At 43.3% G+C, this 62,982-nt stretch overlaps 2 protein-coding genes across 6 annotated transcripts; both read left to right on the forward strand.

Annotated features, from left to right (window-relative positions):
• The first annotated feature begins 32,619 nt into the window (after window positions 1–32,619).
• Window positions 32,620–36,533, forward strand: LOC118940198 (zinc finger protein 558-like). Its single transcript, XM_036948624.1, has 2 exons — window positions 32,620–32,975; window positions 34,770–36,533. Exons 1-2 carry the CDS (start codon window positions 32,699–32,701, stop codon window positions 35,288–35,290), a joined length of 798 nt encoding a protein of 265 aa, XP_036804519.1. The 5' UTR covers window positions 32,620–32,698; the 3' UTR covers window positions 35,291–36,533.
• A 2,629-nt stretch (window positions 36,534–39,162) lies between these two features.
• LOC118940199 (zinc finger protein OZF-like) lies at window positions 39,163–56,946 on the forward strand. Of its 5 annotated transcripts, none has more exons than XR_005036741.1 (2): window positions 39,163–39,874; window positions 47,676–48,844. XR_005036741.1 is itself a non-coding variant. In XM_036948628.1 (2 exons), the coding sequence occupies exons 1-2, from the start codon at window positions 39,505–39,507 to the stop codon at window positions 40,795–40,797; spliced, it is 375 nt and encodes a 124-aa protein (XP_036804523.1). In that variant the 5' UTR covers window positions 39,181–39,504; the 3' UTR covers window positions 40,798–41,041. The 5 variants fall into 5 exon arrangements, 4 of the variants coding, with proteins under 4 accessions (XP_036804523.1, XP_036804524.1, XP_036804522.1 ...); XM_036948628.1 differs by lacking the exon at window positions 47,676–48,844 and adding an exon at window positions 40,793–41,041 and having other exon boundaries at window positions 39,181–39,874; XM_036948629.1 differs by lacking the exon at window positions 47,676–48,844 and adding an exon at window positions 40,828–41,040 and having other exon boundaries at window positions 39,181–39,874.
• The last annotated feature ends 6,036 nt before the right edge of the window (window positions 56,947–62,982 follow it).

The raw sequence follows: 62,982 nt of genomic DNA on the forward strand, positions 1-62,982 counted from the left end.
CACAGAACAGAACAGAACAGCACAGCACAGCACAGCACAGCACAGCACAGCACAGCACAGCACAGCACAGCACAGAACAGCACAGCACAGCACAGCACAGCACAGCACAGAACAGAACAGCACAGCACAGCACAGCACAGCACAGACCAAAACAGAACAGAACAGAACAGAACAGAACAAAACAAAACAAAACAAAACAAAACAAAACAAAACAAAACAAAACAAAACAAAACAAAACAAAACAAAACAAAACAAAACAAAACAAAACAAAACAAAACAAAACAAAACAAAACAAAACAAAACAAAACAAAACAGAACAGAACAGAACAGAACAGAACAGAACAGAACAGAACAGAACAGAACAGAACAGAACAGAACAGCACAGCACAGCACAGCACAGCACAGCACAGCACAGCACAGCACAGCACAGCACAGCACAGCACAGCACAGAACAGCACAGCACAGCACAGCACAGCACAGCACAGCACAGCACAGAACAGAACAGAACAGAACAGAACAGCACAGCACAGAACAGCACAGCACAGCACAGCAGTGAAATAAACAGGTTGTGATGATGTTTTACTGGTAATGGGAACCTACGTAAATACAAACAAAATAACTTTTCGGTCACTGTGTGTGTGTGTGTGTGTGTGTGTGTGTGTGTGTGTGTGTGTGTTTCAACTATTTAACTGTGGTAGAATGCTTAAAAGGCCGCAAACATTTTTTAATATCGGTTATCGGTATTGGCCAAAAATGTAATATCGGTGCATCCCTAGTATATATGTTATTTTGTAGTTTATGTCTTCATTATTATTCTATAATGTAGAAAATAGTAAAAATAAAGAAAAACCCTTGAATGAGTAGATGTGTCCAAACTTTTGACTGGTACTGTATATATGGGTATCTATCTATTCTAATACCATGTATATAGCTAGTGGCTCATTTGAATAGCATTGTTAAAATCAACTGTTTATTTGACTGATTGTGTAGTAGATGTAAGTTTATTTTAAATGAATCAAAAACGAATAAATTAACATAATTAACATATGTTTCTCTTTGTACGCCTCAATATAATATTTAACTTTATTGAAAGAAATTAAAAATAAATTACATATTTTCTTCAAATGTGTTCCCCGGTCTTTCAGGCAATGCTGCCAGTGTGACGTGTAATCTGGTGGACATGACAGCTTCTTCACAACAACAAGGATGTCACTAGTTACTACAGTCAGAAAGGTTAGGGTAAATGTCTTGAGGGTCTAGCCTCCCAAAATACATGAAACAACACAAGTATGAAGTGACTATCATTATGGTACTCTTTATTGTGAATAAGAAAAACTGCTAAATTTAAACAGCAAAACCAAGGGTATTTATATTTATTATGGATCCCCATTAGCTGTTGCCAAGGCAGCAAAAGGCTATCTAGCTAGCAGTCATCAACCAGAGGGAGCTAAAAGGCTAGATACTGTTAGGGTTGCGTAAATTCGAATCTGATATCAGGATAAATATAACAATGAGTCACCGATTTTATACTATGTATTTTTTATTAGCTAAATAATAAATGGCAAATGCAACTTTCGTATATACGGGCTCACTGTAATGCCACGCAGGGCAGAACAGAGAACTGACAAGATGTATGTAAACAGTATTCTTTATACTGTGATAGACATAGTTCCAACCCGTCTGTTGGCCTATCACAGTAGAGGCTGGGCGTGGTTTAAACTTTCCCAACCTATTGCAGGCACTCAGGCGGGTCCCCGCCTCTTGGCGCTTCTTGGAGTTCTCCCTCTGTCGATGTATAGATCCTTACTGTTCTGGTATCGCAGCCTAGTTAGAACAGTTGCTCAGTTCCTGCTATTGTGTTGTTCAGTATTTTTCCATCTCAGTTAAACCTCGTGATGACCACCCCTCCCTATCACAACTTTGTAAGATACAGCAAGTCACACCATGTGCTCAATATTGTTACATACAAACACAAGGACAAAGCATCTGCTGGGCTGTTATCTACAGTTTTGCAACATGCAGGTCACACCATGTTACTCAGTTCTTGTCACACACAAACAGGCAAGTAGCAAGCCGTTGTTTAATCTCATAATAATGCTCCAGTCCACAAATGCAGACACCTCACACAACCAACATCAGATAATATTTAATCATATATATCTAATGGCTATAATGTAAAATACAGGATCCAACAATACACTTATTTCGCTTTCACAACAAAAACATATTTTGTTAACTAGTCATTACAGACTATTGTGAAATGGTAGAACCTGTTGTAGCCAACTAGCTAACCATGTGATTGTTTCTCTGTGACCAAAACATGACGTTTTATTTTGCTGATATGGGAATGAATACACAAGCAGCATATCAAACTGGGGTAATGTTTTAGGTTACATCCGGATATGACGTAAAAAAAAACACCACTGTGTATAGCAGATGTAAAATATGTTTTGATTGTATACTCATTACAAATCTGCTCTAATCAATCAACTTCACCACTCCAGGTCGCAGATGGCGATGAGCGTCTTTCGGGCGTCGCTACCAGCGTGACGTATAATCTAGTGGACGGAACCGGAAGTTTCTTCAACAACAGCAGCTTGTCAGACACCTCCGTAGCCTGTTAGCCAATATAGCCGAAACGTATGAGCTCTTAAGTCTGTTTCGGTGTATATTGGTCCCTGTGTTTAAAACATACTTATTTCGTATAGCTAGTTTCCCCATTTAATTAAATATATACGTTGTTAAGTTAGTAGCTAGCTGGATTGCTGAATTAGCTTAGAACCAGGCTAGTCGTTAATGCTAACTAGCTAACATCTCCGACCATGAGTTCACTAAGCTACTCTCCTCCTGATAAAGAAGAGGAGGTCTACTGGACGGAGAAAGAAGCTCTGGGACTGAACATTGTCGTGAAAGAAGAGGAGGGGGATGTTACAGTAAAAGGAGAGGAAGACGCTTTCAGAATGAAAGAGGAGGTAGAAGAGGCTATCAGTATCACATTAAAAGAAGAGGAGGCCATAACATTGAAAGAAGAAGAGGAGGATGTTATAGTGAAAGAAGAGAAAGAACATATTAGAGTGAAAGATGAAGAGGGGATAGAGACTGTCACAGTGGAAGAAGAGGAGGTAGAAGCTTTCAGAATTAAAAAGGAGGAAGAGGAGGAGGATGTTATAGTGAAAGAAGAGAAAGAACCTTTTAAAGAGGAAGAGGAGGCTGAAGATCTGATTAACACCAGTGAGTACTGTCTTAAAAGCAGGGCCACAAACTGCCCTTGTTTAATTAATATATCGTTTTAATATATGGCTCTGAGCCTCGCCATTGATTCTTGGAGAATATAACTTATAAATGTCCACTGAATTTAGTTCAACTGTTGTACTCTATCCGAACCCAAAATATAAGCTTGTTTTACTCTCATAGTTTTTTAACAATGTAACTGTAAATGAACACTGTATATCCTCAAAACATGGAGGTAGTTCCATTTGTATTTATTATGGATCCCCATTAGTTCCTGCCAAGGCAGCAGCTACTCTTCCTGGGGTTTATTATGTATACCCATTAGTTCCTGCCAAGGCAGCAGCTACTCTTCCTGGGGTTTATTATGGAATCCCATTAGTTCCTGCCAAGGCAGCAGCTACTCTTCCTGGGGTTTATTATGTATACCCATTAGTTCCTGCCAAGGCAGCAGCTACTCTTCCTGGGGTTTATTATGGAATCCCATTAGTTCCTGCCAAGGCAGCAGCTACTCTTCCTGGGGTTTATTATGGATCCCCATTAGTTCCTGCCAAGGCAGCAGCTACTCTTCCTGGGGTTTATTATGGATCCCCATTAGTTCCTGTTAAGGCAGCAGCTACTCTTCCTGGGGTTTATTATGGATCCCCATTAGTTCCTGTCAAGGCAGCAGCTACTCTTCCTGGGGTTTATTATAGATCCCCATTAGTTCCTGCCAAGGCAGCAGCTACTCTTCCTGGGGTTTATTATAGATCCCCATTAGTTCCTGTTAAGGCAGCAGCTACTCTTCCTGGGGTTTATTATGGATCCCCATTAGTTCCTGCCAAGGCAGCAGCTACTCTTCCTGGGGTTTATTATAGATCCCCATTAGTTCCTGCCAAGGCAGCAGCTACTCTTCCTGGGGTTTATTATGTATACCCATTAGTTCCTGCCAAGGCAGCAGCTACTCTTCCTGGGGTTTATTATGGATCCCCATTAGTTCCTGCCAAGGCAGCAGCTACTCTTCCTGGGGTTTATTATGGATCCCCATTAGTTCCTGCCAAGGCAGCAGCTACTCTTCCTGGGGTTTATTATGGATCCCCATTAGTTCCTGCCAAGGCAGCAGCTACTCTTCCTGGGGTTTATTATGGATCCCCATTAGTTCCTGCCAAGGCAGCAGTTACTCTTCCTGGGGTTTATTATGGATCCCCATTAGTTCCTGCCAAGGCAGCAGCTACTCTTCCTGGGGTTTATTATGGATCCCCATTAGTTCCTGCCAAGGCAGCAGTTACTCTTCCTGGGGTTTATTATGGATCCCCATTAGTTCCTGCCAAGGCAGCAGCTACTCTTCCTGGGGTTTATTATGGATCCCCATTAGTTCCTGCCAAGGCAGCAGCTACTCTTCCTGGGGTTTATTATGGATCCCCATTAGTTCCTGCCAAGGCAGCAGCTACTCTTCCTGGGGTTTATTATGGAATCCCATTAGTTCCTGCCAAGGCAGCAGCTACTCTTCCTGGGGTTTATTATGGAATCCCATTAGTTCCTGCCAAGGCAGCAGCTACTCTTCCTGGGGTTTATTATGGAATCCCATTAGTTCCTGCCAAGGCAGCAGCTACTCTTCCTGGGGTTTATTATGGAATCCCATTAGTTCCTGCCAAGGCAGCAGCTACTCTTCCTGGGGTTTATTATGGATCCCCATTAGTTCCTGTTAAGGCAGCAGCTACTCTTCCTGGGGTTCATTATGGATCCCCATTAGTTCCTGCCAAGGCAGCAGCTACTCTTCCTGGGGTTTATTATGGAATCCCATTAGTTCCTGCCAAGGCAGCAGCTACTCTTCCTGGGGTTTATTATGGAATCCCATTAGTTCCTGCCAAGGCAGCAGCTACTCTTCCTGGGGTTTATTATGGAATCCCATTAGTTCCTGCCAAGGCAGCAGCTACTCTTCCTGGGGTTTATTATGGAATCCCATTAGTTCCTGCCAAGGCAGCAGCTACTCTTCCTGTGGTTTATTATGGAATCCCATTAGTTCCTGCCAAGGCAGCAGCTACTCTTCCTGGGGTTTATTATGGATTCCCATTAGTTCCTGCCAAGGCAGCAGCTACTCTTCCTGGGGTTTATTATGGAATCCCATTAGTTCCTGCCAAGGCAGCAGCTACTCTTCCTGGGGTTTATTATGGATTCCCATTAGTTCCTGCCAAGGCAGCAGCTACTCTTCCTGGGGTTTATTATGGATTCCCATTAGTTCCTGCCAAGGCAGCAGCTACTCTTCCTGGGGTTTATTATGGAATCCCATTAGTTCCTGCCAAGGCAGCAGCTACTCTTCCTGGGGTTTATTATGGAATCCCATTAGTTCCTGCCAAGGCAGCAGCTACTCTTCCTGGGGTTTATTATGGATTCCCATTAGTTCCTGCCAAGGCAGCAGCTACTCTTCCTGGGGTTTATTATGGATTCCCATTAGTTCCTGCCAAGGCAGCAGCTACTCTTCCTGGGGTTTATTATGGAATCCCATTAGTTCCTGCCAAGGCAGCAGCTACTCTTCCTGGGGTCCAGCAACATTAAGACAGTTATATATGATTTAAATATATTTAAATATTACATGACATTACATTTCATAACGCTTTTCACAACAAATTAAGTGTGTTACATCAGGCCACTACTCTACTACCACATATCTACAACACATTAAGTGTGTTCCATCAGGCCACTACTCTACCACCACATATCTACAGTGCATAGTCCGTGTGTAGGTGTGTAGAGTGTGCGTCTTCTCATATGTATGCGTGTGTCTATGTGGTTCTTCATTGTCCACACTGTTCCATAAGGTGTATTTTATCTGGGTCTTATTTTTTCAAATCTGATTCTACTGTACTTGTACTTGCATCAGTTACCTGATGTGGAATGTAGTTCCATGTGGTCATGGCTCTATGTAGTACTGTGGAATAGAGTTCCATGTAGTCATGGCTCTATGTAGTACTGTGCACCTCCCATAGTCTGTTCTGTACTTGGAGATTGTGAATAGACCTCTGGTGGCATGTCTTGACAGCTTGGTGCATTCAGCTTGTCAACACCTCTCACAAATACAAGCAGTGATGCATCTCTCCTCTACTTTGAGCCAGGAGAGTTTGACATGCATATCATTGTTAGTTCTCCGTGTACATCCAAGGGCCGGTCGTGCTGCTCTGTTCTGAGCCTATTTACATTTTCCCAAGTCCCTCTCAGTGGTACCTGACCACACGACTGAACAGTAGTCCAGGTGTGACAAAACTAGAGCCTGTAGGACCTGCCTTGTTTATAGTGTTGTTTAAGAAGACAGAGCAGCCCTTTATTTGTTATACTTCTCCCCATCCTAGCTACTGTTGTATCAACATGTTGTGACCATGACCATGACCGTTTACAATCCATGGTTACTGATAACCTGAACCAGGTTGCAGGCACTGGTTGCAGTTTTGAGGGTTTTTTTCTTGAGTGGGCAGCTTGTTGATATTGAAATATTGAAGTCAGTATTGAAATCACCAATAAAATATATCTCTCTGTTGATATTACATACATTATCAAGCATTGTCGGCCAGTAACATACTACTTGGTTCCAAAAGTAAATTGAATTGCTAAAATATACATAACTATCAGCAGTAAAAGTATTAAGCAAAGCAGATGGCATCATTTTCTTGTTTTACAATAATTGTACAGATAGTCAGGGGGCACACTCCAACACTCAGACATCATTTACAAACGAAGCATGTGTTCAGTGAGTCCTCCAGATCAGAGGCAGTAGGGATGCCCACGTGTTCCCTTGATAAGTGTGTGAACTGGACCACTTTCCTGGCCTGCTAAGCGTTCAAAATGTAACGAGTACTTTTGGGTGTGAGGGGAAAATGTATGTTGTAAAAAGTACATTATTATCTTTAGGAATGTAGTGAAGTAAAAGTTGTCAAAAATATAAATAGTAAAGTACAGATACGCCCCAAAAAAGTACTTAAGTAGTACTTTAAAGTATTTTTTCTTAAGTACTTTACACCAGAGGGACATACATTAGGCTGCTTACATTGTGTCTTCCAACACCCCTGGGATAATGTACATTTGCTGACGCATTATGACAACTCAGCGATACAATGGTAGGGATTTAATGAACTGGGCTTGGGTCATTGATAAGTTATTGGCTGTCGTTTTACGGGCTCCTAACCAACTGTGCTATTTTGTAATTTTTCAAAAAGTTATCTTTTAACTTATTTTAACTTATTTTGTACATGTTGTTGCTGCTACCGTTTCTTATGACCGAAAATAACTTCTGGACATCAGAACTGGGATTTACTCACCTCGAACTGAACAAGTCCGAGGCGAAGGATATACTGCAGATACCCGACCAGGCCTAAAGATAAGCCCTAAGATATACTGCTTTCTCGAGAACAGGCCCAAATCCCCATCATTTGCGTAAAGAAAAGACATAGAAAAAGGGGGCGGAGGTCGGGCGAGTGAGTAAACCTCCACTGCCAACCGTTCTATTGGCCAACGTTGTTGGAAAATAAAAATGCACTTATATCCTACCAACGGGACATTACAAACTGTAATTTTATGTTTCACCGAGTCATAGCTGCACGAGGACATGGATAATATTGAGCTGGCTGGGTTTACTGTGCATCGGTCTGAGGGTCGTCTGAGGGTCTGAGGGTCGTCTTTATTCAGTATGGTTCACACGGGGAAGAGGAGTCTGAGGGTCGGCTTTATTCAGTATGGTTCACACGGGGAAGAGGAGTCTGAGGGTCGGCTTTATTCAGTATGGTTCACATGGGGAAGAGGAGTCTGAGGGTCGGCTTTATTCAGTATGGTTCACACGGGGAAGAGGAGTCTGAGGGTCGTCTTTATTCAGTATGGTTCACATGGGGAAGAGGAGTCTGAGGCTCGGCTTTATTCAGTATGGTTCACACGGGGAAGAGGAGTCTGAGGGTCGTCTTTATTCAGTATGGTTCACATGGGGAAGAGGAGTCTGAGGGTCGTCTTTATTCAGTATGGTTCACATGGGGAAGAGGAGTCTGAGGGTCGGCTTTATTCACTGTAATACATTATAATAGAATAAGGCTCCATGGTAACTAATACATTATAATAGAATAAGGCTCCATGGTAACTAATACATTATAATAGAATAAGGCTCCATGGTAACTAATACATTATAATAGAATAAGGCTCCATGGTAACTAATACATTATAATAGAATAAGGCTCCATGGTAACTAATACAGTAGAATAGAATAAGGCTCCATGGTAACTAATACATTATAATAGAATAAGGCTCCATGGTAACTAATACATTATAATAGAATGAGGCTCCATGGTAACTAATACAGTAGAATAGAATAAGGCTCCATGGTAGCTAATACAGTAGAATAGAATAAGGCACCATGGTAACTAATACAGTAGAATAGAATAAGGCTCCATGGTAACTAATACAGTAGAATAGAATAAGGCACCATGGTAACTAATACATTAGAATAGAATAAGGTACCAATGTTGCAATATTAGTAGATTTAAAATAATATGAATTAATGATATAAAATGACTCAATGAGACTAACCTTTCACAATATAATGGACGATGAATTACTGCAAATAGAGACAGTGGTACACAATGACACAGCTCCTAGATATAATTTAAATAGAGACAGTGGTACACAATGACACAGCCCCTAGATATAATTTAAATAGAGACAGTGGTACACAATGACACAGCCTCTAGATATAATTTAAATAGAGACAGTGGTACACAATGACACAGCCTCTAGATATCATTTAAATAGAGACAGTGGTACACAATGACACAGCCTCTAGATATAATTTAAATAGAGACAGTGGTACACAATGACACAGCCCCTAGATATAATTTAAATAGAGACAGTGGTACACAATGACACAGCTCCTAGATATAATTTAAATAGAGACAGTGGTACACAATGACACAGCCCCTAGATATAATTTAAATAGAGACAGTGGTACACAATGACACAGCCCCTAGATATAATTTAAATAGAGACAGTGGTACACAATGACACAGCCCCTAGATATAATTTAAATAGAGACAGTGGTACACAATGACACAGCCTCTAGATATAATTTAAATAGAGACAGTGGTACACAATGACACAGCTCCTAGATATAATTTAAATAGAGACAGTGGTACACAATGACACAGCCCCTAGATATAATTTAAATAGAGACAGTGGTACACAATGACACAGCCCCTCAATATAATTTAAATAGAGACAGTGGTACACAATGACACAGCCTCTAGATATAATTTAAATAGAGACAGTGGTACACAATGACACAGCCCCTAGATATAATTTAAATAGAGACAGTGGTACACAATGACACAGCCTCTAGATATAATTTAAATAGAGACAGTGGTACACAATGACACAGCCCCTAGATATCATTTAAATAGAGACAGTGGTACACAATGACACAGCCTCTAGATATAATTTAAATAGAGACAGTGGTACACAATGACACAGCCCCTCAATATAATTTAAATAGAGACAGTGGTACACAATGACACAGCCCCTAGATATAATTTAAATAGAGACAGTGGTACACAATGACACAGCCCCTCAATATAATTTAAATAGAGACAGTGGTACACAATGACACAGCCCCTAGATATAATTTAAATAGAGACAGTGGTACACAATGACACAGCCTCTAGATATAATTTAAATAGAGACAGTGGTACACAATGACACAGCCTCTAGATATAATTTAAATAGAGACAGTGGTACACAATGACACAGCCCCTCAATATAATTTAAATAGAGACAGTGGTACACAATGACACAGCCCCTCAATATAATTTAAATAGAGACAGTGGTACACAATGACACAGCCCCTAGATATAATTTAAATAGAGACAGTGGTACACAATGACACAGCCCCTCAATATAATTTAAATAGAGACAGTGGTACACAATGACACAGCTCCTAGATATAATTTAAATAGAGACAGTGGTACACAATGACACAGCTCCTCAATATAATTTAAATAATCCACAATATGATTAAAACGAGTTATGAAATCGTAGATCCAAAAATAAAAAAATAAAACATGTTCTTGATTAATATCATCAATAGAATATCAAAAACCTGCTCCTAGGAAAGCGTCACAGTGATGTACAGTGAATTCGGAAAGTATTCAGACCCCTTGACTTTTTCCACATTTTGTTACGTTACAGCCTTATTTTATACATGTATCCTATACTGACTAGTCTATTACATGTATCCTATACTGACTAGTCTATTACATGTATCCTATACTGACTAGTCTATTACATGTATCCTATACTGACTAGTCTATTACATGTATCCTATACTGACTAGTCTAATACATGTATCCTATACTGACTAGTCTATTACATGTATCCTATACTGACTAGTCTATTACATGTATCCTATACTGACTAGTCTATTACATGTATCCTATACTGACTAGTCTAATACATGTATCCTATACTGACTAGTCTATTACATGTATCCTATACTGACTAGTCTATTACATGTATCCTATACTGACTAGTCTATTACATGTGTCCTATACTGACTAGTCTATTACATGTATCCTATACTGACTAGTCTATTTATCCATTAGGTCTAATGAATGTATCCTATACTGACTAGTCTATTTATCCATTAGGTCTAATGAATGCATAACAACCATGAAGTTCAATAGTGTTTTTATTGGCCTATAAATCACAACAGCCACTCTTTATTTGTTATTGAGAGATCTATTCTGGATAAAACCTCATAGGAAGACAGTTTTATCATGTGGTGGTTTCATTCAGGTCTCAGTTTCACTCAATACTCTGTCTTTGGCAGGAGAGGGACCAGACTCTCACTCTGACAGCAGGAAGAGTCCTTCAGGGGAACCAGACCCAGAGACGTCCAAACCAGCAAGACCACACCACTGCGCCCACTGTGGAAAGAGTTTTACCCGGTTCTGGAACCTAAAACAGCATGAGACGATGCACACAGGAGAAAAGCCTTTCCAATGTTCCCAGTGTGGAAAGAGTTTTACCTGGTTAAGGGCCCTGAATAGGCATGAAGAAATACATACAGCAGGGAGGAAGACCTACCAATGCTCCCAGTGTGGAAAGAGTTTTACTCAGTTAGGAAGCCTGAAAATACATGAGAGAATTCATACAGGAGAGAAGCCTTACCCCTGCTCCCTGTGTGGAAAGAATTTTACCATGTTAGGCAATCTTAAAAAACATGAGAAAATACACTCGGGAGAGAAGCCTTACCACTGTTCCCTGTGTGGAAAGAGTTTTACCCAGATAGGGAGTCTGAAAACACATGAGAGAATGCACACAGGAGAGAAGCCTTATTACTGCTCCCAGTGTGGCAAGTATTTTTCTCATTTAGAGACCCTGAAAATACATAAGAGAATACATACAGGAGAGAAGCCTCACCACTGCTCCCTGTGTGGAAAGAGTTTGACCACTTTGGGCAATCTAAAAGAGCATGAGAGGATACACACGGGAGAAAAGCCTTTTAAGTGTTCCCTCTGTGGAAAGAGTTTTACCCATTTAGCGAGCCTGAAAAGGCATAAAGGAATACACACAGGAGAAAAGCCTTACCAATTCTCCCAGTGAGAAAAGAGATTTTCACGATTACAGGACCTTATATCACATGAGAGGACACACCTGACCACTGCTCTCATTGTGGAAAGACATTTTCCCAGTCAGAGGACCTGAAATCACATGAGAGAATAGAGAGGCTGTGTTCTGACTTGTGTTTTTGACTGAGAATTTGGGGTTTAATACCACATTAAATCATATTCAAAAAAAGTTTTACAGGAATTGGTTTAAAAAAGGTTTACAGGAGAGGCCTGGGAATTCCTGTAAACCTTTTATGAGTATGATTTAATGTGGTATTAAATATACACTGCTCAAAAAAATAACGGGAACACTTAAACAACACAATGTAACTCCAAGTCAATCACACTTCTGTGAAATCAAACTGTCCACTTAGGAAGCAACACTGATTGACAATACATTTCACATGCTGTTGTGCAAATGGAATAGACAACAGGTGGAAATTATAGGCATTTAGCAAGACACCCCCAATAAAGGAGTGGTTCTGCAGGTGGCGACCACAGACCACTTCTCAGTTCCTATGCTTCCTGGCTGATGTTTTGGTCACTTTTGAATGCTGGCGGTGCTTTCACTCTAGTGGTAGCATGAGACGGAGTCAACAACCCACACAAGTGGCTCAGGTAGTGCAGCTCATCCAGGATGGCACATCAATGCGAGCTGTGGCAAGAAGGTTTGCTGTGTCTGTCAGCGTAGTGTCCAGAGCATGGAGGCGCTACCAGGAGACAGGCCAATACATCAGGAGACGTGGAGGAGGCCGTAGGAGGGCAACAACCCAGCAGCAGGACCGCTACCTCCGCCTTTGTGCAAGGAGGAGCAGGAGGAGCACTGCCAGAGCCCTGCAAAATGACCTCCAGCAGGCCACAAATGTGCATGTGTCTGCTCAAACGGTCAGAAACAGACTCCATGAGGGTGGTATGAGGGCCCGACGTCCACAGGTGGGGGTTGTGCTTACAGTCCAACACCGTGCAGGACGTTTGGCACGTTTGGCATTTGCCAGAGAACACCAAGATTGGCAAATTCGCCACTGGCGCCCTGTGCTCTTCACAGATGAAAGCAGGTTCACACTGAGCACATGTGACAGTCTGGAGACGCCGTGGAGAACGTTCCGCTGCCTGCGACATCCTCCAGCATGACCGGTTTGGTGGTGGGGCAGTCTTGGTGTGGGGTGGCATTTCTTTGGGGGGCCGCACAGCCCTCCATGTGCTCGCCAGAGGTAGCCTGACTGTCATTAGGTACCCGAGATGAGATCCTCAGATCCCTTGTGAGACCATATGCTGGTGTGGTTGGCCCTGGGTTCCTCCTAATGCAAGACAATGCTAGACCTCATGTGGTTGGATTGTGTCAGCAGTTCCTGCAAGAGGAAGGCATTGATGCTATGGACTGGCCCGCCCGTTCCCCAGACCTGAATCCAATTGAGCACATCTGGGACATCATGTCTCGCTTCATCCACCAACGCCACGTTGCACCACAGACTGTCCAGGCGTTGTAGGGAGGTCATACAGGCACGTGGAGGCCACACACACTACTGAGCCTCATTTTGACTGGTTTTAAGGACATTACATCAAAGTTGGATCAGCCTGTAGTGTGGTTTTCCACTTTAATTTTGAGTGTGACTCCAAATCCAGACCTCCATGGGTTGATAAATTTGATTTCCATTGATCATTTTTTGTGTGATTTTGTTGTCAGCACATTCAACTATGTAAAGAAAAAAGTATTTCATTCATTCAGATCTACGATGTGTTATTTTAGTGCCTGTTTTGCATGTTATTTTGGCATTAATATGCATCACATCAGTTTGCAAACAATGTTTAAAAAAATGAATTAATAAATATTGCGTTAATAAAGCCGCATACAAACTTTTTTTACTTTCTTGAGTAAGGCTCCAAAGTGTTTCAGCCCAGTGCTTTCTGTGGTGGTGGAGCAGGCAGCGGAAAATATGAGCGAAGGGGTTGGTTCTCTCTTTTACAGGCCCCCAACATGGGTAATGTTCTCTAGTTGCAGACGTTTTACAGGCCCCCAACCGATGGAGCGAAGGGGTTGGTTCTCTCTTTTACAGGCCCCCAACATGGGTAATGTTCTCTAGTTGCAGACGTTTTACAGGCCCCCAACCGATGGAGCGAAGGGGTTGGTTCTCTAGTTGCAGACGTTTTACAGGCCCCCAACCGATGGAGCGAAGGGGTTGGTTCTCTAGTTGCAGACGTTTTACAGGCCCCCAACCGATGGAGCGAAGGGGTTGGTTCTCTAGTTGCAGACGTTTTACAGGCCCCCAACCGATGGAGCGAAGGGGTTGGTTCTCTAGTTGCAGACGTTTTACAGGCCCCCAACCGATGGAGCGAAGGGGTTGGTTCTCTAGTTGCAGACGTTTTACAGGCCCCCAACCGATGGAGCGAAGGGGTTGGTTCTCTAGTTGCAGACGTTTTACAGGCCCCCAACCGATGGAGCGAAGGGGTTGGTTCTCTAGTTGCAGACGTTTTACAGGCCCCCAACCGATGGAGCGAAGGGGTTGGTTCTCTAGTTGCAGACGTTTTACAGGCCCCCAACCGATGGAGCGAAGGGGTTGGTTCTCTAGTTGCAGACGTTTTACAGGCCCCCAACCGATGGAGCGAAGGGGTTGGTTCTCTAGTTGCAGACGTTTTACAGGCCCCCAACCGATGGAGCGAAGGGGTTGGTTCTCTAGTTGCAGACGTTTTACAGGCCCCCAACCGATGGAGCGAAGGGGTTGGTTCTCTAGTTGCAGACGTTTTACAGGCCCCCAACCGATGGAGCGAAGGGGTTGGTTCTCTAGTTGCAGACGTTTTACAGGCCCCCAACCGATGGAGCGAAGGGGTTGGTTCTCTAGTTGCAGACGTTTTACAGGCCCCCAACCGATGGAGCGAAGGGGTTGGTTCTCTAGTTGCAGACGTTTTACAGGCCCCCAACCGATGGAGCGAAGGGGTTGGTTCTCTAGTTGCAGACGTTTTACAGGCCCCCAACCGATGGAGCGAAGGGGTTGGTTCTCTAGTTGCAGACGTTTTACAGGCCCCCAACCGATGGAGCGAAGGGGTTGGTTCTCTAGTTGCAGACGTTTTACAGGCCCCCAACCGATGGAGCGAAGGGGTTGGTTCTCTAGTTGCAGACGTTTTACAGGCCCCCAACCGATGGAGCGAAGGGGTTGGTTCTCTAGTTGCAGACGTTTTACAGGCCCCCAACCGATGGAGCGAAGGGGTTGGTTCTCTAGTTGCAGACGTTTTACAGGCCCCCAACCGATGGAGCGAAGGGGTTGGTTCTCTAGTTGCAGACGTTTTACAGGCCCCCAACCGATGGAGCGAAGGGGTTGGTTCTCTAGTTGCAGACGTTTTACAGGCCCCCAACCGATGGAGCGAAGGGGTTGGTTCTCTAGTTGCAGACGTTTTACAGGCCCCCAACCGATGGAGCGAAGGGGTTGGTTCTCTAGTTGCAGACGTTTTACAGGCCCCCAACCGATGGAGCGAAGGAGTTGGTTCTCTAGTTGCAGACGTTTTACAGGCCCCCAACCGATGGAGCGAAGGGGTTGGTTCTCTAGTTGCAGACGTTTTACAGGCCCCCAACCGATGGAGCGAAGGGGTTGGTTCTCTAGTTGCAGACGTTTTACAGGCCCCCAACCGATGGAGCGAAGGGGTTGGTTCTCTAGTTGCAGACGTTTTACAGGCCCCCAACCGATGGAGCGAAGGGGTTGGTTCTCTAGTTGCAGACGTTTTACAGGCCCCCAACCGATGGAGCGAAGGGGTTGGTTCTCTAGTTGCAGACGTTTTACAGGCCCCCAACCGATGGAGCGAAGGGGTTGGTTCTCTAGTTGCAGACGTTTTACAGGCCCCCAACCGATGGAGCGAAGGGGTTGGTTCTCTAGTTGCAGACGTTTTACAGGCCCCCAACCGATGGAGCGAAGGGGTTGGTTCTCTAGTTGCAGACGTTTTACAGGCCCCCAACCGATGGAGCGAAGGGGTTGGTTCTCTAGTTGCAGACGTTTTACAGGCCCCCAACCGATGGAGCGAAGGGGTTGGTTCTCTAGTTGCAGACGTTTTACAGGCCCCCAACCGATGGAGCGAAGGGGTTGGTTCTCTAGTTGCAGACGTTTTACAGGCCCCCAACCGATGGAGCGAAGGGGTTGGTTCTCTAGTTGCAGACGTTTTACAGGCCCCCAACCGATGGAGCGAAGGGGTTGGTTCTCTAGTTGCAGACGTTTTACAGGCCCCCAACCGATGGAGCGAAGGGGTTGGTTCTCTAGTTGCAGACGTTTTACAGGCCCCCAACCGATGGAGCGAAGGGGTTGGTTCTCTAGTTGCAGACGTTTTACAGGCCCCCAACCGATGGAGCGAAGGGGTTGGTTCTCTAGTTGCAGACGTTTTACAGGCCCCCAACCGATGGAGCGAAGGGGTTGGTTCTCTAGTTGCAGACGTTTTACAGGCCCCCAACCGATGGAGCGAAGGGGTTGGTTCTCTAGTTGCAGACGTTTTACAGGCCCCCAACCGATGGAGCGAAGGGGTTGGTTCTCTAGTTGCAGACGTTTTACAGGCCCCCAACCGATGGAGCGAAGGGGTTGGTTCTCTAGTTGCAGACGTTTTACAGGCCCCCAACCGATGGAGCGAAGGGGTTGGTTCTCTAGTTGCAGACGTTTTACAGGCCCCCAACCGATGGAGCGAAGGGGTTGGTTCTCTAGTTGCAGACGTTTTACAGGCCCCCAACCGATGGAGCGAAGGGGTTGGTTCTCTAGTTGCAGACGTTTTACAGGCCCCCAACCGATGGAGCGAAGGGGTTGGTTCTCTAGTTGCAGACGTTTTACAGGCCCCCAACCGATGGAGCGAAGGGGTTGGTTCTCTAGTTGCAGACGTTTTACAGGCCCCCAACCGATGGAGCGAAGGGGTTGGTTCTCTAGTTGCAGACGTTTTACAGGCCCCCAACCGATGGAGCGAAGGGGTTGGTTCTCTAGTTGCAGACGTTTTACAGGCCCCCAACCGATGGAGCGAAGGGGTTGGTTCTCTAGTTGCAGACGTTTTACAGGCCCCCAACCGATGGAGCGAAGGGGTTGGTTCTCTAGTTGCAGACGTTTTACAGGCCCCCAACCGATGGAGCGAAGGGGTTGGTTCTCTAGTTGCAGACGTTTTACAGGCCCCCAACCGATGGAGCGAAGGGGTTGGTTCTCTAGTTGCAGACGTTTTACAGGCCCCCAACCGATGGAGCGAAGGGGTTGGTTCTCTAGTTGCAGACGTTTTACAGGCCCCCAACCGATGGAGCGAAGGGGTTGGTTCTCTAGTTGCAGACGTTTTACAGGCCCCCAACCGATGGAGCGAAGGGGTTGGTTCTCTAGTTGCAGACGTTTTACAGGCCCCCAACCGATGGAGCGAAGGGGTTGGTTCTCTAGTTGCAGACGTTTTACAGGCCCCCAACCGATGGAGCGAAGGGGTTGGTTCTCTAGTTGCAGACGTTTTACAGGCCCCCAACCGATGGAGCGAAGGGGTTGGTTCTCTAGTTGCAGACGTTTTACAGGCCCCCAACCGATGGAGCGAAGGGGTTGGTTCTCTAGTTGCAGACGTTTTACAGGCCCCCAACCGATGGAGCGAAGGGGTTGGTTCTCTAGTTGCAGACGTTTTACAGGCCCCCAACCGATGGAGCGAAGGGGTTGGTTCTCTAGTTGCAGACGTTTTACAGGCCCCCAACCGATGGAGCGAAGGGGTTGGTTCTCTAGTTGCAGACGTTTTACAGGCCCCCAACCGATGGAGCGAAGGGGTTGGTTCTCTAGTTGCAGACGTTTTACAGGCCCCCAACCGATGGAGCGAAGGGGTTGGTTCTCTAGTTGCAGACGTTTTACAGGCCCCCAACCGATGGAGCGAAGGGGTTGGTTCTCTAGTTGCAGACGTTTTACAGGCCCCCAACCGATGGAGCGAAGGGGTTGGTTCTCTAGTTGCAGACGTTTTACAGGCCCCCAACCGATGGAGCGAAGGGGTTGGTTCTCTAGTTGCAGACGTTTTACAGGCCCCCAACCGATGGAGCGAAGGGGTTGGTTCTCTAGTTGCAGACGTTTTACAGGCCCCCAACCGATGGAGCGAAGGGGTTGGTTCTCTAGTTGCAGACGTTTTACAGGCCCCCAACCGATGGAGCGAAGGGGTTGGTTCTCTAGTTGCAGACGTTTTACAGGCCCCCAACCGATGGAGCGAAGGGGTTGGTTCTCTAGTTGCAGACGTTTTACAGGCCCCCAACCGATGGAGCGAAGGGGTTGGTTCTCTAGTTGCAGACGTTTTACAGGCCCCCAACCGATGGAGCGAAGGGGTTGGTTCTCTAGTTGCAGACGTTTTACAGGCCCCCAACCGATGGAGCGAAGGGGTTGGTTCTCTAGTTGCAGACGTTTTACAGGCCCCCAACCGATGGAGCGAAGGGGTTGGTTCTCTAGTTGCAGACGTTTTACAGGCCCCCAACCGATGGAGCGAAGGGGTTGGTTCTCTAGTTGCAGACGTTTTACAGGCCCCCAACCGATGGAGCGAAGGGGTTGGTTCTCTAGTTGCAGACGTTTTACAGGCCCCCAACCGATGGAGCGAAGGGGTTGGTTCTCTAGTTGCAGACGTTTTACAGGCCCCCAACCGATTGTTTTTTTTTGTTTGTTTATCTGCGTTGTATGTAACTTGTTTTTTTACTATTACTATTTTTTGTACATAATATTGCCGCTAACGTCTCTTATGACCGAAAATAACTTCTAGACATCAGGACCTCGGTGACTCACCACGGCAGAATCATTTTTTCTCCTTTCACCATTCTGACGAGCCCGAGGCGAAGGATATATGTCTCCCTCGGGACCCCAGTGATCTGCTTGAAGAGGAGACGGAGAAAGAGATGTCTGAGGGCGGGCTGCCTTCTGAAGAGTCGGATGCGATCGAAGAAGAAAAAAACACTCCCCTCAATTCTGCTAGCAAACGTGCAATCTTTGTTATTGGGAAGATTAAACTACCAACGGGACATTAAAAACGGTAACATCTTATGCTTCACGGAGTCGTGGCTGAACTACGACAATATCAACATTCAGCTGGCTGGTTATATGCTGCTGTACCGGAAGGTTAGAACAGCAGCGTCTGGTAAGACAAGGGGTGGAGGTCTATGTATTTTTGTAAACAACAGCTGTCTAAGGAAGTCTCGAGCTATTGAATTATTACTATACTTTTGCCTGAAGTAGAGTTTCTCATGATAAGCTGTAGACCACACTATCTACCTAGAGAGTTTATCTGCATTTTTCGTAGCTGTTTACATACCACCACAGACTGAGGCTGGCACTAAGACCGCATTGCCTGAAGTAGAGTTTCTCATGATAAGCTGCAGACCACATTACCTACCAAGAGAGTTTATCTATATTCTTTGTAGCCGTTCACATACCACCACAGTTAGAGGCTGGCACTAAGATAGCATTGAATGAGCTGTATTCCCCCATAAGCAAACAGGAAAACACTCACCCAGAGGCGGTGCTCCTAGTGGCCGGGGACTTTAATGAAGGGAAACTTAAATCAGTTTTACCAAATTTCTATCAGCATGTTAAATGTGCAACCAGACGGAAAATAACTCTGGACCGCCTATACTCCACACACAGAGACGCATACAAAGCTCTCCCTCACCCTCCATTTGGCAAAATCTGACCATAATTCCATCCTCCTGATTCCTGCTTACAAGGAAAAATTTAAGAGGGAAGCACCAGTGACTAGATCAATAAAAAAGTGGTCAGATGCTAAGCTACAGGGCTGTTTTGCTAGCAAAGACTGGAATATGTTCCGGGATTCCTCCAATGGCATTGAGGAGTACACCACGTCTGTCATTGGCTTCATCAATAAGTGCATTGATGACGTCCCCACAGTGACCGTACGTACATACCCCAACCAGAAGCCATGGATTACAGGCCACATTTGCACTGAGCTAAAGGGTAGAGCTGCCGCTTTCAAGGAGCGGGACTCTAACCCGGAAGCTTATAATAAATCCCGTTATGCCCTCCAATGTACCATCAAACAGGCAAAGCGTCAATACTGGACTAAGGTCGAGTCGTACAACACCGGCTCCGACACTCGTCGGATGTGGCAGGGCTTGCAAACTATCACAGACTACAAAGGGAAGCACAACCGAGAGCTGTCCAGTGACACGAGCCTACCGGATGAGCGAAACTACTTCTATGCTTCGAGGCAAATAACACTGAAAAATGCATGAGGGCACCAGCTGTACCGGAAGACTTTTACGTCACTACATTCCTAAAGAAAATAATGTACTTTTTACTCCATACATTTTCCCTGACACCCAAAAGTTGCAGGACAGGAAAATGGTCCAATTCACGCACTTATCAAGAGAACACGTGGTCATCCCTACTGCCTCTGATCTGGCAGACACAAATGCATAATTTATATAGCCCCTGGCTATCTGTGCATTTGAAAAACAAGAAAATGATGCTGTCTGCTTTGCGTAATATAAGGACTTTGAAGTGATATATACTTTCACATTTGATAGTTAAGTATATTTTTTTACTTTTACTCAAGTAGTATTTTACTGGGTGACTTTCACTTTTACTTGAGTAACTTTCTATTAAGGTATCTAAAGTTTTACTTGAGTAATTGAGTACTTTTTCCACCACTGCCGTTTTATAATTTTGAAGTTTCATTCAGGTCTTTCTGTTTAACTAAATACTCTGTTTTTCTTTGGCAGGAGAGAGACCAGACTCTCACTTTGACAGCGGGAAGAGTCTTTCAGGGGAACCAGACCCAGGGAAGAGTCCTTCAGGGGAACCAGACCCAGAGACGCGTCCTTCAGGGGAACCAGACCCAGAGATGGGTCCTTCAGGGGAACCAGACCCAAAGAAGAGTCCTTCAGGGGAACCAGACCCAAAGAAGAGTTCTTCAGGGAAACCAGACCCAGAGACATCCAAACCCGCAGGACGACACCACTGTTCCCTCTGTGGAAAGAGTTTTACTAAGCTACAGAACCTAAGAGTGCATGAGAGGACACACAGAGGAGAAAAGCCTTTCCACTGCTCTCAGTGTGGAAAGAGGTTTACCCGTTTAGAGAACCTGAAACAGCATGATAGAATACACAGAGGGGAGAAGCCTTACCATTGTTCCCATTGTGGAAAGCGCTTTAGGTCGTTAGGCACCCTGACAACGCATGAGAGAATACACACAGGAGAGATGCCTTACCACTGTTCCCACTGTGGAGAGAGTTTTAGGTGGTCAGGGAGCCTGAAAACACATGAAAGGACACACACACAAGAAAAGCCCTACCAATGCTCCCTGTGTGGAAAGAGATTTACAGAGTTAGGGTCCCTGAAAATACACAATAGAATACACACAGGAGAGAAGCCTTATTACTGCTCCCAATGTGGAATCAATTTTACCTGGTTGGCGAGCCTGAAAACACATGAGAGAATACATACAGGAGAAAGGTCTTACCACTGTTCCCACTGTGGAAAGAGCTTTAGTGGGTTAGTGAACCTGAAACAGCATGAGAGAGTGCACACAGGAGAGAAGCCATACCAATGCACCCTGTGTGGAAAGCATTTTACCCATTTGGGGAACCTAAAAGAGCATGAGAGGACACACACAGAAATAAAGCCCTACCAATGCTCTCTGTGCGGAAAGAGTTTTACCAAGTTAGTTGGCCTGAATAAGCATGACAGGACACACACACGAGGAGATAAGACCTACCACTGCTCCCAGTGTGGAAAGACATTTACCCGGTTAAGGTACCTGAATGAGCATGAAACAATACATACAAATACACTCGAGAAGAAGACATACCACTGCTCTCAGTGTGGAAAGATATTTTCCCAGTCAGAGGACCTGAAAACACACGAGAGAATAGAGAGGCTGTGTTCTGACTTAAGTTTTTGACTGAGAATTTGTGTTTTTGTTTATGCCAAATGAAAGCTTACTTAAAAATAGGCTTACAGTGACGAGAAAAAGTATGTGAACCCTTTAGAATTTCCTGGTTTTCTGCATAAATTGGCCAGACAATTTGATCGGATCTTCATGTAGGTCACAACAACATTCATTTTTCCGTCGCTGACAGCAAGCTGTCCAGGCCCTGAGGCAGCAAAGCAGCCCCACACCATGATGCTCCCTTTTATTTAATTTTAATTTTTTATCTCTGATAAAAAGTTTAAAATGTGTGTTTTGTTTGTACACGTTCATATATTGGATACAAGTATAATCCCTTAATGTTAATTTGATTATTTACATTTTTTTTTTTTTAATGGAAATGGTTAAATAGACCAAATAGACCCTGTTCCGGTCTTGTCCCCTTAAATAGATGAATAGAACGTGCATTTCTTGATTCTAACCTTGGAACCTTTTTTTATTCATTTTGTTGTTTGGTGTCGTCAAGCTAAAGGTGTATGAAATGTGACGACGTTGTTCTGATAACATTGGATAAGTTGTTCATTATGTTCTCTGTTGTCCTGCATACTTAATGCTTCAATGGTTTTGTGTTGTGTGTCATGTTCTGAATGCCAATCCTTTCTAGCTGCGGCCTGATCAAACTGTTCGCTTAATGGGCTCCTTGTTATGTCATATTCTCAGCAACATTTACAGCGACGCTCATAGACACAAGTACAATAGTGTAATAATACCAGACTGGAAGGGTTAATAATGATGTCAATGCCAGAATGGAAGGGTTAATAATGACGTCATAATGCCAGAATGGAAGGGTTAATAATTATGTCAATGCCAGAATGGAAGGGTTAATAATGATGTCGTAATATCAGACTGGAAGGGTTAATAATGATGTCAATGCCAGAATGGAAGGGTTAATAATGATGTCATAATACCAGACTGGAAGGGTTAATAATGATGTCAATGCCAGAATGGAAGGGTTAATAATGATGTCAATGCCAGACTGAAAGGGTTAATAATGATGTCATAATACCAGACTGGAAGGGTTAATAATGATGTCATAATACCAGACTGAAAGGGTTAATAATGATGTCATAATACCAGACTGAAAGGGTTAATAATGATGTCATAATACCAGACTGGAAGGGTTAATAATGATGTCATAATACCAGACTGAAAGGGTTAATAATGATGTCATAATACCAGACTGGAAGGGTTAATAATGATGTCATAATACCAGACTGAAAGGGTTAATAATGATGTCATAATACCAGACTGAAAGGGTTAATAATGATGTCATAATACCAGACTGAAAGGGTTAATAATGATGTCATAATACCAGACTGGAAGGGTTAATAATGATGTCATAATACCAGACTGAAAGGGTTAATAATGATGTCATAATACCAGACTGGAAGGGTTAATAATGATGTCATAATACCAGACTGAAAGGGTTAATAATGATGTCATAATACCAGACTGAAAGGGTTAATAATGATGTCATAATACCAGACTGAAAGGGTTAATAATGATGTCATAATACCAGACTGGAAGGGTTAATAATGATGTCATAATACCAGACTGAAAGGGTTAATAATGATGTCATAATACCAGACTGAAAGGGTTAATAATGATGTCATAATACCAGACTGAAAGGGTTAATAATGATGTCATACCATTTAAACTAATATTATTATATATTTTGTTTTACACCCTGAAGGGAGCTTCATTTATTTCATGGTACAATCAATGATACGCCGTACTGAATGTATTCAGACCACTGGACTTTTTCCAACATTTTGTTACATTACAGCCTTATTCTATCTAATATGGATTCAATTATCAATCTACACACAATACCCCATAATGACAAAGATTTTAGATATTTTTGCGAAAAAACTGAAAGATCACATTTACATCAGTATTCAGACCCTTTACTCAGTACTTTGTTGAAGCACCTTTGGCAGCGATTACAGACTTGAGTCTTCTTGGGAATGGCGCTACAAGCTTGGCCAACGTGTATTTGGGGAGTTTCTCCCATTGTTCTCTTTTGCTTCACAGCTATTTTCAGGTCTCCAGAGATTTTAGATCAGGGTTCAAGTCCGGGCTCTGGCCGGGCCACTCAAGGACATTCAGAGACTTGTCCCGAAGCCACTCCTGCGTTGTCTTGGCTGTGTGCTTATGGTCGTTGTCCTGTTGGAAAAATGTACCTTCTGAGGTCCTGAGCGCTCTGGAGCAGGTTTTCATCAAGGATCTCTCTGTACTTGGCTCCGTTTATCTTTCCCTCGATCCTGACTAGTCTCCCAGTCCCTGCCGCTGAAAAACAACCCCATAGCATGATGCTGCCTCCACCATGCTTCATCGTTGTGATGGTGTCAGGTTTCCTCCAGGCATCACACTTGGCAATCAGGCCAAAGAGTTCAATCTCGGTTTCATCAGAACAGAGTATCTTGTTTCTCATGGTCTGAGAGTCCTTTAGGTGCCTTTTGGCAAACTCCAAGCGGGCTGTCATGTGTCTTTTACTGAGAAGTGGCTTCCGTCTGGCCATTCTTCCATAAAGGCCCAACTGGTGGACTCCTGCAGAGATGGTTATCTTTCTGAAAGGTTCTCCCATCTCCACAGAGAAACTTTGGGGCACTGTCAGAGTGACCATCGGGTTCTTGGTCACCTCCCTGACCAAGGCCCTTCTCCTCCGATTGGTCAGTTTGGCCGGGTGGCCAGCTCGAGGAAGAGTCTTGGTGGTTCCAAACTTCTTCAATTTAAGAATGATGGAGGCCACCGTGGTCTTGGATACCTTCAATACTGCCGAAATGTTTTGGTTCCCTTCCCCAGATCTGTGCTTTGACACAATCCCTTTGACCTCCTTGTGTTTTGCACCGTCAACTGTAAGACCTTATATAGACAATCAAGTTGTAGAAACATCTCAAGGATGATCAAAGGAAACAGGATGCATTTAAACTCAATTTTGAGTCTCATAGCAAAGGGGTCTGAATGCTTACAGTACCAGCCAAAAGTTTGGACACACCTACTCGTTGCAGGGTTTTTGTTTATTTTTTACTATTTTCTACATTGTAGAATAATAGTGAAGACATCAAAACTATGAAATAACACATATGGAATCATGTAGTAACCAAAAAACTAAACTAATCAAAATATATTTTATATTTCAGATTCTTCAAAGTAGCCACCCTTTGCCTTGATGACAGCTTTGCACACTCTTGGTATTGTTGGTAGAGAGGTAGTTCTGTAGTTGTATCTAGTCAGACTAGAAGGGTTCGTGCAGATTGTTGGTGGAGAGGTAGTTCTGTAGTTGTATCTAGCCAGACTAGAAGGGTTCATGTGTATTGTTGGTAGAGAGGTGGTTCTGTAGTTGTATCTAGTCAGACTAGAAGGGTTCGTGCAGATTGTTGGTGGAGAGGTAGTTCTGTAGTTGTATCTAGCCAGACTAGAAGGGTTCATGTGTATTGTTGGTAGAGAGGTGGTTCTGTAGTTGTATCTAGCCAGACTAGAAGGGTTCATGTGGATTGTTGGTAGAGAGGTAGTTCTGTAGTTGTATCTAGCCAGACTAGAAGGGTTCATGTGTATTGTTGGTAGAGAGGTAGTTCTGTAGTTGTATCTAGTGTGGGATTCTGTGTTTTACATTATAGCCATTACCATATATATGATTAAATATTATCTGATGTTGGCTGTGTGAGGTGTCTGCATTTGTGCACTTGAGCATCATCATGAGATTAAACAACTGCTTGCTACATCTACTTGCCTGTTTGTGTGTGTGACAAGAACTGAGTAACATGGTGTGACCTGCATGTTGCAAAACTGTAGATAACAGCCCAGCCGATGCTTTGTCCTTGTGTTTGTATGTGACAATATTGAGCACATGGTGTGACTTGCTGTATCTTTCAAAGTTGTGGTTAATCAGGTATAGGGAGGGGTGGTCATCACGAGGTTTAACTGAGATGGAAAAATACTGAACAACACAATAGCAGGAACTGAACAACTGTTATAACTAGGCTGCGATACCAGAACAGTAAGGATCTATACATCGACAGAGGGTGGACTCCAAGGAGCGCCAAGAGGCGGGGACCAGCCTGAGCGCCTGCGATAGGCTGAGCAAGTCTAAACCACGCTCAGCCTCTACTGTGATAGGCCAACAGACGGGTTGGAACTATGTCTATCACAGTATAAGAACAGCTGTTTTCGTACATCCTGTCAGTTCCCTGTTCTGCCCTGCGTGGTATTACAGTGAGCCCGTATATACGAAAGTTGCATTTGACATGTATTGCTTAGCTAATAAAAGTACATAGAGTACAATCAGTGACTCGGTGTTATAACTTGTTCTGATACCAGATTCGAATTGACGCAACCCTAACACTAGTCAGACTAGAAGGGTTCATGTGGATTGTTGGTAGAGAGGTGGTTCTGTAGTTGTATCTAGCCAGACTAGAAGGGTTCATGTGGATTGTTGGTAGAGAGGTAGTTCTGTAGTTGTATCTAGCCAGACTAGAAGGGTTCATGTGGATTGTTGGTAGAGAGGTAGTTCTGTAGTTGTATCTAGTCAGACTGGAAGGGTTCATGTGGATTGTTGGTAGAGAGGTAGTTCTGTAGTTGTATCTAGCCAGACTAGAAGGGTTCATGTAGATTGTTGGTAGAGAGGTTTGGTAGAGAGGTAGTTCTATAGTTGTATCTAGCCAGACTAGAAGGGTTCATGTGGATTGTTGGTAGAGAGGTAGTTCTATAGTTGTATCTAGCCAGACTAGAAGGGTTCATGTGGATTGTTGGTAGAGAGGTAGTTCTGTAGTTGTATCTAGCCAGACTAGAAGGGTTCGTGCAGATTGTTGGTAGAGAGGTAGTTCTATAGTTGTATCTAGCCAGACTAGAAGGGTTCATGTGGATTGTTGGTAGAGAGGTTTGGTAGAGAGGTAGTTCTGTAGTTGTATCTAGCCAGACTAGAAGGGTTCATGTAGATTGTTGGTAGAGAGGTAGTTCTGTAGTTGTATCTAGCCAGACTAGAAGGGTTCATGTAGATTGTTGGTAGAGAGGTAGTTCTGTAGTTGTATCTAGCCAGACTAGAAGGGTTCATGTGGATTGTTGGTAGAGAGGTTTGGTAGAGAGGTAGTTCTGTAGTTGTATCTAGCCAGACTAGAAGGGTTCATGTAGATTGTTGGTAGAGAGGTAGTTCTGTAGTTGTAACTAGCCAGACTAGAAGGGTTCATGTAGATTGTTGGTAGAGAGGTAGTTCTGTAGTTCTTTGCATTTCGACTTTGAAATATATATTATATAATAGAATACAGTGAATTTCAAATGCCTCTTCGATTCTCTATTAGGTGTAGTCTAATCTAGTCTGTCCAAGTATACCTTATGTACAGAAAACCAGCGTGACATGTAATCTAGTAGACAGGACACTTCTTCAATAACAGCACCTCGATAGCATGCAACTGGCATTACATTGTCAAGACTGGCGTTGTGTGCGCCATGCTCTACCAACTGAACTACAGCAAACTATTCTCACCTCATGTATCCTCGTGTATTCATATGTAGCTACAGGTCTGCATTAAACTATTCTACCAGTATATATTCATAATGTACATATTCACACGTCTGCATAGACGAAAGTATTGGCTGTAAGAAGTCAGACAAAACATATTTGCTCATCTCTAAATGAATAAACAATGTAGTGAATATTTTTCTAAACTGCGTTACCCATTCCAGTCAGCTGACCGCGATATGCGACCTTCAGTTGGTGACGTCATATGTAGTGGACCACACGACACCGGAAGCTGTTTCAACACGGATACTGACTCATTCAACCACCTCTTTAGCCTGGTAGCCAACATACAACCGAAAACAAGGTCTTTAGACCATTTTTCTGTATATTGATCTCGGTATTTTTTAACACAATACTCTTTACGTATCTACTATTTAACTTAAAGTAATTTGCTTGTTAAATGTGTTGATTATACTGAGTCTAGCACTAAGCTTATCGTTAATGCTAGCTAGCCCGACCATGAACTCACTGAACGACTATCCTCCTGTTAAAGAAGAGGCGGTCTGCTGGACGGAGAAAGAAGCTCTGGGGCTGAACATTGTCCTGAAAGAAGAGAAAGAACATTTTAGAGTGAAAGAGGAAGAGGAGGCTGTAACATTGAACAAAGAAGATGATGATCTTTTGGGAGATGAAGGAAAGGAAGAGGAGACTGAAGATCTGATTAACACCAGTGAGTACAGTCTTAAAAACACAGCCAGAAACTCTGCAGTTGTTGAACTAATGTGTGGTTTTAAAGCCAAAGGGACATTGCACTGAAATGTGCACCTCACCAGAACCCAAATATAAGCGTGTAAAGCTCCGTTGTGTGTAAACAATGCAAATGTAAACAAACACTGTATTTGACTCAACGGTTTTAAAACAATAATTTTGATCTCATGGTGGGTCCTTGCATCCACAGCTCTGTCTATGAATTAGAGATGTTCCATTTGTTCAAACCCTCAGCTACTCTCCCCTATCTGTTTATTAGGACAGCAGAGATATAAAACGTTTAAGTACCAATAAGGAGTATGATATTTATGGCTCTACCTTTCTTACTCATTATTATTCATGATCCACCCCCCCCCCCCCCCCCCCCAAAAAAAAATGATTTCATTTAACCAGGCAAGTCAGTAAAGAACAGATTATTTACAATGGCAGCCTACCGGGGAACAGTGGGTTGTTCAAGGGCAAAAGGGCAGAACAACAGATTTTTACCTTGTCAGCTCGGGGATTCGACCCAGCAACATTTTGGTTACTGGCCCAACTCTCTAACCACTAGGCTACCTACGGAACCCAGCAACATTTCAGTTACTGGCCCAACTCTCTAACCACTAGGCTACCTACCGAACCCATCAACATTTCAGTTACTGGCCCAACTCTCTAACCACTAGGCTACCTACGGAACCCAGCAACATTTCAGTTACTGGCCCAACTCTCTAACCACTAGGCTACCTACCGAACCCATCAACATATCAGTTACTGGCCCAACTCTCTAACCACTAGGCTACCTACGGAACCCAGCAACATTTCAGTTACTGGCCCAACTCTCTAACCACTAGGCTACCTACCGAACCCATCAACATTTCAGTTACTGGCCCAACTCTCTAACCACTAGGCTACCTACCGAACCCATCAACATTTCAGTTACTGGCCCAACTCTCTAACCACTAGGCTACCTACCGAACCCAGCAACATTTCAGTTACTGGCCCAACGCTCTAACCACTAGGCTACCTACCGAACCCATCAACATTTCAGTTACTGGCCCAACTCTCTAACCACTAGGCTACCTACCGAACCCATCATGTTAGCATCCACATGAATATACAAGTGTTCAGAAACATATTCTATTCTTGTGTGACTCGTATGACACAGTACATTATTTACCGTTGTTAGGTTCTAATTCTCAGAGTTAAAACTCAACGGAAAAAACTGAACCAGAGGATCAATCCAGCTGAATTAGACAAAAATCCTCCTCCTGCACATCTGTACAAACATTGTATCTTTACTGCACTTTACTGCACTTTACTGCACATTACAGGACACTAAATAATACGGGCCACACACTTGACTTCCTCCCTTAACATGGCCTGACCTCGAACCCCCCCCCCCTTCATCACTAATCCATGGCTCTCTCCCCTTATCAATGTCTGCCACGTGATCACTTCCCTGCACTCAGTCGTCCAATAGGATCCCTGATATAATGTAAATGTTATACATCACCCTCTCTCCCCTCATGTTCATGAATAAGTATCTTTCATATTCTCAGAGCCCAACACCATTCATTTCTGTTGGGAACAACATCATCTGAAACACAACCAAAACAAACTGCAAATGTATCCAACAAGTTTGTAGAGTCACAAGCTGGATGTAGTCATCGTGTTCTAGGAATATGGGATCAAATATTTTAAGTCACATATAAATGAATTTGTCCAAATACTTATGAGGCATTCACATGTAGGGACTAGATATTTTATTTCTAAATGGTAAAACTGATATGTATGAATATACCCTCAACTAAAAGGTGACGTTCTGTTCCTTTGTCTCATATGAAACATTTGATCTCCAATCTAACATGCTGGAGTACAGAGCCACATTAAACTGTTATCTTCCCTGTCTAGATAAATACGTAGGGTAACACAGAGCCACATTCAACTGTTATCTTCCCTGTCTAGATAAATACGTAGGGGAGTACAGAGCCACATTAAACTGTTATCTTCCCTGTCCAGATAAATACGAAGGGGAACACAGAGCCACATTAAACTGTTATCTTCCCTGTCTAGATAAATACGTAGAGGAACACAGAGCCACATTAAACTGTTATCTTCCCTGTCTAGATAAATACGTAGGGTAATAGTTTAAGCAATAAAGCCTGTATACCACAGGAATGACAACCTGATCAATAATACCACAGGTATGACAACCTGATCAATAATACCACAGGAATGACAACCTGATCAATAATACCACAGGAAAGACGACCTGATCAATAATACCACAGGTATGACAACCTGATCAATAATACCACAGGTATGACAACCTGATCAATAATACCACAGGAATGACAACCTGATCAATAATACCACAGGTATGACAACCTGATCAATAATACCACAGGAATGTCAACCTGATCAATAATACCACAGGTATGACAACCTGATCAATAATACCACAGGTATGACAACCTGATCAATAATACCACAGGTATGACAACCTGATCAATAATACCACAGGAATGACAACCTGATCAATAATACCACAGGTATGACAACCTGATCAATAATACCACAGGAAAGACGACCTGATCAATAATACCACAGGAAAGACGACCTGATCAATAATACCACAGGAATGACAACCTGATCAATAATACCACAGGAATGACAACCTGATCAATAATACCACAGGAATGACAACCTGATCAATAATACCACAGGTATGACAATCTGATCAATAATACCACAGGAATGACAACCTGATCTACATGAATGGAGCTTAGATAGCCGTTAGATGCAGTTTCCAGTATACAGTATCAGTCCACACCACCCCACCAACCAGTATACAGTATCAGTCCACACCACCCCACCAACCAGGAATGGTCTTAACTAATCCAGACCCCACCAACCAGGAATGGTCTTAACTAATCCAGACCCCACCAACCAGTATACAGTATCAGTCCACACCACCACCCCACCAACCAGGAATGGTATACATTATTTATTACTCAGACTGTAAAAACTAACAAAACCCATGTAGAGATCTGGCAGGTCTTGGTGATGGTCTTCCACAGATTCAGATGATGTGTTGTTCAGTCAGACAGTTCAGAAAGGATGGGCAGTAGTTTAAAAGGAGGGATCAGCGATGTCACAGAGGGGGCAGCGATGTCCCAGAGGGGGCAGCGACGTCACAGAGGGGGCAGCGACGTCACAGAGGGGGCAGCGACGTCACAGAGGGAGCAGCGATGTCCCAGAGGGGGCAGCGATGTCACAGAGGGAGCAGCGATGTCACAGAGGGGGCAGCGATGTCACAGAGGGGGCAGCGATGTCACAGAGGGGGCAGCGACGTCACAGAGGGAGCAGCGACGTCCCAGAGGGGGCAGCGACGTCACAGAGGGGGCAGCGATGTCACAGAGGGGGCAGCGATGTCACAGAGGGAGCAGCGATGTCCCAGAGGGGGCAGCGATGTCCCAGAGGGGGCAGCGATGTCACAGAGGGAGCAGCGATGTCACAGAGGGGGCAGCGATGTCACAGAGGGAGCAGCGATGTCACAGAGGGGGCAGCGATGTCACAGAGGGAGCAGCGATGTCACAGAGGGGGCAGCGATGTCACAGAGGGGGCAGCGATGTCACAGAGGGGGCAGCGATGTCACAGAGGGGGCAGCGATGTCACAGAGGGGGCAGCGATGTCACAGAGGGGGCAGCGATGTCACAGAGGGGGCAGCGATGTCACAGAGGGGGCAGCGACGTCACAGAGGGGGCAGCGACGTCACAGAGGGGGCAGCGACGTCACAGAGGGAGCAGCGACGTCACAGAGGGAGCAGCGACGTCACAGAGGGAGCAGCGACGTCACAGAGGGGGCAGCGACGTCACAGAGGGGGCAGCGACGTCCCAGAGGGGGCAGCGACGTCACAGAGGGGGCAGCGACGTCACAGAGGGGGCAGCGACGTCACAGAGGGGGCAGCGACGTCACAGAGGGGGCAGCGACGTCACAGAGGGGGCAGCGACGTCACAGAGGGGGCAGCGACGTCACAGAGGGGGCAGCGACGTCACAGAGGGGGCAGCGACGTCACAGAGGGGGCAGCGACGTCCCAGAGGGGGCAGCGACGTCCCAGAGGGGGCAGCGACGTCCCAGAGGGGGCAGCGACGTCCCAGAGGGGGCAGCGACGTCCCAGAGGGGGCAGCGACGTCCCAGAGGGGGCAGCGACGTCACAGAGGGGGCAGCGACGTCACAGAGGGGGCAGCGACGTCACAGAGGGGGCAGCGACGTCACAGGAGGGGGCAGCGACGTCACAGAGGGGGCAGCGACGTCACAGAGGGGGCAGCGACGTCACAGAGGGGGCAGCGACGTCCCAGAGGGGGCAGCGACGTCCCAGAGGGGGCAGCGACGTCACAGAGGGGGCAGCGACGTCACAGAGGGGGCAGCGACGTCACAGAGGGAGCAGCGACGTCACAGGAGGGAGCAGCGACGTCACAGGAGGGAGCAGCGACGTCACAGGAGGGAGCAGCGACGTCACAGGAGGGAGCAGCGATGTCACAGGAGGGAGCAGCGATGTCACAGAGGGGGCAGCGATGTCACAGAGGGGGCAAGTTTTATCATGTAGAAGTTTTCTTCAGGTCTCTAAGTATTTAACTAAATAATCTGTTTGTCTTTGGCAGGAGAGAGACCAGACTCCTACTCTGACAGCGGAAAGAGTCCTTCAGGGGGACCAGACACAGTGACACCCAAACCAGCGAGACGACATCACTGCTCCCAATGTGGAATGAGATTCTCCCTCTCAGGGGACCTAAAACGGCATGAGAAAAAACACACAGGAGAAAAGCCTTTCCAATGTTCCCAGTGTGGAAAGAGTTTTACCTGTTTAGGGAATCTAAATCGGCACGAGAAGATACACTCAGGAGAAAAGCCTTTCCAATGTTCCCAGTGTGAAAAGAGTTTCGCCTGGTTAAGGAGCCTGAAGAAGCATCAGAGGATACACGCAGGGGAAAAGCCTTTCCAATACCAAGGGACCAGCCAACCGTTTGATACAAGATGCAGTGGTGAGTATCAGAACTGTCACCAGTGATAAGAGAAGTGGTGCTGTATGGTAGATGGCATCCAAATGTTTAAGGGTAGTGACTGCTGCATTCTGGGAAACGGTGTCACCATAATCAACAACTGTCAGGAACAGTTGACTGTACAATCTGATTTCTGCTGTTTAGGGAGAGGCAAGATCTAAAAAATAAAAAAAAAACATCACAATACCCCATAATGACATCACAATACCCCATAATGACATCACAATACCCCGTAATGACAAAGAGAAAACCCATGTGATGGTCAACAGTGTTGAAGGCCTTGGAAAGGTCTGGAAATAAAGCAGCACAATGATGTCTGTAATCTAAGCCTGTGCTGCCCAACCCTCTTCCTGGAGATCTACTGTCCTGTAGGTTTTCAGCCCAACCTTCTTCCTGGAGATCTACTGTCCCTGAGGGTTTTCAGTCCAACCCTCTTCCTGGAGATCTACTGTCCTGTAGGTTTTCAGCCCAACCTTCTTCCTGGAGATCTACTGTCCCTGAGAGTTTTCAGTCCAACCCTCTTCCTGGAGATCTACTGTCCCTGAGGGTTTTCAGTCCAACCCTCTTCCTGGAGATCTACTGTCCTGTGGGTTTTCAGCCCAACCCTCTTCCTGGAGATCTACTGTCCTGTAGGTTTTCAGCCCAACCCTCTTCCTGGAGATCTACTGTTCTGTGGGTTTTCAGCCCAACCCTCTTCCTGGAGATCTACTGTCCTGTGGGTTTTCAGCCCAACCTTCTTCCTGGAGATCTACTGTCCTGTAGGTTCAGCCCAACCCTCTTCCTGGAGATCTACTGTCCTGTAGGTTCAGTCCAACCCTCTTCCTGGAGATCTACTGTCCTGTGGGTTTTCAGCCCAACCTTCTTCCTGGAGATCTACTGTCCTGTAGGTTCAGCCCAACCCTCTTCCTGGAGATCTACTGTCCTGTAGGTTTTCAGTCCAACCCTCTTCCTGGAGATCTGCTGTCCTGTAGGTTCAACTCTCGTCCTGTAGGTTCAGCCCAATCCTCTTCCTGGAGATCTACTGTCCTGTAGATTCAGCCCAATCCTCTTCCTGGAGATCTACTGTCCTGTAGGTTCAGTCCAACCCTCTTCCTGGAGATCTACTGTCCTGTGTTATTAAAGCCACCAAGTATTTTTAACACCAGAACCACATGGGCCCCTCCTTGAAGTTAATGGGCAGTCATTCTGTTAGTGAGCATTTATCCTTTGCCAAGATAATCCATCCACAGGTGTGGCATATCAAGAAGCTGATTAAACAGCATGATCAATCCATTTTATTGGTGGAGGGCCCTCTTGGTGATGGTCTACCACAGCTTCAGATGATAAGGTGTTGTTCAGTCAGACAGTTCAGAAAGGCTGGGCAGTAGTTTAAAAGGAGGGGGCAGCGACGTCACAGAGGGGGCAGCGACGTCACAGAGGGGGCAGCGACGTCACAGAGGGGGCAGCGACGTCACAGAGGGGGCAGCGACGTCACAGAGGGGGCAGCGACGTCACAGAGGGGGCAGCGACGTCACAGAGGGAGCAGCGACGTCACAGAGGGGGCAGCGACGTCACAGAGGGGGCAGCGACGTCACAGAGGGGGCAGCGACGTCACAGAGGGGGCAGCGACGTCACAGAGGGAGCAGCGATGTCACAGAGGGGGCAGCATCAGTCAGTTACTCAGACCGGAGCTCTTCACCAGGCTCCTCCTCTAAAATGGAGACAGTTTTATCATGTAGAAGTTTTATTCGGGTCTCTATTAAGTATTTAACTAAATAATCTGTTTGTCTTTGGCAGGAGAGGGACCAGACTCCCACTCTGACAGCGGGAAGAGTCCTTCAGGGGAACCAGACCCAGTGACACCCAAACCAGCGAGACGACACCACTGCTCCTACTGTGGAAAAAGTTTTACCCGATTACTACACCTGAAATCACATGAGAGAATACATACAGGAGAAAAGCCCAACCACTGTTCCCAGTGTGAAAAGAGTTTTAGGTGGTTAACGACTTTGAAACTCCATGAGAGGACACACACACACGAAAAGCTCTACCGCTGCTCCCTGTGTGAAATGAGTTTTACCAAGTTAGAGGCCCTGAATGTGCATGACAGGACACACATAGGAGGGGATAAGCCCTACCGCTGCTCCCTGTGTGGACAGAGATTTAACCGGTTAAGGCATCTGAATAAGCATGAAAGAATACATACACAGGAGGAGAAGACATACCACTGCTCTCATTGTGGAAAGACATTTTCCCAGTCAGAGGACCTGAAAACACATGAGAGAATAGAGAGGCTGTGTTCTGACTTGTGTTTTTGACCTGAGAATTTTTTTTTCTGCCAAATGAAATCATTATTGAAATAGACCTACTTTTTTTGTCTTAGTTTTCATCTGGAGACTGACATGACTCTCCTGTGAGGATCCAACGATGTCTAACATACTCTGTTACACAGAATCATGGCTCTCTCTCTCTCCAGATATTCTGTTGCCATGACTCCTGCGAGGATCCGAGGATCAGGTTACAGTGGATCAGCGTCCAATAGAGGGATGGAGGGATATGGGGGTTTTATGACACCTCACCATCGATTGTAAATTGTAGGCAGCAGACTATTCCTTCTGGGGTCTAATTTGGGCGACTGGAATGTCTCTTTGTTACCGAGAGATTCTTAGACGACCCCAAAAAAAACTTCAACATCAAACAATGGACACTGGGACAATGTATTCCAACATCCGAATGTTGGGAACGATGAGAGGTGGAATATGGAAAATGTAATGTCTATTTTGTGATGTCATTAAAATGGTTATAAATAGGTTTTAATGAAAGCATTAACTCCAAGAGCGTTCCCACTGTGTTTCCCACCACGTCGCCCGGGTTAGGGAGGGCTTGGTCGGTAGGGGTGTCCTTGAGAGCTTTCCCACTGTGTTTCCCACCACGTCGCCCGGGTTAGGGAGGGCTTGGTCGGTAGGGGAGAGAGCTTTCCCACTGTGTTTCCCACCACGTCGCCCGGGTTAGGGAGGGCTTGGTCGGTAGGGGTGTCCTTGAGAGCTTTCCCACTGTGTTTCCCACCACGTCGCCCGGGTTAGGGAGGGCTTGGTCGGTAGGGGAGAGAGCTTTCCCACTGTGTTTCCCACCACGTCGCCCGTGTTAGGGAGGGCTTGGTCGGTAGGGGTGTCCTTGAGAGCTTTCCCACTGTGTTTCCCACCACGTCGCCCGGGTTAGGGAGGGCTTGGTCGGTGTCCTTGAGAGCTTTCCCACTGTGTATATCAGGTTTACATTCTTTACGTTGTGTAGAAAAATATCAAGGATAAAGAGAATGTTTTTTTTGTGATGATAGGATTGTGATTTTAGTACTCTAACGAGATAGTAATTCTGATACCTTGCCTCGTAACTAGCCACGCCCCAGGGAGCCCGGAGAACGGGTCAGAATGACGAAAAAATGCCTCCGTTTTACACGAAGGTATAAAAATATTGAGTTAAGAATGATCATATCAGACTAGGACCACGAGCTGTAGCTGAGGTCTACGATTAGTCACGACCCCCCCCCCCCCCCCCCCCCCACCCGTGAAACGCAACAAACGAAATAGACAACGGAACCTCTTAACAATCAATGCTACGGTTAACTAGCTGTTCTTAGTGTCCTCAGGACACCACTCTGGGATCACCGTCATGGCTGATTAGCCGTCCTCAGGACACCACTCTTCCAGAATGAGTGCAATGTAATCAGACAACTAAGAAGAAGGACATTGTGACATTTTGTGGACAAATCAGAGCTGAGAACGACCGGAGAAGGCCAGCCGAAATAAGAAGGAACCTCCTCATCAAGCGGGAACCCGGCCCACGAAGGGCCCAACAGTGATACCCGACAGAGACCTTCAGCGCGTAAATACATGCGTTACGTCTTACCCAGAAGAGCGGCAGTTTGGGGCAAGACATTAAGATTCTATACTGTGGGCGTAGTTCCCAAATGTATCCAAGTGTTGCGTCTCTTTCTTTCTCTAACTCTTCATCTTGTGTAACAAGTGTCATATTGTGTTAGTCCGCTAGGGACTTGTTGTCGTCGTATTAAGTTTCCAATCAATAACCTATACCATGTTTGTGTATCCTATGTTATCATTTCGTTTGTTAGTAAATAAATAATCAAATAAATTTGTGTGGTACGGAAATTATCATTGAGACTTGGGTTTGTACCAATTTCAAGAAGTCAACGACGTTCACAATGATACTGATATGAGGAAATGATTAAATGAGTTACTGTTATGATATCTATATATTCTTGAGATAATTCGGGAGACGGTAACTCATTAAACAACTGTTCCCGTGGTGCCCCAAATTCCTAATGAGTTAATTGTTTCATGATTAATATAATTGAGTATCAATTCAATATAGTTTGATCAAATAAATAACAGTCATCAGATTAATGATAGTAACGTCACGGCAAATGATGAATACAAAACAATGTGTTTTGATTATGAACTTTAATGCGTTGGCATACAAGTATAAACCCTCTGTTGTTCATTATATTCTAGGGATATTGATCTCTATATATAGATGAATGGAGTTTTTGCATTTCTTGATTCTAACCTTAAACCTCTTGAATGTAATGTTTGACACAGCATACTGCAGTTATATTTCACCCTGACTGCCATTTTGTTTCGCGAGGGGCAGTCATGAAGTCATACAATGCCTTCGGAAAGTATTCAGACCCCCAAGACATTTTTCCACATTTTGTTACCTTACAACCTTATAGAGTATACCTATTTATCACCTCTTCAACCCAGAGAGAGAGAGAGAGTATACCTATTTATCACCTCTTCAGCCCATAGAGAGAGAGTATACCTATTTATCATCTCTTCAACCCAGAGAGAGAGTATACCTATTTATCACCTCTACAACCCAGAGAGAGAGAGAGTATACCTATTTATCACCTCTTTAACCCAGAGAGAGAGTATACCTATTTATCACCTCTACAACCCAGAGAGAGAGAGAGTATACCTATTTATCACCTCTTCAACCCAGAGAGAGAGAGTATACCTATTTATCACCTCTTCAACCCAGAGAGAGAGAGAGAGTATACCTATTTATCACCTCTACAACCCAGAGAGAGAGAGAGTATACCTATTTATCACCTCTTTAACCCAGAGAGAGAGTATACCTATTTATCACCTCTACAACCCAGAGAGAGAGAGAGTATACCTATTTATCACCTCTTCAACCCAGAGAGAGAGAGTATACCTATTTATCACCTCTTCAACCCAGAGAGAGTGAGTATACCTATTTATCACCTCTTCAACCCAGAGAGAGAGTGAGTATACCTATTTATCACCTCTACAACCCAGAGAGAGAGAGAGTATACCTATTTATCACCTCTTCAACCCAGAGAGAGAGTGAGTATACCTATTTATCACCTCTTCAGACTAGAAGGGTTCATGCAGACTTTTTGGTAGATAGATAGTTTGACAGCAGTTTGAGGGTCAAGGAGCTATTGAAATTTGAAAGTTTACAAAATTCATGTAAAATCGCGTGAGATGAGAATTGACCAACTAAAGGGTGTGCAATGTGTAGGCCCATTGAAGGGACATTCTGAACCTTGTTTGAAGTCACTAGGTCACATGACCAAGGCAATATTTAATTATTTAAAAAAATATACAGTGGGGCAAAAAAGTATTTAGTCAGCCACCAATTGTGCAAGTTCTCCCACTTAAAAAGATGAGAGAGGCCTGTAATTTTCATCATAGGTACACTTCAACTATGACAGACAAAATGAGAAAAAAAATCCAGAAAATCACTGTAGGATTTTTTATGAATTTATTTGCAAATTATGGTGGAAAATAAGTATATGGTCAATAACAAAAGTTTATCTCAATACTTTGTTATATACCCTTTGTTGGCAATGACAGAGGTCGTTGTTGTATGAAAATAGGGTGCTGTTGTTTTGATAACAACATTGATAAATTGTTGACTTAAAAAAACATTCACCATCTCATGAATCTTACCATCAGTATTTTTCCACCATGTCAGATTGTAAAATGTGCTGATTGTAAAAATAAATAAAAAATGTTAAAAAATGATTTAATTAATGGAACATATTTCTGTCTGAATGGAAATAAAATGTGGAAAGAATGCACCATTATTGGACAGTCATTATATACATCTACATATAGAGGGCTTTGCGTTTGCGCCACAAATCACCTAGCAACCGCACCAGGCGCCATGTTGGATGTTGTTATTCGTCTTTAAGGCGACGCTGCCGAGTGTGACGTGTAATCTAATGGACGGGCCGCTTCTTTATTAACAACCGCTTGTTTAGCTATCTCGGTAGCTTGCTAGTCAACATAGCCGAAACATTGGAGCTCTTTAGACGCGTTCAGTGTATATTTTTCTGTGTTTTAAAACATACTTCTTTCGTATAGCTAGTTGCCCCATTTAATTTCATATTTACGTTGTAAATCGGGTAGCTAGCTGGCTGGATAAATTAGATTAGCTCCAGGCTAGTCGTTAATGCTAACCCGCTAGCTAGCTAACATCCCAGACCATGAGTTCACTGAGCTACTCTCCTGTTAAAGAAGAGGAGGTCTGCTGGACGGAGAAAGAGGCTCTGGGGATGAACATTGTCATGAAAGAAGAGGAGGATGTTTCAGTAAAAGGAGAGGAAGAAGCTTTCAGAATGAAAGAGGAGGAAGAGGAGGCGATCAGTGTCACATTGAAAGAAGAGGATGATGTTACAGTGAAAGAAGAGAGAGAACATTTTAGAGTGAAAGATGAAGAGGGGATAGAGACTGTCACAGTGGAAGAAGAGAAAGAACCCTTTGTAGTGGCAGAGGGGGCTATCTTAAGAAAAGAGGAGGAAGACGTTTTGGGAGATGAAGAGGAAGGAGAGAAGACTGAAGATTTGATTAACACCAGTGAGTACCGTCTTAAAAGCAGGGCCGCAAACTGCCCTTATTTAATTAATATATCGTTTTAATATCTGGCTCTGGGCCTCGCCATTGATTCTTGGAGAATACAATTTATAAATGTCCACTGAACTCCGAACCCAAAATATAAGCTTGTTTTACTCCTTTGTTTGTGAACAATGTAATTGTAAAATAACACTGTATATCCTCAAAACATGGAGGGAGTTCCATTAGGCTGAACCTGAGACACTGACCACAACCACAAAGATACTGACTACAACTACTGACTACCACAGACCTCACCTACTGACGCCAACTACTGACTACCACAGACCACACCTACTGACTACAGATACTGACCACAACCACAAAGCTACTGACCACCACAAGTACAGCTACATACACCAAACCAATGTTCACATGTTTAGGCTATCCTAACTTCAATCCATTATCGACTAACCTATATAAATGTGCATACATTTACATAAAATAATCCACTACCAGCTAGATACAACAAACCAATTTTCATATGTTCCAGCTGTCCTTTTCATCCACCTACTTTTCCAACTATAACCAGTCACTACCACTACTATAACCAGTCACTACCACTACTATAACCAGTCACTACCACTACTACTGTAGACACTACCACTACTATAACCAATCACTACCACTACTATAACCAGTCACTACCACTACTATAATGTATATCGCAGCCATACATACATTAATACAAGCTAGAAAACAACACATTGTCTTCAGGAAAAAATGTACAGTACTTTTCAGTGATCACTGTTAGTTTATCAGTAGGTCTCCATAGGAACCTATTCTACATGGTTCTTCAACGACCATAAATACTCATCACTATTTCTCTCCCCAAATAACCTAAAGCTTTTCTAATCACTAATCATTATCCTGCCTTCTCAGAGTGATTCAGAGTCCACATTATCCTGCCTTTTCAGAGTGATTCAGAGTCCACATTATCCTGCCTTCTCAGAGTGATTCAGAGTCCACATTATCCTGCCTTCTCAGAGTGATTCAGAGGCCACATTATCCTGCCTTTTCAGAGTGATTCAGAGTCCACATTATCCTGCCTTCTCAGAGTGATTCAGAGTCCACATTATCCTGCCTTTTCAGAGTGATTCAGAAGCCACATTATCCTGCCTTTTCAGAGTGATTCAGAGTCCACATTATCCTGCCTTCTCAGAGTGATTCAGAGTCCACATTATCCTGCCTTCTCAGAGTGATTCAGAAGCCACATTATCCTGCCTTTTCAGAGTGATTCAGAGTCCACATTATCCTGCCTTTTCAGAGTGATTCAGAGTCCACATTATCCTGCCTTTTCAGAGTGATTCAGAGCCCACATTATCCTGCCTTTTCAGAGTGATTCAGAGTCCACATTATCCTGCCTTTTCAGAGTGATTCAGAGTCCACATTATCCTGCCTTCTCAGAGTGATTCAGAGTCCACATTATCCTGCCTTCTCAGAGTGATTCAGAGTCCACATTATCCTGCCTTCTCAGAGTGATTCAGAGTCCACATTATCCTGCCTTCTCAGAGTGATTCAGAGTCCACATTATCCTGCCTTCTCAGAGTGATTCAGAGTCCACATTATCCTGCCTTTTCAGAGTGATTCAGAGACCACATTATCCTGCCTTTTCAGAGTGATTCAGAGTCCACATTATCCTGCCTTTTCAGAGTGATTCAGAGTCCACATTATCCTGCCTTTTCAGAGTGATTCAGAGTCCACATTATCCTTCCTTTTCAGAGTGATTCAGAGTCCACATTATCCTGCCTTTTCAGAGTGATTCAGAGTCCACATTATCCTGCCTTTTCAGAGTGATTCAGAGTCCACATTATCCTGCCTTCTCAGAGTGATACAGAATCCACATTATCCTGCCTTCTCAGAGTGATTCAGTCCACATTATCCTGCCTTTTCAGAGTGATTCAGAGACCACATTATCCTGCCTTTTCAGAGTGATTCAGAGTCCACATTATCCTGCCTTTTCAGAGTGATTCAGAGTCCACATTATCCTGCCTTCTCAGAGTGATTCAGAGTCCACATTATCCTGCCTTTTCAGAGTGATTCAGAGTCCACATTATCCTGCCTTCTCAGAGACCACATTATCCTGCCTTTTCAGAGTGATTCAGAGTCCACATTATCCTGCCTTTTCAGAGTGATTCAGAGACCACATTATCCTGCCTTTTCAGAGTGATTCAGAGTCCACATTATCCTGCCTTTTCAGAGTGATTCAGAGTCCACATTATCCTGCCTTTTCAGAGTGATTCAGAGTCCACATTATCCTGCCTTTTCAGAGTGATTCAGAGTCCACATTATCCTGCCTTTTCAGAGTGATTCAGAGACCACATTATCCTGCCTTTTCAGAGTGATTCAGAGTCCACATTATCCTGCCTTTTCAGAGTGATTCAGAGTCCACATTATCCTGCCTTCTCAGAGTGATTCAGAGTCCACATTATCCTGCCTTTTCAGAGTGATTCAGAGTCCACATTATCCTGCCTTCTCAGAGACCACATTATCCTGCCTTTTCAGAGTGATTCAGAGTCCACATTATCCTGCCTTTTCAGAGTGATTCAGAGACCACATTATCCTGCCTTTTCAGAGTGATTCAGAGTCCACATTATCCTGCCTTTTCAGAGTGATTCAGAGTCCACATTATCCTGCCTTTTCAGAGTGATTCAGAGTCCACATTATCCTGCCTTTTCAGAGTGATTCAGAGTCCACATTATCCTGCCTTTTCAGAGTGATTCAGAGTCCACATTATCCTGCCTTTTCAGAGTGATTCAGAGTCCACATTATCCTGCCTTTTCAGAGTGATTCAGAGTCCACATTATCCTGCCTTTTCAGAGTGATTCAGAGTCCACATTATCCTGCCTTTTTTTATACCCACCAACATTACATGTAACTCAGGATACCTTTCAAGCTAGAGACACCAAACCATCTTTCACATGTTCAGGCTATTCTAACTTTAAATTCTTATTTTTTTAAAAATCAACTACAGTGTAACTATATACATTTTCCACTGAGGGAATTTTTTTCTTTTTTTAATAAACACTTTTAAAAGACCTGAAGCAAGTCACACAATTTTTCGTAATGGAAAATGACCATTTAGTTATTATTATAATTAGGAACGCCACTCCTTCACGTTTAAGCTGGAAACGTCATATAAACTTTAAAAACGTGCAGATCGGTCTGGAATAGTGTGGCTGGTGGGCTACAACTCTTTGGTGTCTTTTACTTCTTAAACTATTAAACGTTTTTGTCTTCGTTCACTTTCACGGCACTTCCTCACTATTCTAAAAGGGCCCGTTGTGACGTCATCACTTCCTCACTATTCCAAAAGGGCCCGTTGTGACGTCATCACTTCCTCACTATTCTAAAAGGGCCCGTTGTGACGTCATCACTTCCTCACTATTCTAAAAGGGCCCGTTGTGACGTCATCACTTCCTCACTATTCCAAAAGGGCCCGTTGTGATGTCATCACTTCCTCACTATTCCAAAAGGGCCCGTTGTGACGTCATCACTTCCTCACTATTCTAAAAGGGCCCGTTGTGACGTCATCACTTCCTCACTATTCTAAAAGGGCCCGTTGTGACGTCATCACTTCCTCACTATTCTAAAAGGGCCCGTTGTGACGTCATCACTTCCTCACTATTCTAAAAGGGCCCGTTGTGACGTCATCAATTCCTCACTATTCTAAAAGGGCCCGTTGTGACGTCATCAATTCCTCACTATTCTAAAAGGGCCCGTTGTGACGTCATCACTTCCTCACTATTCTAAAAGGGCCCGTTGTGACGTCATCACTTCCTCACTATTCTAAAAGGGCCCGTTGTGACGTCATCACTTCCTCACTATTCTAAAAGGGCCCGTTGTGACGTCATCACTTCCTCACTATTCTAAAAGGGCCCGTTGTGACGTCATCACTTCCTCACTATTCTAAAAGGGCCCGTTGTGACGTCATCACTTCCTCACTATTCTAAAAGGGCCCGTTGTGACGTCATCACTTCCTCACTATTCTAAACGGGCCCGTTGTGACGTCATCACTTCCTCACTATTCTAAAAGGGCCCGCTGTGACGTCATCAATTCCTCACTATTCTAAAAGGGCCCGTTGTGACGTCATCACTTCCTCACTATTCTAAAAGGGCCCGTTGTGACGTCATCACTTCCTCACTATTCTAAAAGGGCCCGTTGTGACGTCATCACTTCCTCACTATTCTAAAAGGGCCCGTTGTGACGTCATCACTTCCTCACTATTCTAAAAGGGCCCGTTGTGACGTCATCACTTCCTCACTATTCTAAACGGGCCCGTTGTGACGTCAGCACTTCCTCACTATTCCAAAAGGGCCCGTTGTGACGTCATCACTTCCTCACTATTCTAAAAGGGCCCGTTGTGACGTCATCACTTCCTCACTATTCTAAAAGGGCCCGTTGTGACGTCATCACTTCCTCACTATTCCAAACGGGCCCGTTGTGACGTCAGCACTTCCTCACTATTCCAAAAGGGCCCGTTGTGACGTCATCACTTCCTCACTATTCTAAAAGGGCCCGTTGTGACGTCATCACTTCCTCACTATTCTAAAAGGGCCCGTTGTGACGTCATCACTTCCTCACTATTCTAAAAGGGCCCGTTGTGACGTCATCACTTCCTCACTATTCTAAAAGGGCCCGTTGTGACGTCATCACTTCCTCACTATTCTAAAAGGGCCCGTTGTGACGTCATCACTTCCTCACTATTCTAAAAGGGCCCGTTGTGACGTCATCACTTCCTCACTATTCTAAAAGGGCCCGTTGTGACGTCATCACTTCCTCACTATTCTAAAAGGGCCCGTTGTGACGTCATCACTTCCTCACTATTCTAAAAGGGCCCGCTGTGACGTCATCACTTCCTCACTATTCTAAAAGGGCCCGCTGTGACGTCATCACTTCCTCACTATTCTAAAAGGGCCCGTTGTGACGTCATCACTTCCAACATTGTTGTAAACACAAATCGGCTACTTTGACCACTTTGCCAAACAACTTAGACAATAAGTCCTGACTGTCTGGACAGTTTCCTCATAGTCAGTGTTCTACTATCCTCTCTCTGTGTCTGTAGTCCTGACAGTTTCCTCAGTCAGTGTTCTACCATCCTCTCTCTGTGTCTGTAGTCCTGACAGTTTCCTCATGGTCAGTGTTCTACCATCCTCTCTCTGTGTCTGTAGTCTGGACAGTTTCCTCAGTCTGTGTTCTACCATCCTCTCTCTGTGTCTGTAGTCCTGACTGTCTGGACAGTTTCCTCAGTCAGTGTTCTACCATCCTCTCTCTGTGTCTGTAGTCCTGACTGTCTGGACAGTTTCCTCAGTCAGTGTTCTACCATCCTCTCTCTGTGTCTGTAGTCCTGACAGTTTCCTCATAGTCTGTGTTCTACCATCCTCTCTCTGTGTCTGTAGTCCTGACTGTCTGGACAGTTTCCTCAGTCAGTGTTCTACCATCCTCTCTCTGTGTCTGTAGTCTGGACAGTTTCCTCAGTCAGTGTTCTACCATCCTCTCTCTGTGTCTGTAGTCTGGACAGTTTCCTCATAGTCAGTGTTCTACCATCCTCTCTCTGTGTCTGTAGTCCTGACAGTTTCCTCATAGTCAGTGTTCTACCATCCTCTCTCTGTGTCTGTAGTCCTGACTGTCTGGACAGTTTCCTCATAGTCAGTGTTCTACCATCCTCTCTCTGTGTCTGTAGTCCTGACAGTTTCCTCATAGTCAGTGTTCTACCATCCTCTCTCTGTGTCTGTAGTCCTGACTGTCTGGGCAGTTTCCTCATGGTCTGTACCACCATCCTCTCTCTGTGTCTGTAGTCTGGACAGTTTCGTCAGTCAGTGTTCTACCATCCTCTCTCTGTCTCTGTAGTCCTGACAGTTTCCTCAGTCAGTGTTCTACCATCCTCTCTCTGTGTCTGTAGTCCTGACGGTTTCCTCATAGTCAGTGTTCCACCTCATTGTTGAGGAATGTGTTTGTTCTTAAATTGCTTGTAATATTGTATGTTATGTAAACTGTTTGATCTGCATTTATTGATTTACATTTGGTATTTATTATGTGTATCTGTTTTTAGGGCTGATCCCATTTAGACCCCTGGTCTGTTGTGTTAGGATTGATCCCATTTTGACCCCTGGTCCGTTGTTTTTAGGGCTGATCCCATTTAGTCCCCTGGTCCATTGTTTTTAGGGCTGATTCCATTTAGTCCCCTGGTCCATTGTTTTAGGGCTGATCCCATTTAGTCCCCTGGTCCATTGTTTTAGGGCTGATCCCATTTAGTCCCCTGGTCCATTGTTTTAGGGCTGATCCCATTTAGTCCCCTGGTCCATTGTTTTTAGGGCTGATCCCATTTAGTCCCCTGGTCCATTGCTTTTAGGGCTGATCCCATTTAGTCCCCTGGTCCATTGTTTTTAGGGCTGATCCCATTTAGACCCCTGGTCTGTTGTGTTAGGATTGATCCCATTTTGACCCCTGGTCCGTTGTTTTTAGGGCTGATCCCATTTAGTCCCCTGGTCCATTGTTTTTAGGGCTGATTCCATTTAGTCCCCTGGTCCATTTTTTTAGGGCTGATCCCATTTAGTCCCCTGGTCCATTGTTTTTAGGGCTGATCCCATTTAGTCCCCTGGTCCATTGTTTTTAGGGCTGATCCCATTTAGTCCCCTGGTCCATTGTTTTTAGGGCTGATCCCATTTAGTCCCCTGGTCCATTGTTTTTAGGGCTGATCCCATTTAGTCCCCTGGTCCATTGTTTTAGGGCTCATCCCATTTAGTCCCCTGGTCCATTGTTTTAGGGCTCATCCCATTTAGTCCCCTGGTCCGTTGTTTTAGGGCTCATCCCATTTAGTCCCCTGGGCCATTGTTTTAGGGCTGATCCCATTTAGTCCCCTGGTCCATTGTTTTTAGGGCTGATCCCATTTAGTCCCCTGGTCTGTTGTTTTAGGGCTGATCCCATTTAGTCCCCTGGTCCGTTGTTTTAGGGCTGATCCCATTTAGTCCCCTGGTCCGTTGTTTTTAGGGCTGATCCCATTTAGTCCCCTGGTCCATTGTTTTAGGGCTGATCCCATTTAGTCCCCTGGTCCGTTGTTTTGGTCGATAGGCTGTTGGTCAACCAATATATTTGTTTGTTAGTTGAGCAGTGGCAAACTACATGATAACAAATGTGTCACACTAGACACCTGTCTGAGTGGACTAATCCATTTCAGAGGTCGCGGGGGTGGTACACCAGTATCACCTATAAGACATTTACCTATCGATTCCCCAATACATATATCACCTATAGGATATTTACCTATCAATTCCCCAATACATATATCACCTATAGGATATTTACCTATCAATTCCCCAATACATATATCACCTATAGAATATTTACCTATCAATTCCACAATACATATATCACCAGTTCGACATTTACCCTTAATTATCTGCAATGTTTGTTTGGTTACAGTCATTTCTGTTAATGCATTCAATATTTTATTACCCGTGTCGTTGTCAGAGTGGACACGTTGTTTGCAGAGCTTATAACCTATGCTACACTTGTGAGAAGCAAACGTTGGTTTATTTTCATTCCGTTTATGAGTTTTTGTCAATTTTATTAATTTAGTTTGGCGCTCTCCTGTCAATCTTGAGTAAGGACACTCACCTGATAGAAGCAGGTCTGTAGACTACCTGGCCCTCAAATGTAGGGATATAAATGTGCCCATTTTGGGGATCTGATAGTTTTAACTCACCACAACCACCAATAAACTGTGGAGCTTCAAAAAGTCTTTTTTTTCTTCTCCTCAAACAGGAAGTAAACAAAGTGTGTTTTTACATCCATGGAGAATGACGATAGTTCCTCGATGGAGCAGATTAGAAACATCTTTCCAGCTAATTATCCAACGCATCTTACGGCATCCAATGGAAACGTCGGAAAATAGCCCTACCTGATTACTAATTATCCAACGCATCTTACGGCATCCAATGGAAACGTCGGAAAATAGCCCTACCTGATTACTAATTATCCCTTGGCCTTCAGCTGTGTCTGTCTGTCCAGAGCTCACTGGGGCAGGAAACTCTGACGGCCCAGAATATTTAATACAATGTTGTGAGTTCACTAGCACCATCTTCTGGGCCAGACCAAGTTAATCCAATGTTTCCAGTTTCTAGCAGACAGGCCATGTGTAGCCAATGTTTCCAGCTCCTAGCAGACAGGCCATGGGTAGCCAATGTTTCCAGTTCCTAGCATACAGGCCATGTGTAGCCAATGTTTCCAGCTCCTAGCAGACAGGCCATGTGTAGCCAATGTTTCCAGTTCCTAGCAGACAGGCCATGTGTAGCCAATGTTTCCAGCTCCTAGCAGACAGGCCATGTGTAGCCAATGTTTCCAGCTCCTAGCAGACAGGTCATGTGTAGCCAATGTTTCCAGTTCCTAGCAGACAGGCCATGTGTAGCCAATGTTTCCAGCTCCTAGCAGACAGGCCATGTGTAGCCAATGTTTCCAGTTCCTAGCAGACAGGCCATGTGTAGCCAGTGTTTCCAGTTCCTAGCAGACAGGCCATGTGTAGCCAATGTTTCCAGCTCCTAGCAGACAGGCCATGTGTAACCAATGTTTCCAGCTCCTAGCAGACAGGTCATGTGTAGCCAATGTTTCCAGTTCCTAGCAGACAGGCCATGTGTAGCCAGTGTTTCCAGTTCCTAGCAGACAGGCCATGTGTAGCCAATGTTTCCAGCTCCTAGCAGACAGGCCATGTGTAGCCAATGTTTCCAGTTCCTAGCAGACAGGCCATGTGTAGCCAATGTTTCCAGCTCCTAGCAGACAGGCCATGTGTAGCCAATGTTTCCAGTTCCTAGCAGACAGGTCATGTGTAGCCAATGTGATTTATAGGAGATTTATTTTGATCAGGATATTTTCTAACTGCAGTCTGCAATGTTTTTATTTGTTGTCTTTACGTAGGTACATTTTTTTTTACATATTTGGCCAAATAAGTTACTTTTTAGGTTTGTATCATTTTCATTTAGATACCATCTTGATTAATCACATGACAATGATTTTGAGATTAAATATTTTATTATAAATTAAATGAAACTGTTCCATGAAAAATGTGCCAATGAAAATCATTACTTGTCACGCAGATCAGTAGAGATGGTAGAATAACTTCAAATAAATTTCATTGGTCACATATTTAGCAGGTGTGGAGACATGCTTGTGTTTCCAGCTCCAACAGTGCAGTTGTTTCTAACAATTCACAACAATACACACAAATCTATAGTATAATAATGAAGAAATAAATGAAGAAATATATAAAATATTAGGTTGAGCGACATCAGTGGCATTGACTAAAATACAGTAGAATAGAATAGAATATATATATATATATATGAAATGAGTAAAGCAGTATGTAAACATTATTATAGTGACCAGTGTTCCATTATTAAAGTGACCAGTGTTCCATTATTAAAGTGACCAGTGATACCATGTCTATGTATATAAGGCAGCAGTCTCTAAGGTGCAGGGTTGAGTAACCGGGTGGTAGCCGGCTGGTGGTGGCTATTTAACAGTCTGATGGCGTGGAGATAGAAGCTGTTTTTCAGTCTCTCGGTCCCAGCTTTGATGCACCTGGATTGAAGCGGAGTGAACAGGCAGTGGTTCGGGTGGTTGATGATGTTTTTGCCTTCCAGTGACATCGGGTGCTGTAGGTGTCCTGGAGGGCAGGTAGTTTGCCCCTGATGATGTGTTGGGCAGACCGCACCACCCTCTGGAGGTGCCCTGCTGTTGCTGTTGTGGGCGGTGCCCTGCGGTTGTGGGCTGTGCCCTGCGGTTGTGGGCTGTGCCCTGCGGTTGTGGGCGGTGCCCTGCGGTTGTGGGCGGTGCCCTGAGGTTGTGGGCGGTGCCCTGCGGTTGTGGGCGGTGCCCTGCGGTTGTGGGCGGTGCCCTGCGGTTGTGGGCGGTGCAGCTGCGGTTGTGGGCGGTGCAGCTGCGGTTGTGGGCGGTGCAGCTGCCGTACCAGGTGGTGATACAGCTCGTATGCTCTGCGGTTGTGGGCGGAGCCCTGCGGTTGTGGGTGGTGCCCTGCGGTTGTGGGCGGTGCAGCTGCGGTTGTGGGCGGTGCAGCTGCGGTTGTGGGCGGTGACCTGCGGTTGTGGGCGGAGCCCTGCGGTTGTGGGTGGTGACCTGCGGTTGTGGGCGGTGACCTGCGGTTGTGGGCGGTGACCTGCGGTTGTGGGTGGGGCAGCTGCCGTACCAGGTGGTGATACAGCTCGTATGCTCAACACCCATTGAATGTGGCCGCTGTCAGTAAATGTCGGCAAAGAAGCATAATTGAAGTCGTAAAATGTCTAACTAGTTATGTGTTATGCTAACTAGCTAGCAAGAGGTTGCATAGCAACAGCATCAACTTCCGATAGATGGGAAAAGCTCTAGTATGGTCATCTGAAAGAACTAATAGTAGATACTTATTTTATACATGTATCCTATACTGACTAGTCTATTACATGTATCCTATACTGACTAGTCTATTACATGTATCCTATACTGACTAGTCCATTACATGTATCCTATACTGACTAGTCTATTACATGTATCCTATACTGACTAGTCTATTACATGTGTCCTATACTGACTAGTCTATTACATGTCTATCAAGTCTATCACAGTGCAATCCGTTTTGTCACCAAAGCCCCATATACTACCCACCATTGCGACCTGTACGCTCTCGTTGGCTGGCCCTCGCTAAACCCACTGGCTCCATGTCATCTACAAGACCCTGCTAGGTAAAGTCCCCCCTTATCTCAGCTCGCTGGTCACCATTGCATCTCCCACCTGTAGCACACGCTCCAGAAGGTATATCTCTCTAGTCACCCCCAAAACCAATTCTTTCTTTGGCCGCCTCTCCTTCCAGTTCTCTGCTGCCAATGACTGGAACGAACTACAAAAATCTCTGAAACTGGAAACACTTATCTCCCTCACTAGCTTTAAGCACCAACTGTCAGAGCAGCTCACAGATTACTGCACCTGTACATAGCCCACCTATAATTTAGCCCAAACAATTACCTCTTTCCCTACTGTATTTTATTTATTTATTTATTTTGCTCCTTTGCACCCCATTATTTTTATTTCTACTTTGCACATTCTCCCATTGCAAATCTACCATTCCAGTGTTTTACTTGCTATATTGTATTTACTTTGCCACCATGGCCTTTTTGCCTTTACCTCCCTTATCTCACCTCATTTGCTCACATCGTATATAGACTTGTTTATACTGTATTATTGACTGTATGTTTGTTTTACTCCATGTGTAACTCTGTGTCGTTGTATGTGTCGAACTGCTTTGCTTTATCTTGGCCAGGTCGCAATTGTAAATGAGAACTTGTTCTCAAATTGCCTACCTGGTTAAATAAAGGTGAAATATTTTTTTTTTTTTAAATGTATCCTATACTGACTAGTCTATTACATGTATCCTATACTGACTAGTCTATTTATCCATTAGGTCTATTACATGTATCCTATACTGACTAGTCTATTACATGTATCCTATACTGACTAGTCTATTTATCCATTAGGTCTATTACATGTATCCTATACTGACTAGTCTATTTATCCATTAGGTCTATTACATGTATCCTTTACTGACTAGTCTATTACATGTATCCTATACTGACTAGTCTATTACATGTATCCTATACTGACTAGTCTATTACATGTATCCTATACTGACTAGTCTATTACATGTATCCTATACTGACTAGTCTATTACATGTATCCTATACTGACTAGTCTATTACATGTATCCTATACTGACTAGTCTATTTATCTATTAGGTCTATTACATGTATCCTATACTGACTAGTCTATTACATGTATCCTATACTGACTAGTCTATTACATGTATCCTATACTGACTAGTCTATTTATCCATTAGGTCTATTACATGTATCCTTTACTGACTAGTCTATTACATGTATCCTATACTGACTAGTCTATCACATGTATCCTATACTGACTAGTCTATTACATGTATCCTATACTGACTAGTCTATTACATGTATCCTATACTGACTAGTCTAATACATGTATCCTATACTGACTAGTCTGTTACATGTATCCTATACTGACTAGTCTATTTATCCATTAGGTCTATTACATGTATCCTATACTGACTAGTCTGTTACATGTATCCTATACTGACTAGTCTATTACATGTATCCTATACTGACTAGTCTATTACATGTTTCCTATACTGACTAGTCTATTACATGTATCCTATACTGACTAGTCTAATACATCTATCCTATACTGACTAGTCTATTTATCCATTAGGTCTATTACATGTATCCTTTACTGACTAGTCTATTACATGTATCCTATACTGACTAGTCTATCACATGTATCCTATACTGACTAGTCTATTACATGTATCCTATACTGACTAGTCTATTACATGTTTCCTATACTGACTAGTCTATTACATGTATCCTATACTGACTAGTCTAATACATGTATCCTATACTGACTAGTCTATTTATCCATTAGGTCTATTACATGTATCCTATACTGACTAGTCTGTTACATGTATCCTATACTGACTAGTCTGTTACATGTATCCTATACTGACTAGTCTATTACATGTATCCTATACTGACTAGTCTGTTACATGTATCCTATACTGACTAGTCTGTTACATGTATCCTATACTGACTAGTCTGTTACATGTATCCTATACTGACTAGTCTATTACATGTATCCTATACTGACTAGTCTGTTACATGTATCCTATACTGACTAGTCTATTACATGTATCCTATACTGACTAGTCTATTACATGTATCCTATACTGACTAGTCTATTACATGTATCCTATACTGACTAGTCTATTACATGTATTCTATACTGACTAGTCTATTACATGTATCCTATACTGACTAGTCTATTTATCCATTAGGTCTATTACATGTATCCTATACTGACTAGTCTATTACATGTATCCTATACTGACTAGTCTATTTATCCATTAGGTCTATTACATGTATCCTATACTGACTAGTCTGTTACATGTATCCTATACTGACTAGTCTATTACATGTATCCTATACTGACTAGTCTATTACATGTATCCTATACTGACTAGTCTATTTATCCATTAGGTCTATTACATGTATCCTATACTGACTAGTCTATTACATGTATCCTATACTGACTAGTCTGTTACATGTATCCTATACTGACTAGTCTATTACATGTATCCTATACTGACTAGTCTATTTATCCATTAGGTCTATTACATGTATCCTATACTGACTAGTCTATTACATGTATCCTATACTGACTAGTCTATTACATGTATCCTATACTGACTAGTCTGTTACATGTATCCTATACTGACTAGTCTAATACATGTATCCTATACTGACTAGTCTATTACATGTTTCCTATACTGACTAGTCTATTACATGTATCCTATACTGACTAGTCTATTACATGTATCCTATACTGACTAGTCTATTTATCCATTAGGTCTATTACATGTATCCTATACTGACTAGTCTATTACATGTATCCTATACTGACTAGTCTATTACATGTATCCTATACTGACTAGTCTAATACATGTTTCCTATACTGACTAGTCTATTTATCCATTAGGTCTATTACATGTATCCTATACTGACTAGTCTGTTACATGTATCCTATACTGACTAGTCTATTACATGTATCCTATACTGACTAGTCTATTACATGTATCCTATACTGACTAGTCTATTACATGTATCCTATACTGACTAGTCTATTACATGTATCCTATACTGACTAGTCTATTACATGTATCCTATACTGACTAGTCTATTACATGTATCCTATACTGACTAGTCTATTTATCCATTAGGTCTAATACATGTATCCTATACTGACTAGTCTATTACATGTATCCTATACTGACTAGTCTATTTATCCATTAGGTCTATTACATGTATCCTATACTGACTAGTCTGTTACATGTTTCCTATACTGACTAGTCTAATACATGTATCCTATACTGACTAGTCTAATACATGTATCCTATACTGACTAGTCTATTACATGTATCCTATACTGACTAGTCTATTACATGTATCCTATACTGACTAGTCTATTACATGTATCCTATACTGACTAGTCTATTACATGTATCCTATACTGACTAGTCTGTTACATGTATCCTATACTGACTAGTCTATTACATGTATCCTATACTGACTAGTCTATTACATGTATCCTATACTGACTAGTCTATTACATGTATCCTATACTGACTAGTCTGTTACATGTATCCTATACTGACTAGTCTATTACATGTATCCTATACTGACTAGTCTATTACATGTATCCTATACTGACTAGTCTATTACATGTATCCTATACTGACTAGTCTATTACATGTATTCTATACTGACTAGTCTATTACATGTATCCTATACTGACTAGTCTAATACATGTATCCTATACTGACTAGTCTAATACATGTATCCTATACTGACTAGTCTATTACATGTATCCTATACTGACTAGTCTAATACATCTATCCTATACTGACTAGTCTATTTATCCATTAGGTCTATTACATGTATCCTATACTGACTAGTCTATTACATGTATCCTATACTGACTAGTCTATTACATGTTTCCTATACTGACTAGTCTAATACATGTATCCTATACTGACTAGTCTATTTATCCATTAGGTCTATTACATGTATCCTATACTGACTAGTCTATTACATGTATCCTATACTGACTAGTCTAATACATCTATCCTATACTGACTAGTCTATTTATCCATTAGGTCTATTACATGTATCCTATACTGACTAGTCTATTACATGTATCCTATACTGACTAGTCTAATACATCTATCCTATACTGACTAGTCTATTTATCCATTAGGTCTATTACATGTATCCTATACTGACTAGTCTATTACATGTATCCTATACTGACTAGTCTATTACATGTATCCTATACTGACTAGTCTAATACATCTATCCTATACTGACTAGTCTATTTATCCATCAGGTCTAATACATGTATCCTATACTGACTAGTCTGTTACATGTTTCCTATACTGACTAGTCTATTACATGTATCCTATACTGACTAGTCTATTTATCCATTAGGTCTATTACATGTATCCTATACTGACTAGTCTATTACATGTATCCTATACTGACTAGTCTATTACATGTATCCTATACTGACTAGTCTATTACATGTATCCTATACTGACTAGTCTATTACATGTATCCTATACTGACTAGTCTATTTATCCATTAGGTCTAATACATGTATCCTATACTGACTAGTCTATTACATGTATCCTATACTGACTAGTCTATTTATCCATTAGGTCTAATACATGTATCCTATACTGACTAGTCTATTACATGTATCCTATACTGACTAGTCTATTACATGTATCCTATACTGACTAGTCTAATACATGTATCCTATACTGACTAGTCTATTACATGTATCCTATACTGACTAGTCTATTTATCCATTAGGTCTATTACATGTATCCTATACTGACCAGTCTATTTATCCATTAGGTCTAATACTGCTTCACAATAGTCAAGTTGAAGAGTGTTTTTATTGGCCTACAGACCACTACAGACACTATTCTATTGAGGGGTCTAGTCTGGATTAAACCTCATAGGAAGACAGTTTTATCATTTGGAGATTTCATTCAGGTCTCTGTTTAACTAAAATAATATGTTTTTCTTTGGCAGGAGAGAGACCAGACTCCCACTCTGACAGCAGGAAGAGTCCTTCAGGGGAACCAGACCCAGAGACGCCCAAACCAGCGAGACGACACCACTGCTCCCACTGTGGAAAGAGTTTTAGTTGGTCAGGGTACCTAAAACAGCACGAGAGAAAACACACAGGAGAAAAGCCTTTCCAATGTTCCCAGTGTGGAAAGAGATTTACCTGGTTAGGGAGCCTAAGGGAGCATAAGAGAATACACTCTGGAGAGAAACCGTTCCACTGTTCCCAGTGTGGATTGACTTTCGCCTGGTTAGGTAGCCTGAAAACCCATGAGAGTTCACACACAGGGGAAAAACCTTTCCAATGTTCCCAGTGTGGAAAGCGTTTTACCCAGTTAGGGAGGCTGAAGGAGCATGAGAAGATACACACAGGTGAAAAACCTTTCCAATGCTCCCTGTGCGGAAAGAGTTTTACCAAGTTAGGGGCCCTGAAGGAGCATGAGAAGATACACACAGGAGGAAAGCCTTTCCAATGCTCCCTGTGCGGAAAGAATTTTACCCGCTTAGGGAACCTAAAAGAGCATGAGACAAAACACACACAAGAAAAGCCCTACCAATGCTCCCTGTGCGGAAAGAGTTTTACCAAGTTAGGGGCCCTGAATAGGCATGACAGGACACACACAGGAGGGGATAAGACGTACTACTGCTCCCTGTGTGGAAAGACATTTAACCGATTAAGACATCTGAATAAGCATGAAATAATACATACACAGGAGGAGAAGACATACCACTGCTCTCATTGTGGAAAGACATTTTCCCAGTCAGAGGACCTGAAATCACATGAGAGAATAGAGAGGCTGTGTTCTGACTTGTGTTTTTGACTGAGAATTTGTGTTTTTGTTCATGCCAAATGAAATCATATTGTTTTATATGAAATCATTAAAAATATCCCAACTTTAAAAAAAAAAATGTTTATCTGGAGACCTGATCTAAAATCAGATTAAACACAATTTGTATTTTGTTTTGATTATGAACTTTAATGGATACAACTATAAACCCTCTGTTGTTCATTATAATTTGGGGATATTATTATATAGATTAATGGAGTTTTGGATTTCTTGATTCTAACCTAAAACCTCTTGGATGTGATGTGATCTGGCTTTTCGCTAAATCAATTTGATTGAATACACGATTTAGATATTGCACCATGTACATTATGGAATAGATTAATAGAATGAGCATTTCTTGATTTTGAACTTTGAAACCTCTTGAATTTAGTCGTTTTGTTTCATTGAGTTAATTTGTTTACTAGTCGTCAAGATAAAGGACGATGAAAATGTGATGGCGTTTTCATAACAACATTGTTATAACAACAAGTTTTTGACATGAAAAATATGAATGTTCCCATCAATGTTATTCCACTATGTAGAAGCAGTATAGAGAGAGTTGTTTATTTTGATATTATCTGTTGACTGAATGAATCAGAATTTGTATAGAATACAGATGTGTAGTAGATGTGAAGTTTATATTAAAATTCTCACTCATCAAAAGTTAATTGATGAACCAAAGCTTCTCTTTGTAAGTCTCAATATAATATTACACTTTTGAAAGAAACTTTGTCTGAAAATCAAATATTTTCCTCGACTGCGTTACCCACTCCAGACAACAGATGGCGATGTTTCTAGCGTGACGTATAATCTAGTGGACTTCTTTGTAATAAAATCATCTTTTTTTTAGTCTTAATTTATTTAGTACCAATACTCCCTTAACCCTGTCTAACTAGTACCAATACTCCCTTTACCCTGTCTAACTAGCACCAATACTACCTTTACCCTGTCTAACTAGTACCAATACTCCCTTTACCCTGTCTAACTAGTACCAATACTCCCTTTACCCTGTCTAACTAGTACCAATACTACCTTTACCCTGTCTAACTGGTACCAATACTCCCTTTACCCTGTCTAACTAGTACCAATACTCCCTTTACCCTGTCTAACTAGTACCAATACTACCTTTACCCTGTCTAACTAGTACCAATACTCCCTTTACCCTGTCTAACTAGTACCAATACTACCTTTACCCTGTCTAACTAGTACCAATACTACATTTACCCTGTCTAACTAGCACCAATACTCCCTTTACCCTGTCTAACTAGTACCAATACTCCCTTTACCCTGTCTAACTAGTACTAATACTACCTTTACCCTGTCTAACTAGTACCAATACTACCTTTACCCTGTCTAACTAGTACCAATACTCCCTTTAACCTGTCTAACTAGCACCAATATTCCCTTCACCCTGTCTAACTAGTACCAATACTACCTTTACCCTGTCTAACTAGTACCAATACTCCCTTTACCCTGTCTAACTAGTACCAATACTACCTTTACCCTGTCTAACTAGTACCAATACTCCCTTTACCCTGTCTAACTAGCACCAATATTCCCTTCACCCTGTCTAACTAGTACCAATACTACCTTTACCCTGTCTAACTAGCACCAATACTCCCTTTACCCTGTCTAACTAGTACCAATACTACCTTTACCCTGTCTAACTAGTACCAATACTCCCTTTACCCTGTCTAACTAGCACCAATGCTCCCTTTACCCTGTCTAACTAGTACCAATACTCCCTTTACCCTGTCTAACTAGTACCAATACTCCCTTTACCCTGTCTAACTAGTACCAATACTCCCTTTACCCTGTCTAACTAGCACCAATACTCCCTTTACCCTGTCTAACTAGTACCAATACTCCCTTTACCCTGTCTAACTAGTACCAATACTCCCTTTACCCTGTCTAACTAGTACCAATACTCCCTTTACCCTGTCTAACTAGTACCAATACTCCCTTTACCCTGTCTAACTAGTACCAATACTCCCTTTACCCTGTCTAACTAGTACCAATACTCCCTTTACCCTGTCTAACTAGTACCAATACTACCTTTACCCTGTCTAACTAGCACCAATACTACCTTTACCCTGTCTAACTAGTACCAATACTCCCTTTACCCTGTCTAACTAGTACCAATACTCCCTTTACCCTGTCTAACTAGTACCAATACTCCCTTTACCCTGTCTAACTAGTACCAATACTACATTTACCCTGTCTAACTAGTACCAATACTCCCTTTACCCTGTCTAACTAGTACCAATATTCCCTTTACCCTGTCTAACTAGTACCAATACTCCCTTTACCCTGTCTAACTAGCACCAATACTCCCTTTACCCTGTCTAACTAGTACCAATACTCCCTTGACCCTGTCTAACTAGTACCAATACTCCCTTTACCCTAACTAGTACCAATACTCCCTTTACTCTGTCTAACTAGCACCAATATTCCCTTTACCCTGTCTAACTAGTACCAATACTCCCTTTACCCTGTCTAACTAGCACCAATACTCCCTTTACCCTGTCTAACTAGTACCAATACTCCCTTGACCCTGTCTAACTAGTACCAATACTCCCTTTACCCTGTCTAACTAGTACCAATACTCCCTTGACCCTGTCTAACTAGTACCAATACTCCCTTTACCCTGTCTAACTAGTACCAATACTCCCTTTACCCTGTCTAACTAGTACCAATACTCCCTTTACCCTGTCTAACTAGTACCAATACTCCCTTTACCCTGTCTAACTAGTACCAATACTCCCTTTACCCTGTCTAACTAGTACCAATACTCCCTTTACCCTGTCTAACTAGTACCAATACTCACTTTACCCTGTCTAACTAGTACCAATACTACCTTTACCCTGTCTAACTAGTACCAATACTCCCTTTACCCTGTCTAACTAGTACCAATACTCCCATTACCCTGTCTAACTAGTACCAATACTCCCGTTACCCTGTCTAACTAGTACCAATACTCCCGTTACCCTGTCTAACTAGTACCAATACTACCTTTACCCTGTCTAACTAGTACCAATACTACCTTTACCCTGTCTAACTAGTACCAATACTCCCTTTACCCTGTCTAACTAGTACCAATACTACCTTTACCCTGTCTAACTAGTACCAATACTCCCTTTACCCTGTCTAACTAGTACCAATACGCCCTTTACCCTGTCTAACTAGTACCAATACTCCCTTTACCCTGTCTAACTAGTACCAATACTCCCTTTACCCTGTCTAACTAGTACCAATACTCCCTTGACCCTGTCTAACTAGTACCAATACTCCCTTTACCCTGTCTAACTAGTACCAATACTCCCTTTACCCTGTCTAACTAGTACCAATACTCCCTTTACCCTGTCTAACTAGTACCAATACTCCCTTTACCCTGTCTAACTAGTACCAATACTCCCTTTACCCTGTCTAACTAGTACCAATACTCCCTTTACCCTGTCTAACTAGTACCAATACTCCCTTTACCCTGTCTAACTAGTACCAATACTCCCTTTACCCTGTCTAACTAGTACCAATACTCCCTTTACCCTGTCTAACTAGTACCAATACTCCCTTTACCCTGTCTAACTAGTACCAATACTCACTTTACCCTGTCTAACTAGTACCAATACTACCTTTACCCTGTCTAACTAGTACCAATACTCCCTTTACCCTGTCTAACTAGTACCAATACTCCCGTTACCCTGTCTAACTAGTACCAATACTACCTTTACCCTGTCTAACTAGTACCAATACTACCTTTACCCTGTCTAACTAGTACCAATACTCCCTTTACCCTGTCTAACTAGTACCAATACTACCTTTACCCTGTCTAACTAGTACCAATACTCCCTTTACCCTGTCTAACTAGTACCAATACGCCCTTTACCCTGTCTAACTAGTACCAATACTCCCTTTACCCTGTCTAACTAGTACCAATACTCCCTTTACCCTGTCTAACTAGTACCAATACTACATTTACCCTGTCTAACTAGTACCAATACTCCCTTTACCCTGTCTAACTAGTACCAATATTCCCTTTACCCTGTCTAACTAGTACCAATACTCCCTTTACCCTGTCTAACTAGCACCAATACTCCCTTGACCCTGTCTAACTAGTACCAATACTCCCTTTACCCTAACTAGTACCAATACTCCCTTTACCCTGTCTAACTAGCACCAATATTCCCTTTACCCTGTCTAACTAGTACCAATACTCCCTTTACCCTGTCTAACTAGCACCAATACTCCCTTTACCCTGTCTAACTAGTACCAATACTCCCTTGACCCTGTCTAACTAGTACCAATACTCCCTTTACCCTGTCTAACTAGTACCAATACTCCCTTGACCCTGTCTAACTAGTACCAATACTCCCTTTACCCTGTCTAACTAGTACCAATACTCCCTTTACCCTGTCTAACTAGTACCAATACTCCCTTTACCCTGTCTAACTAGTACCAATACTCCCTTTACCCTGTCTAACTAGTACCAATACTCCCTTTACCCTGTCTAACTAGTACCAATACTCCCTTTACCCTGTCTAACTAGTACCAATACTCCCTTTACCCTGTCTAACTAGTACCAATACTCCCTTTACCCTGTCTAACTAGTACCAATACTCACTTTACCCTGTCTAACTAGTACCAATACTACCTTTACCCTGTCTAACTAGTACCAATACTCCCTTTACCCTGTCTAACTAGTACCAATACTCCCATTACCCTGTCTAACTAGTACCAATACTCCCGTTACCCTGTCTAACTAGTACCAATACTACCTTTACCCTGTCTAACTAGTACCAATACTACCTTTACCCTGTCTAACTAGTACCAATACTCCCTTTACCCTGTCTAACTAGTACCAATACTACCTTTACCCTGTCTAACTAGTACCAATACTCCCTTTACCCTGTCTAACTAGTACCAATACGCCCTTTACCCTGTCTAACTAGTACCAATACTACCTTTACCCTGTCTAACTAGTACCAATACTCCCTTTACCCTGTCTAACTAGCACCAATACTCCCTTTACCCTGTCTAACTAGTACCAATACCCCCGTTACCCTGTCTAACTAGCACCAATACTACCTTTACCCTGTCTAACTAGCACCAATACTACCTTTACCCTGTCTAACTAGCACCAATACTCCCTTTACCCTGTCTAACTAGTACCAATACTCCCTTTACCCTGTCTAACTAGTACCAATACTCCCTTTACCCTGTCTAACTAGTACCAATACTCCCTTTACCCTGTCTAACTAGTACCAATACTCCCTTTACCCTGTCTAACTAGCACCAATATTCCCTTCACCCTGTCTAACTAGTACCAATACTCCCTTTACCCTGTCTAACTAGTACCAATACTCCTGTTACCCTGTCTAACTAGTACCAATACTCCCTTTACCCTGTCTAACTAGTACCAATACTCCCTTTACCCTGTCTAACTAGTACCAATACTCCCTTTACCCTGTCTAACTAGTACCAATACTCCCTTTACCCTGTCGAACTATTACCAATACTACCTTTACCCTGTCTAACTAGTACCAATACTCCCTTTACCCTGTCTAACTAGTACCAATACTCCCTTTACCCTGTCTAACTAGCACCAATACTCCCTTAACCCTGTCTAACTAGTACCAATACTCCCTTGAACCTGTCTAACTAGTACCAATACTCCCTTTACCCTGTCTAACTAGTACCAATACTCCCTTAACCCTGTCTAACTAGTACCAATACTCCCTTTACCCTGTCTAACTAGTACCAATACTACCTTTACCCTGTCTAACTAGTACAAATTCTCCCTTTACCCTGTCTAACTAGCACCAATACTCCCTTTACCCTGTCTAACTAGTACCAATACTCCCTTTACCCTGTCTAACTAGTACCAATACTCCCTTTACCCTGTCTAACTAGTACCAATACTACCTTTACCCTGTCTAACTAGCACCAATATTCCCTTTACCCTGTCTAACTAGTACCAATACTCCCTTTACCCTGTCTAACTAGCACCAATACTCCCTTTACCCTGTCTAACTAGTACCAATACTACCTTTACCCTGTCTAACTAGTACCAATACTCCCTTTACCCTGTCTAACTAGTACCAATACTCCCTTTACCCTGTCTAACTAGTACCAATACTACCTTTACCCTGTCTAACTAGTACCAATACTACCTTTACCCTGTCTAACTGGTACCAATACTCCCTTTACCCTGTCTAACTAGTACCAATACTCCCTTTACCCTGTCTAACTAGTACCAATACTCCCTTTACCCTGTCTAACTAGTACCAATACTACCTTTACCCTGTCTAACTAGCACCAATACTCCCTTTACCCTGTCTAACTAGTACCAATACTCCCTTTACCCTGTCTAACTGATACCAATACTCCCTTTACCCTGTCTAACTAGTATCAATATGCCCTTTACCCTGTCTAACTAGTACCAATACTACCTTTAACCTGTCTAACTAGTACCAATACTCCCTTTACCCTGTC

The sequence above is a fragment of the Oncorhynchus mykiss genome, chromosome 17 (assembly GCF_013265735.2).
Source record: "Oncorhynchus mykiss isolate Arlee chromosome 17, USDA_OmykA_1.1, whole genome shotgun sequence".
NCBI classification, from domain to species: Eukaryota; Metazoa; Chordata; class Actinopteri; order Salmoniformes; family Salmonidae; genus Oncorhynchus; species Oncorhynchus mykiss.

Excerpts from the sequence above, each read along its gene's own strand:
- LOC118940198 (XM_036948624.1), top strand. The coding sequence starts at position 32,699 with ATGAGATTCTCCCTCTCAGGGGACCTAAAACGGCATGAGAAAAAACAC. Across the intron at positions 32,976-34,769 it reads GTTTGATACAAGATGCAGTG|GAGAGGGACCAGACTCCCAC; the intron begins GTGAGTATCAGA and ends TGTCTTTGGCAG.
- LOC118940199 (XM_036948625.1), top strand. The coding sequence starts at position 39,505 with ATGAGTTCACTGAGCTACTCTCCTGTTAAAGAAGAGGAGGTCTGCTGG. Across the intron at positions 39,875-55,627 it reads TGAAGATTTGATTAACACCA|GAGAGAGACCAGACTCCCAC; the intron begins GTGAGTACCGTC and ends TTTCTTTGGCAG.